General features: G+C 35.5%; 5 protein-coding genes across 5 annotated transcripts; 4 read left to right on the top strand and 1 right to left on the bottom strand.

Annotated features, from left to right (window-relative positions):
- Positions 1-14929: 14929 nt before the first annotated feature.
- Positions 14930-15826, top strand: LOC133867883 (uncharacterized). Its single transcript, XM_062304654.1, has one exon. It carries the CDS (start codon positions 14971-14973, stop codon positions 15640-15642), a length of 672 nt encoding a protein of 223 aa, XP_062160638.1. The 5' UTR covers positions 14930-14970; the 3' UTR covers positions 15643-15826.
- Positions 15827-42189: 26363 nt separating this feature from the next.
- LOC133869182 (uncharacterized) lies at positions 42190-42834 on the top strand. Its single transcript, XM_062306138.1, has 3 exons — positions 42190-42548; positions 42630-42735; positions 42809-42834. Exons 1-3 carry the CDS (start codon positions 42342-42344, stop codon positions 42832-42834), a joined length of 339 nt encoding a protein of 112 aa, XP_062162122.1. The 5' UTR covers positions 42190-42341.
- LOC133867885 (uncharacterized) lies at positions 42834-45056 on the top strand. The gene is made up of 5 exons (XM_062304655.1): positions 42834-43070; positions 43148-43279; positions 43381-43588; positions 43806-43860; positions 44867-45056. The coding sequence occupies exons 1-4, from the start codon at positions 42942-42944 to the stop codon at positions 43847-43849; spliced, it is 513 nt and encodes a 170-aa protein (XP_062160639.1). The 5' UTR covers positions 42834-42941; the 3' UTR covers positions 43850-43860; positions 44867-45056.
- A 16200-nt stretch (positions 45057-61256) lies between these two features.
- Positions 61257-62345, bottom strand: LOC133869181 (uncharacterized). The gene has a single exon (XM_062306137.1). The coding sequence runs from the start codon at positions 62343-62345 to the stop codon at positions 61257-61259; it is 1089 nt and encodes a 362-aa protein (XP_062162121.1).
- Positions 62346-66932: 4587 nt separating this feature from the next.
- On the top strand, positions 66933-71248 carry LOC133869180 (G-type lectin S-receptor-like serine/threonine-protein kinase SD1-13). Its single transcript, XM_062306136.1, has 7 exons — positions 66933-68133; positions 68295-68408; positions 68486-68652; positions 69874-70084; positions 70204-70441; positions 70529-70676; positions 70937-71248. Exons 1-7 carry the CDS (start codon positions 66933-66935, stop codon positions 71246-71248), a joined length of 2391 nt encoding a protein of 796 aa, XP_062162120.1.
- The last annotated feature ends 338 nt before the right edge of the window (positions 71249-71586 follow it).

The raw sequence follows: 71586 nt of genomic DNA, 5'->3' as shown, positions 1-71586 counted from the left end.
AATCTGAATAGCGGAAATTACAACTTATACATCTATTACAAATTAATTACAACAAAGAGCCATTTAACATCTATCTGTATGAGTCTTTTTGACACAATATTTACAAAACAACTACAACTTTACAAAGACTATGTGACACAAACGTCACAAGCTATACCAAATCTATAAAACAGTGGACAACCCGTGGTCTGACAATTACAACCGTCGCGGTGAGCTTCAGTCATAATATCCCAAGCACACTGCTACCAACCCATCGACTATACCGAAGTACCTGCAGCCAAAGAAACATCATCTACACGGTTGTGGTGGTATCCACATCCGCATAGGTGAAAGAATGAGTTCACCGCCTTAGCATGAAACACACTAAGACCTCAGTGGTATAAGACTAACTGAGTTTTCACAAAGAACCAACCTCTATTTTATTTTTAGTCGTGCGAGCACTATATTAGCTACAATTTACCAACAGCTAATGTAGCAAACACCGACTATTCAGAAAACATTTAAAACATACTATATAGCTGTGAACATATGTAAAAGTTTCAATCTACCGCTTGGAAGATTCTACATATAAACCTCTCTATAATAATACTTTTCATCGGTCGCTTGGACATATGTGCACACGATCACTCCATCACAGATATCAAGTATACACATAAGTCTTAAGCAAAGAACATGGCATCTTACTTTTCCATACTAGGATAAACAAAACACTCGCAACACCATCTCTAATCGTATTTCAGCTTCGTGCCTTGAACGTCAGTAGATCATGAGAGCACTAGAACTAAACTCAATCATGCTAACACGTCTTTCTTGAAGAACAAGAACGGTCAACCTTTTTACTCATAGACATGCCATTACTCGCACCTGGGTAGTCATGTATCCATGTACTTTCAAGTTCAATGTATGACATCTTAACATATGACTATCCGATAGAAATATATATATATATATATAAGCGTTTTTCACTTAAGACACTTATACATATCAACACGTCTAGTAAAAGCAACTCATAACATAAAAACATCACTCATAAAACAATGCTATACATGATATGCATGACTGGGTCTACTGGGGCGTCGGTCCCCCACGATGCTGATAACTGCTGTTTTACTTTGTTTACTGCTCCTTTACTACTGTACTACTGTTGATGTATGCTCTATACTACATGCTCTATGTTCCGTGCTTGATCAGTATATATTTCACTACTGTATCATGCTGAAATCATGCAGTTGTTAAATCACGTCCTCTTAAAACTAAACAAATCCAGCATTTTATCCAACCCTTTGAAATCATTCAAAACCTAGTTTCTTTATAAAATCTAAACAGTTTCAACATGACATGTTCTCAAACAATTTGCATAATTTAAATCTTAACCGCAAAACTTAACACTTTAAATCTATTCAATACTTTTCACTCTTGCACTATCTCTTAAACATCATTGATATAGTTTAAACATAATCGAAATTAAACAAATCATCTCAAAGCATATACATTTCATCATATGGTTGGTTCGGTTTCATAAACAATATATATATTTTTATCAATCCAATACATACAAAAATATATATTTACTCAGTGAGTGGAATACCCACCTTGGCTGCATTAGACTCCTGACTCGAACTTCCACTGGATTCCAATTACTCGAACTCTATATTGGAGAACAAGTCTATGTCTCCAATCACGACACAAGCCTGCAAACATTGGTAACATTAGACTACACTATTGTATCCCATACTCTATGACATCCTAACTACCCGCATGCTCACACGTCACGTCATTCGCTTCTAAAGCTATCTAGGTATCCTAAACTATTATTAGGTTAATCATTGGTTATAGGTTCTTATTACATCTTGCTTATAAATTAGGAGATGCATTTACTATTTTATTTGCCTACATATTATTTTTATATCACATTATCATTGTGAATTCATTAATGGTTTGTTGCTTATTTACTAAGTTAACCATATATTTTCAACACATAGCATACATATGTATATATACACATATATACATGTACATATACAACTCTCAAATTCAACCAATGATACACTAAAACACTTAGTGTACATGAATAGGTGAATTAGGCAACAAGTCACCTTGTTATCATTATTAACTATTAAGTCTTATAGTTAGTTTATCCGTTTAAGCTAAGTCTATTCGGCCCATATACATATATATATATATATATATATATATATATATATATATATGTACACATATATGTATAAAAGGCTTACCGAGCTAAGCACCGCTTCATAACACACTTAGGTACTTTATAATACATAAATAAACGCATTAATTATCTACTTACACTAATAGATGAATTTGAAGCCTAGTTATGTATTTCCATAATATCATTATTTACCGAACTCATATTCATGTATATGTCCATATATATATATATATATATATATATATATATATATATATATATATAAACACATATATACTATGTGGATATGATTAAGCGAATTAGTTACTATGTTGTTGTACAACGAATTTATAATACACCTATAGGTTCTATAAGTCTTCTAACTTATATTTGCAAACCTAGGGTTATTTGAGTAATTTATAGTTCTTTAACATTCTTATTAATTACTAACCATTTTGTATAGTTTGTCTTTCATTCACTAAGTTAACAATATATATACATATATATTTTAGTCACATACATGTATACATATATACATATACACATACAACACTTTAAGCTAATTCATTAAGTCTTTCCAACCTAGAACTTTAGTGACTTATACTTAAAGATCATCTAATGTCTTCAATTACATTAGCATAAATCCATAATCCATTTATATAATCACTTTACCTATTCATAAGTTTATTCTTTCTTTATACAAATGTATTTTTTTTACTTGTTTATATTAATTTCTATCCATACACGTTTTTATTATCATTACTCACATAGTGTCTCCATAATCAACTAATGCTAATGGAATATCTAACAAAACCATTCTCAAACTTCCATACCCATAATTAGTCAACTATAACATCAAGGCCCCAACTGGTATCAACTTCAACTCCACACAATCACTATCAAACAACCCATCTCTATAAAGGGCTTGGCCTAAAACCTCATTACATAACCACAAATCAGCCTCATTCAGCCATCCCCTTCAACATCTTCCAGAAACCCTAAATCATATCTCCAAAATTACCAACTCCAAATCCACCACCCAAAGCATTACACAACCAAACTAAACAAGCCACCCAACCTTAGCATATTAAATACACATAATCGGCACTTAGAACACAACCAACCGAGACACACACACACAACAAATCACCATCAATTGAAAACCCCCAAATCATAAAATCATTGGGATTTACCTATGGGAATTTTCACAAAAATCTATCAAAACAGTGAGATCGGTCACAGGGGTGAATCGCTGGAAATCACACACTGGACCGCCGGAGATTCGCCGGAAAAACCAGCCTTCAAGCCGTCGGGTTCTGGGTTGCTCGGGTCGCACGGGTTTGAGCTCACGGGTCACTGGTCTAGGCTACGAGTCTTCGTTGTTCGGCTCCAAAGTTCCGCCGGAGCTCCTCCATCGCCGGATTCCAGTCTCGGCCGCCGATCATGGAGGATCGAGTCCTCACGGGTTCAACGGGCTGCATCGGGTCCTTTCCGGATCGAGTCGCACCTCACGGATCCTCTCTTCCCCGTCACTCTCTCTCTCGATTCTCTGCCTCTCTCTCCTAGTCTCTCTCTCACTCTCAATCTCTCTCATTCGGTGAAGAGAAGAAGAAAGAGAAGAAATGAAGAACAGAGAAGAAGAAGTAGAAAGAAGAAGAAAGAAGAACAAAAAGAAGAGAAGAAGCAATTGTGGACTGCTGTCCACCTAGAAGAGAAAAGGGAAAAAAGAAAAGAAAGAAAAGGAAAGGAAAAGTGAAAGGGATAAGGGACATGTGGCGAATTGTGAATGGCTGGGAGAGATTTTCCTTTTATTTAAAGCCCCCTACTACTATTAATTATAATAGGACCCCATCTTATTAAAATCATATCGTTTATTAATTAACATTTGACCCCCGCATATTTTTAAACTAAACATTAATCAATGTATTTAATTATTTATCTAATTAGGACCTACTATAATAATTACCCACATCTTATATTACCTAGAATATAATTACTAATCTCAACCATTTAATAAACATAATTTATTAAATACCTAAATTCCCCATTTATTTTCTTGGTCTTCACAATTAACTTGTATACATTCTTATACATTAATTTATATGATAGGTTGATCTAGAATGGGATTGGTGTAATTCTGAAATTCCAATGCTGCTGTCAGAAATTGATAGTCAAATAGATAGAAAGTTACATTTTAAATCAAATTAATGATAACCTTTTATAAAAAAATAAAAATAAAATAACAGACGGATAGTATGTTATCAAAATTTGACAGATAATAAGATTTGATAAGTTAACTAACTTGTTATTTTTCAAAATTAAATATATATTTTTTTTGTGTTAGACTATTGTTGGGCCTTTGTTGCGGCGGAAACACTTGTAGCAACATATGCAATCAAAAATCCTAATCGAGATCTGAAGGATCTCTCATTCCAAGAATTATTGGACTATTGTTGTCCAAATTTGGATAGAGTCTATAAGCATTTTTATGATTCGGTTTTGCGGCACGTTTATGGAAAAGGAATTCGGATGATAGAATCATAACCTGTCAATAGCCTAAAAGGAAAATGCAACCGAAGACTGCAAACTAGGTTATAAGGAATATTTTTTTTTTTTTTTTTATATTTATTTATTTATTTGTCCTTTTAGCAGAATAATGCACAATGGTGGTGTTAGGTTTAGGCCAGCAGAGGCAATGACCCCTGCAATTAGTTTTTAAAAGAATTTATCCACACTTTCGATGAGATCTCAACATGAGATTGTCAAAATTGAGATCTCAACAAAATGACAAATAATATCAATATATATCCTATATATCTTATTTTCAAATTCACCATGGGATTTATGAGACCCACATTGGCTCCCACAAATTCAATGATATATTTGAAATTTTGTTGTATGGAGATGTGTAGGGAATGTATCATTCTGTATTTTTGGATTACGTTGAGACCGTGGATGATTGGGATGAATTAAACGTTATGGAATGTGTCTGTGATCTTCCTTTTATGAGGTACGATGGAAGTTACCCCAAATCTTTTGACACTAACGGGAGTAAGTGTAATTCCTTATCATTGTCATTAAAAGAAAAAAAAAAAAAAGTATTATTTTCTTACTTTTTTTATTTTTTTGTTATCATGTGACATAATTAGTTATACCAAGGCTAGGATCAAAAACCGAATACTTCTCGACGTAATCAGCAAGCTATAATGGTAGTTGGCTTTGCTATAGATAAGGATAACCAGAATTTTTGGTCAATTACAAATTCTTGGTGCAAAGGATGGGGGAGGGATGGTTATGGGAGGGTGGCTAGACTGTCCAGCAACGATGGACATTTATTGATTTTTGGGATTTGTTATCCAATTCCACGTGATCACTAGCCTCGCTCAAAGGATCTTTGTTGAGGTTGGAAATTTTTGTCACACATTTGACAAGGGGAAGCCCTTTCCTTCATTGTGGTCAGCATTGAGTTGGTGTCAATCGGAGTAAATGCCGATCACGTCTTTTAGCTTTCCAAAGCTTTCTCTTAAACATTTACTTGTATACATTCTTATAAATTAATTAATATGAAAGGTTGATCCAGTGCTGCAGTCAGAAATTAACAATCAATTAGATAGAAAGTTACATTTTAAATTAAATTAATGATGACTTGTTATTAAAATAAAATAACAGATTGATAGAATGTTAACAAAATTTGACAAATAATAAGATTTGATAATTTAACTGTCTTATTACTTTTGAAATTAATTTTATTTTTTGTGTTAGACTATTGTTGGGCCATTGTTGCGGTAGAAACACTTGTAGCAGCATATGCAATCAAAAATCCTAATCGAGATCTGAAGAATCTCTCATTCTAGGAATTATTGGACTGCTGTTGTTCAAATTTGGATAGAGTCTATAAGCATTTTTATGATTCAGCTCTGTGGCATGTTTATGAGAAACGAATTCGAGGTACAAAATAATATCCTGTCAATGGTTGAAAAGGAAAATGCAGACCAAAATCTAGACACGAGGTTATAAGGAATAATTTTTTATTTTTAAATTTATTTATTTTTTTTCCCTTTTATCAAAATAATGCACAGTGGCGGAACCACGTTTTGGCAAGCAACGACAGTAGCCCCTGCAATTAGTTTTTTAAAAAAATTGATCCACACCCAATGAGATCTCAACATGAGCTTGTCAAAATTAAGATCTCAATAAAACGAGAAATGATATCAATATATATCCTATACATCTCATTTTCAAATTCACTATGGGATTTATGGGACCCACATTGGCTTCAATGGTGAATTTGAAACTGTGTTGTATAGAGATGTGTAAGGAATGTATCATTTTGTATTTTTGGATTACGTTGAGACCGTGGATGATTGGGATGAATTAAGTGTTATGGAATGTGTCTCTGGTCTTCGTTTTATGTGGTACGATGGAAGTTACCTCGAATCTTTTGACACTAAATGGAGTAATTGTAATTCCTTATCATTGTCATTAAAAAAGGATTTTTTTTTTTTTCCAACTTTTTGTATTTTTTTGTTATCATGTGACAGAATTAGCTATATCAAGGCCAAGACCAAAAACTGAATGCTTCTCAACATGGTCAACATGCTATAATGGTTGTTGGTTTTGGTACGGACAAGGTTAATCAGAATTTTTGGTCAATTAGAAATTCTTGGGGCAAAGGATGGGGGAGGGATGGTTATGGGATGTGGCTAAACAGTCTATCAACGATGGACATTCTCTGATTTTTTGGACTTGTTATCCAATTCCATGTGATCAGTAGCCTAGCTCAAAGGATGTTTGTTAAGGATGGAAATTTTTGTCACATATTTGACAAGTGGAAGCCACTTCCTTCATTGTGGTCAGCATTGACCCGGCGTCAATTTAAGTAAATGCCAATCACGTCTTGTAAGCTTTCCTTTATACAATTTTTTTTTTTTTTTGGTAAGATTTCTAAACATTAACTTGTATACATTCGTATACATTGATTTAATATGATAAGTTGATCCAGAATGAGATTTGCGTAATTCTGAAGTTCCAGTGCTATTGACAATCAAATGGATAGTAATTTACATTTTCAATGAAATTAATGATAACCTGTTATGAAAAAGAAAAAAGACTGCTAGTATGTTATCAAAATCTGACAAATAATAAGATTTGATAATTTAACTGACTTGTTATTTTTGAAATTAATTAATTAATTAATTATATATATATATATATATATATATATATATATATATATATATATATATATATATATATTGTGTTAAACTATTGTTAGGTCATTGTTGCGGCGGAAACACTTGCAGCAGCATATGGAATCAAAACTCCTAATAGCGATCTGAAGGATCTCTCGTTCCAAGAATTATTGGATTGTTGTTGTTCAAATTTGGATAAAGTCTATAAGCATTTTTATGATTTGGCTTTGTGGCATGTTTGTGAGAAAGGAATTCGAGACACAAAATCATATTCTGTCACGGGCTGAAAAAGAAAATGTAGATCGAAGATTGTTAACGTGGTTATTAGGAACGATTTTTTTTTTTTTTTTTAATTTATAAATATATTTTCGTTCTAGAAAAAGAATACATCCACGTTAAGGCCAGCAAGGGGCCGTGGCATCTGCAATTGTTTTTAATAAAAATTATTTTAAGTAATTGATCCACGCTTTCACTATCTCAACAAAAACTTGTCAAAATTGAGATCTTAACAAAACAAGAAATGATATAAATATATATCATACAGATCTCATTTTCAAATCAACTATTGAATTTATGAGACCCACATTGGGTCTCACAAATTCAATCTTGAATTTGAAACTTTGTTGTATGGATGGAGCTGAGTAGGAGATGTATGCAGTGGCAGAGCCACGTTAAGGCTAACAGGGGTCGTGATCTTGGAATTGGTTTAAAAAAAAATTGTTTTTTTAAGAAAAATTGTTAATTAATTTATTCACGCCCCCATACGCGGTTCCTTATTGAATTTTTTATATTAACTAGGTAGGGTAGGTATATAGACTTGTAGTGTTAGGTTCTTTTTAGAATACAAAGTATTGTAGGTTATAATAGATTACAAATTGAAAAAAATAAAAAAAAAAAGCCCCAAATTGAAAAGTATGAACCTCTTTTAAATTGCATCCTTTTTTATTTCTTTATTTTTTATAGTTTTCTCTCATAGATTTTCTTTTTTTGTTTGCCAAGTAGACTTCTCTTTCAAAAGTAATTTTTTTTTTTTTTTTTTAGTTTTCTATTCTAAATTGCATCAATGACTTCCAAATTGTAGTTGTTTTAATTTTTAATTTTATTTTTTATGTATAGGTTATTCTATTATTTATATTATAAAATATTTTTTTTTATTATTATTATTGATATTTCTTTTTGTTGTAAAAAATTTATTTGAGTTATTAAATTGTTGAACCATAAACTAGTTAGTTTGTCTATTTTGAATATATCGATTGTAAGAAAATTGTAAAATTAAAATATGATTAGAAGTCTAATAGTCATCTCTGCACATGCTGTCCTTGAGTTCATCTTCTTTTTGAGATTTTGACATATAGAGGCAATACTATGCGACATTTTTACTAGTATTTAACTATTCTTAATTCCTTTGTAGGTCTTTTATAGACCTTTTATATGATATAGTTTAGCTTGTAATTTGTTCGTTGTGAAAATGAGAATAAAATTAGTAAGAAATTTAATTCAAATTATATACTTGATAATTTTAGTTATCGACAAAACTAAAGGCTGCAATTTTATATGCTTTATTTTTTGCTTTTATTAGTGCCTACATGTTACCTTGTTTTTGAGTTGGAGGGACGCACATTGCTTCCCTCCTCCCATGGTGTTTTTGGGTACTTATTTTTAGAATTCGGTAGTTTTTTTTTGTCCTATTTTGGGATTGGGAAGTAGATTTCTATCTTTGTTGTAGTTTTCTCATCTTGTTCTAGAATTAAGAAGTAGATTTCTGTCTTTATTGTGGCTTTTTTCCTTTGGAGTTTATTTTTACGTTTGCAGTTCATATTGTGGGTAAGATTGCCATAAATCCTACCCTGATCTGGGAATAGAAATCAATCTAGGATGAATGCTTTCCTGGGTGAATGTATTCTATGGCAGCATGGAGCGACAACGACCGGTTGGTCAAGCCCATGACGGTAGGCAAAGGAGGCAGCATTGGTTATTTTGCAAAGGAAACTGCTTTATAACTTCCTCAGAAAGATTGGGCATAATTGCAAAAGACGTGGTCATACATGAGCAGTTTCTTCCCGAGTTTTCGGGACAAAACAGTTATTGTAAACTTCCAACATAGAGAATGTTATGGAAAAATTTTAGGTGTATGGTTAATTTGTTTCCCAGTGTGTTTTAGGGAAATTGTATCTTCAGAGTCTAGGACTCTGTTTTCTATAGAGCGTGTTTGTTCTATTTGTTTTATGAAGGAAATCAGATCTATTATTTTTTTTTTAAAAAAAATCAATTGTCGCGCGCGCGCGCATACACACACACATATATATATATATATGAGTAATGCTACACATCATCCCCTTGTCCTCTTTTTGTCCTCCCAAATTTGATGTGGCTCTTAAAATCACCATTGAATTTATGATAGATCATTATTGAATTTTGATCCAATGGTGATTTTAAGAGCCACATCAATTTTGGGAGGATGAAAAGTGGACAAGAGGATGATGTGTAGCATTACTTTATATATATATATATATATATATATATATATATATATATATATATATATATATATATATATATATATATATATATATATATATATATATATATATATTTCTTGTTATACTCATATTATGTTAAAAAAATATTTCATTTTTATTTTAGATTGTGTTTATTATATTTTTTGTGCATAGTAAAAATATAGAGAAAAAAAAAAAAAAAAAAAATCCGACCCTCTCAAAAATAAATTTCAGGCTCCGCTACTGCTTTAAGAATACTTTTCCAACATAATGCTGCGGAAATATATAAGCCAGCAGACTGGAACAACGGGAATGATGAACTAATTATAGAGTTTTCGCATTAGGTTTAAATATATGCAATGAAAACAACATTTCAACCACACAAAAGTATATTAAATATAAATTTTGAAAAAAAAAAAAGAAACAAAAAAGAAAAAAAGAACTTGACTCATAGGCCATGATAACGATATTTCAAAGCATAAGGACATGCCCTCCATTCTTGACTGTGTATGGATCACAAAGAAAAGGGTATGGAGATCTAGAGAGGGAGGTTAAATAGTGGTTTGATATTTTAAGAGTAACTTAACTATACAAAGGCACAAGGACAAAGCCAGAAATTCTTATGGCCTGTTAGGGATTCAAAAATTTTGTTAGTAGGGGACAATAGACAAATTTATTTATTTTTTTACCTTTTTTTTTTATTTTTATTTTTTTTTTATTTTTATTTTTTATAGGTTTTTAGGAATTGAGGGGGCTATGGACTATACCCTCTCCTTAAATCCGTCCCTGCAAAGGCAGATGATATAATGCTTCAACAACCCAAAAGGAAATTGTAATTATGCCCATAGGAAATCGTAGCTACGCCATGTGAAGACCCCAACGCCTCGATATTCTCGACAGAATGAAAAACTCTCCTAACAAAATAAGGATAGGGAATCAATTTTGTTATCCCTGAAGCTCCCTCATTCATAGTTGTAGGGCATATTTGCATATTTCTAAGCGTCCAAAGTTAAAAATAATCTTTCTAAAAAATAAATAAATAAATTAGAAAACGGTTGATCATTGACTTTGTTATATATGTCCTCTCCTAATTTTGTGTACCAATTAACTTCAGATTAAGCGCAATGGTAAAATCCTGATTGTTATAAGCCTTTAAACCTTATACGATCTGCCATCCATTCTTTTGCTTGAATTATTTTATTAAGGATCTCTAATGTGCAAAAGACTATCATACATGTATCTCTTTATAAGTATTTTTCTGTCTCTTATTGTTGTAATTTGTTTTTGGGAAAAATGCAAAATATGCTAAAATAACAAATTAATAAGTCTTTACTATCCATTTTCATCCAAAATCTTGACAGATTTCATTAGTAAATCATGTCAAATTCAATTTAGTATCACATACAATAAAATATATACATATATATAAAAAATTAAAAATTAAAAATTAAAAACTAAAAACTAAACAAAAAAATGCCGGAAGAAGAGGTGGCTCGACTGCCCCCTTTGGCCAAATAGATTTTCTACTACTTTGGGATTTGTTTTCTCTTAGCCAAATTCAGTGCCACCATGCAAAATGGAAAATCACATGTTAACATGTTGTTGAAGAGTGTCGCATTGGATTCTCACCCCCTCCCTTGCGGGGCGACGACGACTTCGTCCTCACCTTCCCCAACACCGTCGTGGTGCAATTTTTTTCTCACTTTCCTACCAACCAATTAAACAGCAACAAAGATTGTGTTGATGGTTGATTGTTATGAGTCATTTTGCAGTTTGTGGTGGTGTTTTTGGCCATAATTTGATACCAAGCCACAACAGCACTGTTGAACTCGGCTTACATGGCGAGCGAGTTCAATTTTTTTTTTTCTCTATTTTTCAATTTATAGTTTTTATACATTTATCATGGGTAACATGTGTCGTTATATAATTAAATCTAACGTGACACACTAACGAAATCGATCAAGATTTTGGATCTAAGTTGATAGAAGGAACTTTTTATTATTTTTGCATATTACACGAAATTCTTAGAACATTTTAATACCACATGGAGCTAGCTTATTATAAATCAATGCAACCACATGATTGATTTCACATATTTTACTTTGTTTTCTTCACCGCGCGTATTCACCATGACCATTTTTTTCAATATATATATATATATATTGCTTCAACGACGTACATATGGTCGAAAATTATATTCTTCACAAATTGTCGTGTTTTAAGAAAATGTTCGAGCTAAAACCAAGATGCTCATATATTAAGCGATTATAAGTCAAAATATCCATCTAAAAATCCTGCGGCATAATGGGAGTTCATTTAATATTTCATTAAGCATATATATATATATATATATATATATATATATATATATATATATATATATATATATATATATATATATATGAACTATTAATTTTTAACACGACCCGCGAATTCAACACAAAATTAAAAGGTTAGGGTTAAAAAATCTGACTTGTTTAATAAATTGTTCGGATTAGGCCGGATTAACCTATATAGTCTTATGCTTATATTTTGACACAACTTGAATTTTACATGCAACATAGTAACAGACAATTTTTGATATAACCTACAAACCTAATATAAAATTAAAAAATTAGAGCTTAAAAATTTGACTCATTTAACTAAATGAATCAAAAAACATGATTGACCAATATCATCGATCATCGATCCAAAAGATAGACCATAAATCATGGCGCTTCTTTGGGGATCAGAGCTATACTTTAACGAAAAACACAAAAAAGGCCTTTGTCTTGCTGTCTTTGGAGTGTTCCTCTGGTTACTGCGTGAATATGATTAATGGGTTTAATAATCTCCCACAAACTTAACGTATCACGCAAGAGATGGAGATCAAAGTCAAGGAGATCGACCATGCAAAGGTTCTGCAAGAAATCCCAAAGGAAGCAAAACTATAAAGTTATTCAATGATTACCCAATATTATAAGTACAAATAATTCTATGATCATTGTTAAGATCGTGACAATGAAAATGAAATTCCATATGTTAATGTTTACTGTCGCCATGCTCCTTTGATCAGCCCTACACGTGGTAAAAACCAAGTAAATTAATTTGAGACACTAATATTTGTGGGTCCCAATATATATGGAGCATTACATGTGTAAGTCCATGAATTAGAGCTTAATTAATTAACAAATGAGCTGGCCCCAAACCCATCATTATTTGCCTGAGATCAGGAAGGACGACTTTTTGCAGACTTTGAAAAAGATAAAGGTACACCTGGAGGCCGGAGAGCTTCTTTTAATCCATAATCAATCGTAAGGAACTCTTTGTTATATTTCACGAGCCCTTCTACACATCTTTTCATCATCTCTTTATCATCATTTTATAATAAAAAAGTTAAATTTTATTAAAAAGTTGTCTTTATGTGACACATCATAGACAACTTTATAATAAAATTTAATTTTTTTAAGAAAAAGAAGGTGACGAAGGAGGATGAGTAGAGGATGTTTAGCATTTCTCATATTTCACTAGTACCATTTGGGTCTCAATGTGAATTTTTGGTGGGTTCTTAAACAGTACGTCAAAAGTTTCAAAACAGAAAATTAAAATCTTTGTCGAAAAAAAAAAAAAAACTTATCCCACTCAAAAAACGTCCTACTACATATATAATAAATATACAAACCCATTACATGGAAAATAATCTCCACTATATACAAAATAACTCAACAAAATCAAAGGGTTGTAAGCCCACCACGTGGCAAGTATCTAAAGAATCATTTTAGAAAGCCTCTCATATTAAAAGGAAGCACTCTCTCAAAAAAATAAAAAATATATATATATGAGGATCTTCTGTGAGAGATGATCGAAGCAGTCAAATATATGGATCAAAACAAATGTGTTTTGCATTGTGGAGCGGCAAAGCTACAACTTGGGGTTTTGATACGTGGAATCACTCATGCATGTTTTAGAACTAATTTAAACGACAGTACATAATCCATATTTCTGTACATGGGTTTAAGGAGGTTAGGTGGATATATATGTTCAAGGCTAGGAATTGAGAGTAGATATTGATCCATAATTAATTAGGAAGAAGAAAAAAAAAACCTTAGATGACGTACGTATCTGGATGACAGCACAAAATTTTGAATAGACCCAGGACTGCCACGTGTCACTATGATGTCTTAATGTGATGACTTGGCAACTGCTATTTGACTTACTTTAAAATTTCTGGTTTCTATAGCTATCAAACACAACCACTCTAAGCTCCATAGATGAGCCACTACCGGATTTCTTTTGGCTGCTTCCAAACCTTCCATGCAATCCGGAGGACAAATATTACTCTTTACATTTATTTATTATGCCTTTAATGTAAGATTTTTTAAATAATTTTTTATGTTAGTTATTTTTTTAAAAAAAAAGGTAGACAGAATTTCATTTAAGGGTATTAAACTTTTACCCATTTTGACAGAAAGTACTTGAACTTCAAAACGTCTTAATTTAGAGTATCTATTTTTTGGAAAGTCTTAACTAGGAGTCCTCCGTTAGAATTTTCCCCTAAATTAATCTTATCAAAATTTCCAAAATACTCATCTTTTTTTGAGGAAAAAAAAATTTGCTAGGATTTAGGTGTTGGTTAAAATTTAACGAAATTTACAAAAATACCCATGCTTAAATCTTTGATTTTATTATTATTTTTTTTAAAAAAAAAAAAAAAACACAAAGGTATTTTGAAAATTTTGATAGGATTTAACGAAATATCCTAACTGAGGATCCCTAATTTAGATTTTTCAAAAAATTGATACCTTAAATTGAAACGTTTTGAAGTTTAGATATTTTCTGTTAAAAATAGTAAAAGGTTGATACCCTTAAGTGAAGTTATATCAAAATACTATTTAAAATACGTTATATCAATCGATGTGAAATGAGTATAAACAATTCTCAGACGTACTAAAAAAGGTTGGTGAGGAAATATTAGGAAATTGGGAAAAAAGTAGAGGGGATATCTGTAATTGACTATGCTTCAATTATTTGCCACCCGGCCTGATCAACCCTATATATATATAAACCCTCTTCATTGAGTACTTCTACGTACCAAACTCAAATTTTAATAACCAAAGAAATTTCCTTAGTAAGAAATCTAAGCCCAAACATGACCCAACCTCCACCAAATTATGTAGGGGAAGATTCAATCAAATCCTACAAATCTTCCAAAGAGTATCCTCAAAAGGCCAAGGGCATGTCCTTCTTTGCCTTTCTTCTCTCCATTTCTATTTACATTTCTATTTTTTATATCTTCGACCTATCTCCTTCCACTCTCTTCAACACCACCAAGTTTTGGTTCTTCATTTCCAACACTCTCATCCTCATCATTGCCGCTGACTCTGGTGCTTTCTCTTCATCGAAACCACAACAAGATGTTTACGAAGAGTACTGCTACATGATGAAGAATGCCTCATCCATCGTTTCACAACCCCTGGAAGTCGTGAAAGAGGTTGATGATTTGCAAGAAAAGAAAGTAATATATATAGAAACTGGTTTCGAAAAGCCAAGCCATCAGGAAGATTTGCAGGATAAGATTCATGCAACAACTTATCCTCGTCCAAGTAAGTCGGAAAATACCAAACGAGGAGTGGTTGATGAGGAGAAGAACATTCTAAGGCGGTCGGAGACTGAAAAGTATGAACAACCAAGTGTAGAAGAAAATGAGTTTTCAACCATGTCTGATGAGGATCTGAACAGAAGATTTGAAGAGTTTATTCAGAGATTTAATAAACAAATTCGTCGTCAAGGGACTAGAAACTTTAGGCCAAATTTAAAATAGAAAAAAGAACAAAAAAAAAAATCTTCCCTAATATATGGGATATGCAGAGAAGTAGATTTTCAGAGGATTAGAGGAACAGTCGCTGGCTTTTTCTTATGTAGTTCTTGTTTGTGTCTTGTCCTTTCTTTTTTACTTTGCTATTATCTTTCAATGGTTAGTGTAGAATGCTTTGGACTTTTGCAAGTAGAGCTGTCATTCTCTATAAAATAAAATTTCGTTCTCTTTTTTACTGTAACACATGTTCAGACTTAACTGCATTTTATAGCAATTTACCTTTTATGCTTCAAATATATAAGTCAAAAGGAAAATGATCATTGTATATGATATTTATTTATTTATTTATTTTAAGAACTTCATTTATAACATTTTATCTTTCATCATTTTTAAAGTAAGGTACCCAATTCTTTTTTTTTTTAAAAAAAATCAATTTAGAGCATCCATTTTTCAATTTTTTTTTTTTTTCAATTTAAACTCTCTGTTAGAATTTTCTGTTAAATCCTATTAAAATTCTCAAAATACTCCTAATTGTTTTTAGGGGAAAAAAAAAATTACAAGGATTTAGGTGTTGGTCAGAATTAATTTAATGGAATTTGCAAAAATACTCATGCTTGAATCTTTGAAATTTTTTTTAAAAATAAAACACGGGTATTTTGGAAATTTTGATAGAATTTAATGAAAATTTCAAACGGATGGTTGAAATTAAAAAAATAAATAAATAAAAATTGAAAGATAAATACTCTAAATTGACACATTTTAAAGTTTGGGTACTTTATTTTAAAAGTAATGAAAGATCAGGGATTATAAGTGAAGTTTTTCCCCCCTTTTTTTTCTACTATATTTTTTTTTTTTTCAAATTTTAGTTTATCTCCCTAAGGTTTAATCTATTTGACAAGTCAGTACCATTTGTTGATAACTGAAAAATAAAGACTCCTAATTAACGTGTGTGTGTGATCAATTGTGCAACGAAATATTAAATGCGAAATTTAAAAGAGGTAAATATTTTATTGACGAAGTGAAAACTCTTATCAAGAGAAAAATTACTCCGGGACAGCCAAACTCAGGAAATCTATTATTCAAAAGACAAAGTTAGTTACAAGGTAGTAATACTTACATAACCTGATGCAGTAGTTGTACCTCTAACTCTGACACGTACCTATACGTGAACGCTTTCTAATCAGACCTCCTGTCTAAAAGAGTCTTCAATGGACTCTTTTAGCTTAGGGCTACTCTCTAAGCTAAACTTCAATTGATTAAATTACACAACATAAAAACTCTAAGAGGGCTAGCAAATGTAACAATCTCTACCTAAATATCCTCTCTTAACACGCTGGAATTCTATACAGATTCCCCTTACAAATAAGCAGCCTATGAGCCTCTTTAAATAGGCTTCATAAATTTTAATTCTATTCAAACTCGGATTTGCATAGATGGCGTCTGGACTTGCAACTAAAACTTCATAAAATCATTGAAGTGCGTTTAGACCTGCAACCCTAATGTCCAGACAGTTGCATAAAGTACTTTCACTGTCCGCAGTCATCGCATTTGTATCCGAACCTTCATGCAGAGGCTTGCATTTGCTGGGCCGTTCAAACTTCTTCCGAACCTTTGCTCTCGAACTTTAGTGTTTGTTGCGCTGTTCAGACATTCATAGGACTTTGACTTTTTGAGCTAGGCGTCTGGACAGGTTGTAGGGAAAATCAACTTTTTAAGTTGTAAAGTCTCTAGAATATTTCCTTCAACAAGAACTTGCCTTCTTAAGAGATATTCTGTGAAGATACTTGTCATGATCAGTCCTTTCCATAAACGAATATATATTCTGCGATATTCTTTTGGAAGACTCTGGAAATACGATGTCCCTGATTTTTTTGTGAATAGAATAAGAACCAATTAGGAACAATTAATTATGTAGCATATTTTCTACATCACATATCTTTCATTTCTTGATTAATATATTCAACAATATTTTCACCATTTAGTTATTTCCTTTTCTTGATGAATATTCTTCAATATTTTTTCTTTCTTGGCTCTTTTCTTTTTTTGATGAATACTTTGCAATATTCTTCCTTACTTGGCTCTTTCCTTTCTTGAATAAATCAATTAAGTTTTGACACCAAATTTGCTAATAATTAAAAACCCAACAATAACCATATGTGCCTAACTTTTAAAAACATGTTATTTGGGCAGGGAAGACCTCAAATGTTAGCATAATTGTTTACCGTATAACCAACTGCTCTTGGTCTCTGCTCTTTACTCTTTTGTCCCAACCCTTGTTTGGACAAAGTTTTCTTTTACACTTGGTTTAAAAAGATTCCTCTAATCCAATTTATTATACTTAAGCAATTGAAAAAGATTTTGGCTTCACTATTTGGCGATACTATTTGTGTTATATTAATAGATATAATTAGAAGATTTGTTACAAGATTGATTGTAATTTCTGTGAAATAGAAACTTATTGCACATCTACTATTACAAAATAAATTGGTAAGTGAAAACAAACTATATCTTATATCTTCTCCTTGGTTATTTTGTTCGGCTTTATCTCTTCCTCTTTTCCCATGGTATTCATTTTTCTGTTGCTGATTGTTATCCAATGATGGTTGATCAAATTGTGTCTTAATACGCCTCCTCAAGCTCAACGATAGAGAAGCGACGTTGAGATTGTCCCCTAGTAAAGCGAGTCTTGAAGCTGAAAGGGTTTTGGTGAAGGTGTCAGCAAGCTGGTCTTTAGAAGAAATAAATTTGATTGTCAACTGCTTAGAAGCAGCCTTGTCCCTTACAAAATGAAAATCTAGTTCCATATGCTTAGTTTGCACCCGAAACATCGGATTAGCAATCATGTATATTGCATCAATGGTATCACACCATAATTTTGATGGTCTGAGAGAAAAATCCCAAGTTCATACAACAAAGACTGAAGCCAAGTGATTTCAGTAGGTGTCACAGCTAAGGTTCAATATTCAGCCTCTGTACTAGATCTAGAGACGGAGATGCATGTATTGACAGACTCTGTTGATAACAAATGATACATTCGATCGAGTGAGGGAAATATATTATAGTGACCCAACAATGTTGCAATATAAAGTTTGATATCCATCAAATTTTGAGAGTTTAGAAGTAGAAGACATGGAAGAAGCTACCAGTTTGCATGAATCCATTATTAGGGATAGTGCCATAAACTCCAATTAGTTTGTAAGACATTTTGATTTAAGTGGAATAAAGTTGCTTATTCACTTGAGTGTACTTATTTTGTGATAAATATTTATCATATACATGTAAATGGTCCATAGATTGCATTGAATATGGTTTATGGTATGACTAATGAGATTAATACACATAAAGTCTTAAACTATAAACCTTGTGATTTATAAACTATTAATTGTTCGCAGTCAGTAATTGAATTGGGCATTCCATTTGTTAAGACTATAATACTTCAATCTTGATCGTGTGAAGTGGAGACTTCATATTAATATGTTGGTTAAGATAGAATGCATTGAACGGGCTAGAGTTGTCATTCTTCTAAAACACGGTAAAAAAGGATGATGTGAAACTCTAAGACTTTTTATAACATTGATTCTAAATCCTAAGAAAACTATGAACTCAAATGTGAATTAATGGATGTCACTTTGATGCATTTAGGAGTAAAACCTTTACTGTAGTAAAAATTCGCAGTGCGTTGGGTGATCCCTTGTAGTATTGTGGGAACATCATACCTTAAGAAGAAATATAATCCAAATTCTTTGATAAAATCAAAGAGATAAGAAATTATTCATTGAGATAGATTTAATGGAATAATTATTCTCAGTTTCTGGCCAAAGCATTTTAGTAAGAGTTATTAAAATAATTATATACTTGATGAAATGAGATGTCATAAATACGAGAATAATTATGTGATTAAATTTGGTACTCAAAGAAAAGATGGAGTAAATTAAAGTGACAATCAATTATGACTTTAATTCAACTATAGAATATTTCACAGAGAAATCAAATGTTAACAAAACAAGAATTATCTATGGGATTAATTGATTAAATAAAAAATATAAACTAGAGTACAATTAAATTTTTTTAATGAACTCAATTGTAATTAATTTGTAATTTGTAACAAGTCATGAGATGACAAGTGTCATAAGCCTATTAGAGCTAGTTTTTATTTTTCTCTTTAAGTCTCTCTTCAAGCTGATGTAGTTTGACCATGGTGACATACTTTTATTTATTTATTTGGACTCTGTTTATTTTAAAACATAGGCTAGTGTGAAATACTAGCACGGAGCACATAAGTGGGAACTGGGCTTTGGATAAAACCCAACCCAGGCCACTTAAATAGAGGCACATGGGCTAGGGATAAAACCCTAGCCATCACCATGTATTAAGAGTTAAAGGGCTAGAGTTTTATCTCTAACCCCTAGCTGCATTCCCCCATGCTTGGAGACAGGTTTTATGCCTCATTCTCCAAGTAATCTTAAGCCTATAAATAGAGGTGTCTATGAGGCTTAAGATGAACTCAATTCAATCACAAGACTGAGCCCACTTTCTTGATCTTTTGTCCTTGAAGAGAATATCCCAGGGTTTTGAAATCCCTATATGCAACCATGTACTTGAGAAGCAAAGAAGAAAAATCAAATTGTCCAATTGCCAAGGAGTGGCTGAATTGCAAGTACCTCTCTCTTGTTTATTTATTTATTTATTTATTAAGCATGATCCTCCAATGTTCTCCTAAAGCGATCATTGGGATTATATCGCTGTGTATATGATGATGTACAAGATCCCAATAAATAATATCAGACCAGGCTTTAGAGAAAACGTGATCTTCCCATGTTCTCTTTATTGCCTGAGTTTGTGTTGGTGAGACCCCTGGTTGCAATTGGATGAATTTATGGCCACAAGATTTGCTACAGATACACCAATGTCAACAGCATGTGTGTCAATTCTTGATTCATGAGTCAAAAGATGACCATAGAATTTCTCAAAGGACATGGGATCGATCAATAAGAATAGTGATAGAAGTCACCATGAAATCAAATTCAGAAGGGAGACTAGCCAAAATATAGACGTACATGCACCATTTCAAAATCATTGAGTGGTTGATCAGTTGAATCAAAAGTGTCTGAAAAGGATGTCATTTGTTGTAACAGTTAGCAATAGTCAAGCTGCCTTTCTTGAGAGTGGCGAGTTTGAAAAATAATGACTTCTAAAAAATCAACCGCAACCAAGCATGCAACCAAAAATATAAAAGTAGTAAAGAGATAGATACATATATTTTGGTTACGAAGTGAAAACTCTTTGTACCAAAGATAAAAATCACTGCAGGGCAACTAAATCTAGAAATCATCTAACAGAAGAAAGAGAAATGATCTCTACACTTATTTCTCACAACAGTCTCACAACAAGCTGACGTGGCTGGTAATATATATACATATATTTTTTTTTTTTTTTGTAAAAAAATAATAAAATATTACCAGCCACATTAGCTTGTTGTGGGGCTGTTGTGAGAAATGAGTGTAGGGATCATTTCTCCAGAAGAAATAGCTAGTTACAAGATAATAGTAGTCACAATACCCTTGCAGTAGTCGTACCTTGAACTCTAACAAATATCTATACTTGAGCGCCTTTCTACTAGATCCTTTTGGAGAGTTCTTCAATTGCCTCATTTAACTAGAGCTCCTCTCTAGTTAGGCTTCAAACGGTTGAACGGTTACAATACAAATACTCAAAGAGAAATAGTACATATAACAATTTCTACCTAAACTCTATTCTCTTAGCACATTTGGAATTCTATTCAGAATCCTTAAAGAAACAATACCTAGAAGAAATCCTAATTCTATTCAAGTTCAGACTTCCATAGGCGACGTCCGAACATGACTTCTGGCGTCTGGACTTTGCAACTGTGTCTTCATAAAATTGCTGAAGCGCATCCGAACCTCGAACCCTAGTGTCTGGATGGTTGCACAAAAGGCTTCTTCGTCCGCAGTCTTCACTTCTGCATCCGGACATCCTTGCAAACAGATGCTTTCAATGGTTTGTGTTCGCTGGGCCATCCGAACAGGTTTCGAACAGGAGCTCTTGGTGGTTTGCGTTCGCTGAGCTGTCCGAACAGGTATCGAACTCTGACTTTCTGAGCTGACGTCCGGATGCTTCTTCTAGCCGTCTAGATGGTCTGCAGGGAAAACCGACTTTGCTTGAATTGTGAAGTCTCCAGAATATTTCCTTCATCAGGACCCTTCATTCTTAGTAATACTTTGTGCAGATATTGCCTTGTTAAGCTCTTTTCATTCTTGAATTAATATTCTGCAATAAAACTTTTGGAAGTCCTTTGGAAATACAATGTCCCTGATATGATAGTGTTTTTGTCGACAGAATGTAGCCAATAAAATAAACCAACAGCATGATGTACGTGAGGCGAAAAAAAGTGAGAATGCCTTCAGAAAGAGATGAAATTATGGTGCTAATTAAGGATCATTTGATCCTGTTGAATCCAGTGCAGAAAATCAGGATTGTCGATGGTTTGGTTAACATCTTTTGGTGAGGGCCGGGGAATAGTTTGACAAGCTAGGAGGTGGTGTAGTTCCATCTAGGTAACCAAATAAGTTTTTTCCCCCGAAGATAAGGTACTAGTTGACCCTTCCACAAGAGATAATTGTCCTTTGTGAGCTTCAATGTGATCTGATTATGAAGGCTAACTAGACTAGAGGTGGAGATGGTTAAGTACGAATGGTGAACGTGTTTAAGGTGGTCGATGAAGAAGATGAATATGTGGTAGCCATGGGTAACAAATTTCTGAGAGGCTCTCGTACCATAAACGAGCACAGTACCTGGAAAAGATTTTGGCTTCACTATTTAGTGATAGCCTTTGTATTGTATTAATATATAGTTACAGTTTCAAGACTTTTTACATGATTGTAATTACTATTAGATAGAAACCTAGAAATAAAAATAATAAAAAAGATAAAGAAATAATATTTAAAAGGTTCATTAGCTAAAATAGATAAAGTATCTTTTGATTATCTATTTTAGATAGAAATATGACTAAGCCATTGCGGATGGTCTAAGTGAAAACAAAATCTATCTTTATATCTTCTCCTTGTTTATCTTGTACGTTCAACTTTATCTCTTTCTATTTTTACTTGATGTACAAATGTCAATTTAATAGACTAAGTTTCAGAAATTTTCTTCAACCCAATTTAAAAGAAAACTTTGTCCTCCTCGTCAAACCATTCATATTGCTTATTTAACACTAGTGTAGCTAGAGACGGACCAAGAGGGGGGCCAGAAAAGGCCGGCAATAGACCCCGCCTTCTTTTGAAAATCTCCCTTAAGTTATATATATAGAGTTAAAAATCAATGTATTGTATTTAGGCCAAACGATTAAGTTTGGCCCCTACTCAATGAAAGGCTTGGCTAGTTGGCCCCTATTATATATATATAATCAAACCCAAACTTCCTATAAGCTTAATTAGGGGGCAAACAAACAAATCAAGCGTAAAATAATGAAGCAAATGGAATAATTTTGTATGATTTGAAATGGTCACAAGAGACAACCAATGATTTGAAAAGGTCATGATAAGAGACAACCAAATTATGTTGCCATTGCAGAATCAAACTTCTATTTTTGGATATTCTTTACTAAAATTGGCAACTCTCAATTGCTTTTTAGTCTAGATCGATTGATGCCTAGCTTGATCATTCAAAGCATTTGGTAATGATTTATGTCCTACAATATGTTTCATCGATGAAGAAAGCACTACGTAGCAAACAAGAGGTTGATGATCATTTGCAAGAAAAGAAGGTAATATATGTAGCTAAAGAAACAGCTCTCCCAGAAAGTAACTTGCGGGTTATCATCAAAAGTGATTCCAAAAAGCCAAATCATTTGGAAGATTTGCAAGAGAAGAGGCAGCAGGTCCTAATTACCCCGCAAGCTCGTAAGATTCATGCAAGAACGTATCGTCGAAGTAAGTCCGAAATAACCAAACGAGTAGTGATTGACGAGAGGAAGAACATTGTAAGGTGGCCATCAGAGACTGATCAAAAGCACGAACCAGAGGTAGAAGAAAATGATCAGTTTTCAACCATGTCCAATGAGGAACTAAACAAAAGATTTGAAGATTTTATTCAGAGATTTAATAGACAAATTCGGCTTCAAGGGACTAGAAACTTTCGGCCAAATTTAAAATAGAAAAAAAATAATAATAAATCTCCCCTAGCTAGTCTATGGAATATGATCGAGAGAAGTAAAATTCTACAACATGTAGAAGACATTGACATAACTTGCGTTTGTTTATCTCAGAGTAATCGTAGTTGAATTAAATAAAGATAGTTAAAGTACTTATCTATGTAATTCGTCATAGTCTTTTAATTATTTGTAACATTATGGTGCAGAATTTATTTAATAATAGGTTTCTTCAAGTTAGACTTAAGTTATCTCCAAGTAATTTATTTGTATTAGGAGTTTATCTTAACGTAAAGGTAAGAGTTCATCTCCTATTCTATGTCTTTGTAATTCTATTATTTATATATATGCATGAGTGATTAATAAAAAAAAAAAAAAAAAAAAAAAAAAAAAAAAAAATCAGAATTAATCCCAAACTTTGTGTTTGAAAAAGTTTAGTTTTTTCAGAATCTAAGGCCTCGTTTGGTTTGCGGAATGTCTATTCCATTAGGAAAATGAATAACTATTCCTGAGAATAGATGAAGGTGGAATGGAATAACTATTCCTATTCTTTTGTTTGGTTGTAACGGTGAAATAGAACATTGCATATGTATTCTTTTGTTTGGTACAATGCAATATATCGGTGAATGGAATCATATTATAATCAAATTTTCTAAAACACCTTTATAATAAAAATATAATTTATATTCTTAAGGACATTTTTTTTTTCTTTATTTTAGAAACATAAACAATCATACTATGACATTTTTTTTGTTTTTTTTTTTTTTTAATTTCATAGAGTTCATGGCTTTTTTTTTTTTTTTTTTTTTTTCATATACAATTACACTACAAAATGATTTGTAAGGAAAAAAAAAAAAAAAAAAACATGCACACACATATAATCATCATATCACCATCATAAAAAAATAAAAATAAAAAAAATAGATCATCTGCAAAGCCCTTTTTATTTTATTCTTTTTTATTTGTTTTCCAGCAACAAACATTCATTCTTTGCTTACAAAGTAAAATGATTTATAAGAGAGAAAAAAAAAAAAAATCATCTGCAAGGCCCTTTTTATTTTATTATTTTTTATTTGTTTTTCAGCAACAAACATTCGTTCTTTGCTTACAAAGTTTTTCTCAAACCTCCGCCAGGCAATTAGAGTCCTCCCGATATTAAGAGGTACTCGTTTTGCTACGTCTAAGTGCATTCTGTAGGCTAAATCATAGGAGGAAAAAAAAAAAAAAAAAAGAAAAAAAAAAAAAGACTAACCCACAACAAATTAAGTTGGGTTGAGAAACAGAGAAAGGGGGATAATAATATAATTGTAAAGATAGAGAGAGATACTGATGGTGCATTTGAGTAATGAATTTTTGAAATCAGAATTAAATTCTTATTCTGTTTGCGAATTTTGAGATTTGACATTTTAGAAAAAAAAAAAATTGAATAAAATATGAATTGTTTATAAGAAGTTGAATAAAATATGATTTGTTTTTGAAAAAGTTGAATAAAATATGATTTATTTTTGAAAAAAGTATAATCAGAATTATATTTTATTTTCAAAATTTCGTATCCAAATACACCATGAGTTGAGAAACACAGAGAGAGAGGGATAAGAGACTTGGGTGTTGAGAGGGTTGGGGTTTTTGGGAAAAAGACGAATTTTATTTATTCCCACAGGAAAGGAATAGGTATTCCACTCCTTTTTGAGTGGAATACCTATTCCTCTTCGTAAGGGAATAGCTATTCCGTGGGAATAACTATTCCCTTAAATAATATACAACCAAACAAAGGAATAGCTATTCAGTAGGAATAGTTATTCCTTTTCATGGGTCTAATCCGCAAACCAAACGAGGCCTAAAGGTGTAAGTTTCCTCAGAATCTAAGGTCTAGATTCTCTCAACCCTATCAAATTATCCAGGCCCGTTCACGCAACATAAAATACTTTGGATTTTTGCATGTAGAGCTGCCATTCTCTAAAAATAAAAAATAAAAATAAAATAAAAATAAAAGAAAAGAAAATAATCTTCCATATTTTATGAGTGATGCTATACGCAAAACCTCTATCCCCTAAATTTATTGTATTTAGGCCAAACAATTTAGTTTGGCCCCTACCCCATTAAAAGGCTTGACCGGTTGGGCTCTATTATATTCAATCAAACTCAAACTTCATATAAAGCCTATAAAGCAAACAAATCAAGCATGAAATAGTGAACCAAATGGCATTTTGTATGATTTGAAAAGGTCATAAGAGAACCAAATTTTCTTGCTATTGAGGAATCAAATTTCTATTTTTTGATATTCTTTACTAAAATTGGCAACTCTCAATTGCTATTTAGTATAGATTGATGCATTCATCATTCAAAGCATTTGGTAATTATTTTTCTCATACAATATTGTATCACGACATTGTATTGAATTAGAGTAAGCATAATTAATCACATACAAATTAAAAGTATGATTTATAATTAAACAAGAGCAAATAAGAAGATATTTCATTGGACTTGTTCTTTCAAATGGTAGAATCGGATTCTTTAAAGTTTTTAGAGTAATTTCATCATATTTAACCATCATATCCTAACATTTACTGTTAAGTGAGATGAAACTTGTGATTTTCTAAATATGGTAAACACTTAATTAGTGATAAAATCTAAATAATTTAAAATTAATTGTTAAGAATTTATAAACTTCAAATTGAGATCAGCTTAAAAAATATATAAAACCTAATGATGTATATCAAAATGTATTTATGAACATGATAAGAGAGAAACCTCGTGATAAGTATTGAGAATTTTGAAACATTGGATTTAGTTCAGATAATGAAAATGTTGCTAAATTGATAGCGAAAGCTGAAAAAGAATCCTCTTGAACATCACGAATAGTTGGTGAACACCAGAAGATCAACTTATTTTTTGAGTTGTTACACTTGTGTTTACTCTTCTGGTTTCTACCGAAACTTTCAATCATATATGATTTTCAAGATCTAAAAGAACATTGCATTCCATTTTGATAGGTGAATAAGTTGAAAATCGAAATATCTTAATAAACAATTATTTTTTTCCTTACCTTTAATTTGTTTACATTTTCTTAACCCTAAATGGATACTAATTTTATTCTATTTTACTCCCTCTATTAGAAATCCTAATTTCATCCCTGGGTATAGCAGTTAAAAGTGCACATGCTTATATTATATCTAGCATAATAATGGATAACTATGTCAAAACCATCAAGGTATAATGGTGAAGCTTGTGCTGGCATGATTTATCTCATACATATGACAAGGCCAAGTCGTAAATTCATTACTAAGTTATGATATTAATAGTTAACTAATTTTTTTTTCTAACTTCATGATAACTATCTTTTTTTTTTTTAAAAATAAAAAATAAAAAAAAAATAAAATTATTAGGGTATCCCATAGGCCTATAAGCTTCGATGTATCTCGTTCGCTTAACAATTGGTCCACCTAAAGGTGGTAGTCGAACCATCTGAGCGCAGTGACCGACTGCTAGAAACCATAGATTAATCCCTGTGCCCCATGAGACTCGCCACTACCCCCATGGAGCATTTGAATCACAAGCTATACCCAGGTGGCTGCCCCAAGAGGGAGGTAGCACCCAATGAATTTCGAACTAGTGACCCCATGGGGATTGTCAACCATTTTTTATAAAGCTCAAAGAATTGACAGGTATGACACTTAAATCCATCAAACTACCAATTTATTGCATTTAAGACACTCTGTTAGAGGCTGCTGTCTATTTGAATAGAAAATTGGTTAGGTGCCACGCACGTGACGAATTTTCTATTCTCCTCCTTATAATACCCTTCACTTTTTAAAACCAAAATTAAAAAAAATAAATAAATAAATAAAAAGAAGAAGAAGAAGAGTGAAATGCTAAGGAGGGGTTCAGCCACCCAAATATAAGGTGGGGGTGGCTTCGAGCCACCACCATGGTGGTTATGGGTTTACCGCTAGCCACCCTCATTTCCTACTTTTTTGATTTTTTTGATTTTTTTTTTTTAATTTTTTATTGATTAAAAGTTATAAGATGTAAATTTGATTTTCTTGAAGTGTCAAAATGAGAGTATGTTCAAAAGACTTTGGTCAAATTCTTAAATTACTTTTATTTTTGGAAGACTTTGCAACATATTACCAAAAGATTTTGGTGTTATATTTTTAAATTATTTAGCGTTGAAAAGTGATTATTGTTCTTTAAGGAATGCTACATATCACACAAATACCTCACGAAGCTAATGTGGCAAAGTCTAGTAGCCATTAGATCAACCTTTGTTAAAAATTCGAACTAGTATATATGCAAAATTCTTATATAGAGAGGTACTGCATTCATGTGAATCAAAATCATCTAGCTAGCTTCTTAGGGAGCTCTCTACCTTATAAAGTTCTTAAAAATCCCAACTATTGTTTCAAGTTAAATAGTTAATGAGATTTTGTTTTCTCAGTATTTATTTAAAATAAAAAATATACTATATTAGGTAAATACAGAGGTTGTAAATGTGCTATATATTTTTAGTTAATAAATATGATAAATGCTGCAATGCAAAATATCAAACATTTGATTTGAAACAATAGTTGAGATTTTAAAACTCTACAAGATAAAATTCTCTAAAAACTCTAGAAATATTGATCTGTATCGACATGATATTCAAATAGAATTTTATGGAATGATCAATGCACTGCTATATATAGCTCATTTTATTTTGTGTTAAGGACATTGATGATCAAGAACTTCAATTCCAGTCAAGTCTGTTAAGATAAGATATATAATTACTGAAGATTCATGCAGTGTTATATACAAAGTCTTTAGTATAGTCTTTTTGTTGTAATCAATATCAAATTGTTGTAATCAAGAAGTTATAAATTGTATACAAACTCTTGCATGTAGGAGAGTCGGTCAAATTATAAATGTTAAAATATTGATCGAATGATTAAATTTATTATTTTATATCAACTTAATTTTTTGAGATAAGTGATGATTTAACATAATATTAGAGCAAAAGTCCCAAGTTCGAACCTTAATTTCGTCATTTACCTTTCGAATTAAATATTTCATTTGTTGGGATTTGGTCTCGAAAGCTTCCTATATGTTGGTTTGAGAGATACATGCAAGAATACTATTTAACATATATATTATATGTATATGTGTGTGTTATGGTCTTAAAAACATATTTCTCTTCTCACACACATTGATTTTTTAGAAAATTTGAAACAAACCCATTTCACCAATACCAAAAAATAACCTGAAAATATATATATACACACACTATGGAATGAAACCCAGCAAAATATATAAGAGAGAGAAATTATTATAGAAGTGAAGCAAGTAAGGCCTTAAATGAACATAAGTACTACTCGTAAACATGCTTGGGCTCGACTCGATTATTAAACAGGATATATGTTCGTGAACACAAAAGTAGGATAGATACGAGTATGAACTCGGCTTGACTTGGTTAACGATCATGAACAAGCTCCTATAAATTAAAGGCTCGACTTTTGTGTGTGTGTATATTATAATGTTATACTTATATGTTATAAAATATAAGTATATGCTATAATGCTATATATTGAATCATCTTATAAGGGAAAGGTACCGAATATAGCAACTATATATCCACACACATAGCTAGATTTTATTACATATTTCCAAAATCTCCCTAAACTCTCCATATGCTGAAAAATCTTCTCATACGACTCGTTCGCCTGCATATAAACAGCCATCCACCATTAATAAGTTTTTCGTATATATAGTAATCGGATTTTATGATTTAAAAGGTAGGTTCTTCACAAGAGATGGAAGATAAGTGACAGCAACTCGATTAACGCAACAAAAACAAACAAAGTTTTTGTGGTTAAGAAGACTGTTGATACCATATGGACCTCTTATGGGGCAGTAGAAGTTTTCTTGCTGGAGAATGGATTATACATGTTTAGGTTTTGTGATGAACAATCCCGTGATGCGGTTCTTGAGGAAAAATTATGGCACATTGCAAATAGGCCGTTCATTCTTCGTAGATGGAGTCCAGGTATGCAGCTTCTTACGCTACCTTTGTCCTCTGTTCCTGTTTGGATAAAGTTGCATAATTTGCCTTTAGAATATTGGAATGCTACCTGTTTGAGCCATTTTGCAAGTGGGGTGGGGATTCCCATTTGTGTCGATTCTGTTACTGAAGAACAGAGAAGACTTGGGTTTGCCCGAGTCTTAGTAGAGGTGGCTGTTGAGTCTGAATTTCCAAAGGAGATTGATGTTGTTGATCTTAATGATGGAATTATTAAAATAGGGGTTGAGTACCCATGGCTACCAATTAAATGTAAAAAATGTAGTTTCTTTGGGCATGCTACTCATACATGCTCAAAAACTGAGAAGGCTGTATGGGTCCCCCGGAAACAGGAGCAGAAAAAGGATTTTATCTCCAAAGCGCTTGTTTTGGAGAGGTTTGATGGGGTTTCTAAGCCTGGCCCTTCAGGTGTTGATAAGTGGACTGTGGTCCGTCGTGCCAAAAAAACCCCTAAATCTCATCCTGTTGCAGTTGATAACAGTGTGCATTGGACTAACTCCTTTCATTTGCTAGCTAGAGCTGAGGGTAAGAAGTATGATGATGAGGAGATTAAGAAATCAAATGAAGCTCTTCAACTCATTTTGGATGAAATGGTTGATCCAGTTTCCCCCCTTGCAGATGAGAAAGGGAAAGGAAAAATGGACGAGTGGGATGAGGTGGGATGAGAGGATTTTCTCCATAAACCTCCTTGTTTGGAATGTAAGGGGTTTGAACCACCCTTCCAGACAAAAAGAGGTTCAGAGAATTATTAGTGAAAGAAAGATCAGTTTAGTTTATTTGCTTGAGACTCGGGTTAGAGTAGCTAAGGCAGGTTCTATAGTGGCATCTATGCTTCCTGACTGGAATTTTGTTTTTAACTATGAGAATCATGAGTTGGGTAGAATCTGGATTGGTTGGAATAAAGTTCACTTTGAATTGCCAGTTGTTGATAAATGTGATCAGAGTATAAGTTTTGTTGTTCATGCTATAAAGGAGCATTTTAAATGGCATCACACTTTTGTGTATGGTGCTAATAAACCTTTGGATAGACGACCCCTTTGGCAGAATCTTTCTTCCATGAAATTGAATGTTGCTGCCAATCCTTGGATTATTTGTGGTGACTTCAATGTTGTCAGAAAGTTGGATGAGAAGTGGGGTTCAGTCAGCCTTAACTTGTATGAAAAAGAGTTTGATGATTTCCTGAATAATTTGGAGGTAACTGATTTGAATTCTAGTGGATGCTTCTTTACTTGGAATAACAAAAGTGAAGGGGCTGGGTTTATTGCTAGAAAACTGGACAGAGTTTTGGTGAATGAGGATTGGCTATGCAATTTTGGTAAGACCATTGTTGATTTTCCTCCTTGTGGTGTCTCGGATCATTCCCCTGCTATCATTTCAGTAGGCACTTTGGTCAGTTTTGGACCAAAACCCTTCAAGTTTTTTAATTACTGGCTGGAACATGAGAGCTTTATGGATTGGCTTGCTGATTCTTGGGGTCAAGGATTTCCTGGGGTTCCTATGTTTCAGTTGTGTAAGAAACTTAAAGCTTTTAAAGCTGTTTTGAAAGAGAAGACTTCCTCATTTTATGGAGATCTTAAGAGAAGGGTGAATAAAGCTAAAACTGGTTTGGATTTGGCTCAGCATGCAGTCTTAGAGTCGTCCTATTGCTTGTTGCAATGTCATCTATAAGTGCATAACTAAAATTTTATCTAATAGAATGCTTCCCCTTCTTGATGTTCTAGTTGGTAGAAGTCAATCAGCTTTTATTCCTGGAAGGTGCATTTCAGAAAATGTTCTTCTGGCACAGGAACTGGTCAGAAGTTATCATAGAAAGGAAGGGCCTCCTCGTTGCACTTTGAAGGTTGATTTAATGAAGGCTTATGACTCAGTTAATTGGGATTTCATTATTCAGTGTCTGATTTGTTTTGGCTTCCCTTTGAAATTTACAAATTGGATTAAGGAGTGTATCACCTCTCCCCGGTTCTCTATTTCTTTGCATGGAACTTTAGTTGGCTATTTCAAAGGTGGGAAAGGTTTGAGGCAAGGGGACCCTCTCTCTCCATATTTGTTTGTGATTGCTATGGAGGTTTTCTCTAGAATTATGGAAGATTACTCCAAAGCTGGTTCTGGTTTCAGATATCATTATAGGTGTGGTCGGTTGAGATTAACACAAAGCCATCTTTTTTGACGATTTTATATGATTTCTCTTGTCTCCCAGTGTTGTTGATTTGCAATCCAGATCGACTACAGAAAATGGTTTCTTTACCTTTCCTTATCTTTTTCTTTTTCTATCATTGTCGTTTGCCGACGCATGTATGTTTGTTTCTTCTAAAAACATGCTTAAACATGTCCTGCTCGCACTTAATGCCATGCATGTGTATGCTTAATTTATACATGCATGTGGACATGCTAGGGTATCTGCAAACACACACATATAATAATTGTTTGCTCATTGCCATGCCGATAAATTAAGGAGATGAAATTAAAGGATCAAAGGGTGTCGGAAAGGGGCTTTCCTTATTATAATTGGTTGTGATCATCACAAGCTAGCATTGATTGGTGAAAATGTTATTTTGTCTCCATGTACGTCCAGGATGACAATCCTAATTTCACACATGCATGATTGGTCCCTCGATCAGATGCCTTGTAAATGTGCATTCAAATCTATCCATGTGGAAGAAACGTGGAATCAAATCAGCATATACTGACTTGGCAGCAGATATTTTGATATGATGTGTTCTTAATTTTCCCCAACTTTTTGGCATTAATGGTCACCATATATGTTAGTGTACGAGTTTGTTTGTTTGTTTTTTCAAATGCTTATATATAGGTCTCATATGAATATACTAATTTGGACTATGAATAGTTTTCAATATTGTTGGATTACGTGAGGATTAGACATTGCATACACCCATGGTGATGCGCCATCGCATGTTGCTCCTTTCGATCCAGCTAAGGCCGTAAACGAACTCACAAACAGGTTCAAACTCAACTTGAATAAATTTGATTCGGTTTCGGTTTATTTAATAAATGAGCTGACTGTAAACAAATTAAAATTCAGGCTAGATTATTAAACGAGCCATAGTCATATATAAATTTGTTTTTATTATAGTTGTTATAGTATTATTTTACTTTTATAATGAGAACATCTTAAGTACCGTAAAAGATAAAAGAGATTTCTCTTCCTAATATGATTGATATATCTTGAATTATTGTACCCGTATATGAATGTGTTTGTGTGTATTTATAGATATATGCATGAAATTTATATACATACTATAAAGCATTTAGATAGACCCGAGATTGGATTATTTAAGATGGAATTTAATTAACTCAAATGATAAAATCTCAATCATATTATTTACTTTACTTTATATAAGAAATAAATTAGTTAATTGAGCAGTTTGTAAACAATTTTGAGTTTGTCCTAAAAATAAATGAATCGATCGAGCTTGATTAGATTATCTAGCTTAGCGATAAATTCGAGCTCGATCGACTCGTGTACGAAATAAAATTAAGTAAACCAAGTTTAAACTTTCAATATATACTCAATTCAACCCGTTTCGATTAGAACCCTAGTGACGTAGACCTCCAATAAGAGCAGCCCATAAACTCACCCCCATTATCGAGGCACCTATAACTTGCTGAATAGGACCACCATGCTTTCTCTGTCGATGATGCATAATATTCTGCATCATTCCTTTATATGGCGATGACATATATATGGTGGTCCAACCAGAAATATTGAGAAGATAAACGTAGCTATTAGCATGAAAGCAACATGATTGATCTTTTTGAGATATCCAATTCATATTATAATTAATTAAGTTATTTGAAATTTTATTAATTGGATATGGAATAGGATAGATGGGGGCGCTGGTGGGTCACCATATATTGAAATTATTTCCTGTGGGCATCAGAATTGGAGCATCAAAATTAAAAATTGATCTGGTAGGATGCCCAGAGTACTAAATAAGAAGGAAATTTAGGGGAAGAATTAGTTAGTACTAATTGAAACATTTATACTTTAAAATATTAATTTAAATAATTAAATTCATCTTTCTCTATTATAAAATGCATGTATGGAAACAAAGACGTGGAACTCAAAAAAAATAAAAAATAAAATAAAAATAAAAATTTGACCTCTTTCAAGAATTGTTGGTATTTGATTTCCTTTTTTTGATAAATAATATAAGTAAAAATGGTTTCTTTAAATTGTTGTTTGGTTGCCGAGAAAACTTTAAAAAAGAAATTAAAAATTAAAATCTTGTAGTAACTTGGATTTTATTTCAAATATTATTTTAGTTTCATATATACACGCTAAATCTCTTTCTTGTTCTAGGAATAACAAAAGAACTCTATAAGGTAGAATTTTTCAAATATTTATTTTCCACCTTAATAACAAATTTAGTTGAGGTTCTAATTTGGTTTAAGCGAAAACTTCACATAATTTTTCTAAAGTATTTTTTGCAATCATAACCTCTAATTATCAAAATTTGCAATGTCGATTTCTCATATTTCAGTTCTTTTTAATTTCATCCCTACTACTAGAGTTTATGATTAAATCAAATGGTAAAGAATTTAAATGTCCCTTATGGCCCTGTAAAAATTTTAAAATTACAAATTTACTATTAATTAAACAAAAATTAAAAAAAAAAAAAAAAAAAAAAACAGAAAAGAATTAAAGAGAGAAGTAAATGTGACCCATAGTGTGGCGGCAGGTCACCCTGAAATTTTTAGTTTTTATTTAAAAAGAAATAAAACTATGGATATTTTAGACATTTTGGCATCTTCTGTTAAGATTAAAAAATCTCTTAACGAATCAGTGAAATTAATACAAACTGAAACATGAAATACCAACATTACAAATTTTGATAATTTGACGTTATGATTGCAAAGCCAAATACTTTTACATGATTTTTTTTTTTAATTTTGTTTTTTAGGCTTTTATGGAGAATTTAACTGAATAGGCAGTGTTTGGATAAGGATGCTTGTGTGGCCTTAGAGTATTAGTAGCAGATGCCCTATAAGTAGTTCTATTATCTAAAATTGAAAAAAGTTACAAAAAAAAAGCCACAGCAATTGCCCAATTTTAGGGCTCCATCATTGGGTAGCACTATAACTACCCAATACATTATTTTAATAATAAGAAAAAGATTTCTCTCTCTGACTTTCTATCATTCACGCATCCTCAACCCTCAACTTCAAGAATTCATTAAATTCCCTTCTATCCTCATCACTATAGGGCATAGCCAATAAGCCAAAGCCGAAGTGGCATGGTGGGCGGCCAAGTACAGCTGGAACCGTTGCAATTGCTTCAACGGCAACAACAAAATCATCGAGAAGAACAAAAAAATCCACAAACAAAAAGACGCCCTGGGAATGTTTGGTTTCGTCGCTTAAAAGGGGGAAAAATGGCGATGAGAAGTAGTAGATCGGAGAAGGTGAAGAGGATTTTTCAGCAATTCGATGTGAACCACGGGACCGCTACGTGGTTGGTCTCACCCAACCACGGGATCGTCTTCGATGACATGTGGAAGATCGTCAACGACTTGGAGATTCTCATCAAGAGGCTCAAGGCAAAGCAAGCGAAGGTCTCCATGGTGGTTCGTTTCTGCATTGGAGAGAGAAATGAGAATAGAATTCAAGAGCGTTCATAATCATCTCAAGAAGGAAAAAAAAAAAAAGTCCTAAGAATTGTAGCAGCATGATTCTCATCAATAAACAAAGGCTTATCCATCATCTGCGATTAAAGTTTTCCTCCAATTGAATTCTTAAATTTACATGTGTTTTTGTCTTCAATGTCACTTTCAAATACATTTCAGATTTTGCAACTACATCGATGTTAGATGAGGTTCTTGATTTTGTGTCGGAGATTTCGACTCTCCTCGAGCTCTGGACCAATTTGGGAGGTGGGCTGTGCGTGGGGGGAGAAAGATCAGGTGGAGAAGAGAGGAGGTGCATTGGGGGCGCGGGGGGGGGGGGGGGGGGGGGGGGGGGGGATCATTTTAATTCCGTTACCTTCTCCATTACCTTCTAGGGTTCAAGCGCAAGGATCGCCACAGAGGACGAGGACCCGATGCAGGGCGAATTGGATTTTGTGGTTGCTTTTCTTTGAGAGGGCGATTTCCTCCTCTCTTCCCCTTCATCTTACCCATGTCTCTCTCTGGGGCCAGAAACCCTCCTCCATTTGTTTTTAACTATTTATAGCACACGGCACCACCGCCTTAGAAAAATCCAGAAACCAAACAAAATAAAATAAAATAAATTAAAAATCAGATCAAAAGGAAATCAGGACTAATTGTGGGGTGGCTCGCGCGGTTGTCTTCAACGGAGAAATTGGAGAAAAAAAAAATTAAAATTTTAGTCAAATTTTAACTAAAAAATTCACTTTTGTTATTTTATCTAGCCACTTTTTAATAGCACCAAGTTAAAGCTTCGTTTGGTTCGCGAAATAAGTCACTGAAATGAAATGACTATTTCATAAGAATAACTATTCTTTAGTTTAGTATGAGTATATTCCATAGAATAACTATTCTCATTAGAATAGCTATTCATCCTCTAAAAAATTAGAGGAATAGCTATTATTTGGAGTAAAGATGACATTTTTCAAAAAAAATAAAAAACTCATTTTTAATTTTCTTTCAAATCTTTTTTATTAAAAAAAAAAGGAAATCTAAACCCCAAAGTGGGCCAGCCACTGTGGAGGGCCAAGAGTGGTCGCACCACCACCAGAACGCCTCGGGGGAACCCCGAGGTATTCCTGGTGTGGTGCGACCACCCCCGGAGCAAGTGGGGGTGGCACAGGCCACCCCTAGTTCTCATCGGGGGTGGCTGGCCACCCCCGGAGGCAGGGGCGGAGCTACCCCTGGTCTTGGGGGGCCTGGGGTTTCCCAAAAAAAAAAAAATTAATTAATTAATTAGTTAATTTTACCCATAAATTTTGTTATTTTTATAGTTTTGGCCCCCCCAATTTATTTTTTTTCAATTTGGCCCCCCCCAATTCCTAAATCCTAGCTCCGCCCCTTCCCGGAGGCCACTTGGAGGTGGCTGCGGCCACCCACCAGTTTATTTTTTATTTTTTTTTTGGTTTTTTTTTTAATTTTATTTTTAAAAAAAATAATAATAATATAATGTAGGGTATTTTTTTGTAATTTTTTTGAATTCCGATTAAAATGTGTGAATTATTACCAAACAAAATAATATGAATAACTATTCCATTCCACCACCTTTTATTCCCAAGAATAACTATTTCTTTTCCTAATGAAATGGTCATTCCACAAACCAAACGAGACCTAATTAAACACAAAGAACTTCAACATAAATGTATTTCTTGCTTGAACTGCATACAGACATGTGAAATTATAAAAATGTCCATGTATACAAAGAACCTACTCCTTTCTAGTTTCTGTCCACCGGAGAGGATCCAGGGTCCTCTTGATGGTCGGTGAACATCTTTTACATGTAATGACATCTCCAACGTTGTAGTAGAATACTCCAATTTTTTTAATTATTATTTTCTTTTCTTTTCTTTTTAGTTAGATAAGCATTAAGTGCTACTAAAAAAAAATGATGGATTGCTCATAAAAAATAAATAAATAAAAAAGTATTATGTTTTAAGATCCGACTTGTGTGCTGTTATTTAAACTACAACACAGTAAAAAAGTTGAACGGCTCAGATTTAACTTTTGCATTGATGGCATTTTTGGAGGAATGTGGACAGAAGTACAGTTGGTATCATCAAGGAGAAGCTAAATCGGTCTGATCTGCTTCAACTTCTGCATTTGGTTCGGGGAGAAACGGTTGTACCAGAGCTGGTTAGGGTTCGACGATTATTGGCATTTTGGGGGAAATGGGGCGAGGAAGATGACATTAGTTAAGAAAAGAAACTTACGCGGATTTTCAACAAATTATATGGAATTGACTTAACATGTAGGATGTAGTACGTGGTATCTAAGACACATATCGAGTTTTTAAAGGTGTTTAGTAGCGCTAATGTGGATAACTATTAATTTTTTAACAAAATTTGGACGGAGGTACCATCTCCGCTTTTTGCTAAAGCTAAGATATCACTTGTAATACAAAATAAATAAAAGGGACAAAAAAAATAAAGGAGTTAAATCACTTGGGCAATTCCTTATTTAACCCTAAAGAGTAAGAAAGAAGAAAATATATATATATAAAAAAAAAAAAAAAAAAAAAAAAAAAAAAAAAATTAAAAGAGGCGCGGGCGGAGGCAATGAAGCATTGTTTTTTTTTTTTTTGATAAACATTCGTACTGATTTCATTCATAAAACGGGTAAACAACAAGAGCATAAAACTCTTAATGGATCAGAGTAGGTAACTCTGAAATTACAATCTCTCTAATACTATTCGGGTAACAATCAAGCCAAACTCGATCTGCGACAAACTGAATTCCCTCTTTTGCAAGCGTATGTGCCGCTGAGTTTGCATCTCTTGGCGTATGACAGACCTTCCAATCCCGAAAAAACCGGAGTACTTCGTGAATATCAGCCACAATGTGTCCATACTTTCCCCAATTTAATCCTGGTTTATTGATAGAATGTACCACTTGAAGGGAATCTCCTTCCAACATGATTCTGTCCAGCCCTCTGTCCTTACAAAATTCAACTGCTTTCAAAGCCGCTATGGACTCCCCAACAACCGGATCAAAAATAAAATCCACCACCTGACTAGCAGCTGCATGAACCATACCCTTGGAATCTCTTATTAACAAACCAATACCCATCCTGCCATTTTTGTTGTCTAAAGCCACATCACAGTTAATTTTAAAAAAACTGGAAGGAGGAGGGATCCATCTTACTATAGATGTTTCTGCCCGAGTCTTCAGTAGCGATACAGAATGTCCCTTTCTTTTCAGAGAATCCCGATATTCGTTAATAAAAGTTGCAGAAATCTTTATTATTTCATTTGGGTGGATAAACTCCCCATCATGAACCACCGAATTCCTCCTAAACCAAATACGTCTAGCAATCTCTGCATGAACTTCAACCTCATCCCCACTGAACCTATCAAAGAGATACTCCATAACTTCTGCAAAAGAATACTCCATAATAAAGAGAAACCATCTGGACCTGGGGCTTTTAGCGGGCCCATCTGTTGTAATGCTTGGCTGACTTCCTCTGGAGTACAAGGTTGTAACAAGTACTCATTCATCTCATCTGTAATTCTGCTTTCCATTCCTACCAGACATTTCTCCACATTTTCCAATCGGGTTGCTTGAAACAGAGTCTTGAAATGATCCACAAAAGCTTCCTCAATAGTCTTCTGTTCACTGCATACCACCCCCATCCGATTCTGAATTTGCTTTATCTGATTATTCTTCCTTCTCTGGTTTACACAAGCATGGAAATATTTTGAGTTTTTATCACCAAATTGAAGCCAATCTTGCTTAGCTTTTTGCCTCCACTTTAAATCCTCCAGTTCAATCAAATCATTTACTTCCTTACGCAACTGTTTGACATTTTCCATCTCAGCCCCAGTTTCATCAACTTGGAGTTTACCAAGTTGTTTTGTTTTTTCTGTAATCAGGCGGTCATTAGGATCAATATTGACTCTTCTCCACTGCTTACAAACAACCTGACTCTTCCCAATTTTTGTCTTCACACCCTCCCAAATATCATGGCTATGGACTTTAATTCTCCAAACCTTTTGAACCACTTGACTAAAACCTTCTTTTTTTTGCCACCATGATTCAAACCGAAATTGGTTCCTTCTTTTAAAAAGACCTCCTGCCGAAGTATTAAGAGATACGAACAGGGGAGTGTGATCCGAACTTCGAGCAGGAAGGACTTCCACCGAAAGATTCGGAAATTTCAAAGCTAAACATGAAGTAGCCAAGACTCTATCTAATCTTTCCTTAATAAACATACCATTATACTGCTTGTTTGACCACGTGTATCGTGAGCCGTAAAATCCCATATCAGCCAATCTGCATGTCTCCAATGTTGATTGGAAAGCCGTCATTTGAGCTCGAGCTCGACGCGACCCCCCCCATTTTTCTGCATCATCAATTATTTCGTTAAAATCCCCCATGCATAACCATGATAGAGGTGATAATTTGGCTAAGTGTCTCAAAAGATCCCAAGATTCCTTCCTCTTATGGACCTCCGGGTGTCCGTAGAACCCCGTAAATTTCCATGAACAATCAAACACTTCAGAAAAAATTACCCCATTAATATGCCTTAGGCTATAGTTTTGAATTATTACATGAAAATCCTCCTTCCAGAACAACGCCAATCCACCACTTCTGCCAACACAGTCCACCACAAATACACAGTCATAACCCAGTTTGAACTTTAAGCTTTCCATCCGGGCTGTTTTTTGCTTAGTTTCCATTAAGAAAACCATATCGGGTCGCTTTTCCTTCACCATCCGGCAAAGATCCCGAACTGTCCGAAGGTTCCCAAGCCCCCGACAGTTCCAACTTAATATACTCATAATGCTCGGCGGGGCTGAATATCAGCCTCCGCCTCAAATGTTTCTGCAATTAATAGAGTCTCACGTCCCTTTTTCACCGATAAAACCCCAGCTTCATGTGCCTCTCCTATATCTTTTCTACCTCTTTTCGTCTTCATCTTCATAGATAAATTGGTCGTAGAGTTTTTTTCCGACATGACTCGCGACTTTCTTCTCCAGGTTGTTTCTCTTACTGGGGAGACTGCACTGACATGAGTTTCACCCACAAAAATTTCAGCCGATTGACTCCTTTCATCCAACAAAGAAGGCTGGACATGGCCCTCAATATCCAGACTAATAGGTATGTCCACCAAATTTTTTGTCAAAAAACCTTCAGGAACAATATTCTCACCAGAAACCTGTTGTTGCAAACAGCCCGAAACTTCTTGAATTTTTCCTGTTAAACCTCCCCTGTCATTTATCTTCATTGATGAAATTTGGCCCACACTAGGAAGAGTTACAGTTGCAAGTTCAAGTGGCCCATCTGTAGCCCCATCAACTTTTTGCTTCACCCCGCCCGAAATTCCCTCACTGTCATCTGAAGTACTACCACTATCCTTTATCTTCAATGGTTCCATTTTCAGCAAGTCCCCCTTCTGTGGACTGATCTGAACTGGCAGGATAGCATCCCCATTATACTCGGTCATATTTTCCGCAAGTGAAGGTATAATAGATCTCTCCACTGAACTGCAACCTCCTGTGGCCACCTTCTCCACCGCCAAACACCGACTATAACCCCTGTGTATTTCTGCAGTAGCCTGTTTTTCAATATGACGCTGAATACCAGTACCACTGTCAGCCCCGGATTGGCTTTCTTCTCCTCTCGCTGAACCAGAGGCAGTAGTCGGGGAACCATGTATGACATCAGTCCAACCTCTACCGTTTCCATGCCGTTTGTAAGCAGGAGACGCTCTTAACCAGGTACCGAATTGCGCCTGCGAGGACTCTGTAGGAAAAAAAGCCCTGTATTTGGCGGAACACCCCCCTGCTCCGTGTTGTATAACTCCACAACGAAAACAAAACGTAGGCAATCTTTCATACTGGAATTCGATCCATGATGATTCCCCGTTAAGTTTCAAAACTCGTCCCCTCGCCAATGGCTTCATAATATCCAACTTTATACGCACTCGCAAATACTCCCCCCATCCAATACCATCAACATCTGTATCTACCTCTTCCACTTCTCCCACCGAGCTTCCTATTTTTACTCCCATTGTTTCATTCATGCATGCTAACGGCAAGTGAAACATACGAACCCAAAACAAAACCTTCGAAAACTCCATTCTGTCAGGTGCAATAAGGCCATTATAGTCCTCAACAGAAAACAAATTCCCTTCAAAAATCCACGGTCTACCTTCAAGCACTCTAGATTTATCCCACACATTTTCAAATTCCACTAGAAACAGATTGTGCCCAAGACTCTTAAAAATAGTGGTTCCAGAAGGTTTCCACCCCCTAATCAACGTAGATTTTATAATGTCCCTTCCAATAATACGGTCAGCAAATAACTTTCCCACTAGACAGGATTGGCTTCGATCTTCCATAGTTTCTAGTCCCAACACTGTCCCCTCCACCTCCAGACTCTCCTCCTCCGAGAGAGAAAGTTTTCTCCATAGATTTGGTAACGCATCATCCATAACTCTGCACAGAGTAAAACCGAAACAAAACAAATAGAACCAACAGTGATCCAAACAAAAGAACAGCACTCGAAACCAAGTCGAGATGGTCTTCTCAGTCCTCAAGAGGACTAGAAAAATCGACTTTCTCCTCCAAGGTTCAAAATCGCCCTAGAGAGAAAAAAACTGCCACTAACCGTTGGTAACCGCCCCAGAGAGAAAGTTCCAACAGGTCTTACTTTGTCTTTGTGCAATGAAGCATTGTTGCGCGGCTAGGGTTTCTGGTTCTAACTTCTAAAAGCCGTGCCGTCTGCTATAAAATACAAATAGAAGAGAAATAGATCATCATAAGCTACGAAAGGGTTTCTGGCTAGTGAGAGAGAGATAGAGAGAGAGAGAGATTGATAAGATGAAGCGGAATACTGGAGAAAATAGCCTTCTTAATGAAAACCATCCACCAAACCCTAATCCCGACGCCGACGGGAGCCACGACAAGCCCGAAAAGCAAACGGCAATTCATCCAACGAGGGCTGATTACTCTGATGATATTTCTGATCCGCATCCAATGACCGATGACGAACTCGTCCGCTACAATGAACAAGTTGAGAGGAGTGCTGTAAGTAAAATTAATTCCCTTCGTCTACTACGCCTATATATGCCTGTGCCTTGCAGCTTTAACAGTCTTTCGTTGTTTTAGGGCTTTGAAATTGATCCCATACCTGGCGTCAATGTATTAAATCTGGAAGACGCCCGCTCGGGCATGCTATGCTCGGATCAAGCAATCAGGAAATACAACATCAGAGGTTGGTGTTTCTTTCTTCTTTTCTTTTTCTTTTTCTTTTTATTTTATTTTTATTTATTTTTATTTGTTAATAGTCTTCTTTTTCTGTGACAATATATAATTATTTGTTCATGGTGACTACAAAAGGGAATCAGCCCTGCCTCGGGTCCTGCTCTGAACCCTAATCGCGATGCCGACGAGATCAGCCACGACAAGCCCGAAAAGCAAATGACAATTCTTCCAAAAAACATAAAGAAACAAGTGGACCTCTTTGATTTCTTTGATGGTTTCTCTGTTTTGCATAGAATGACCGAGGACGAAGACCGCCGCTACAGTGAACAAGTTAAGAGCAGTGGTGTAAGTAAAATTAATTCCCTTGGTCTACTACTCCTATCAGTATGCCTGCAGCTTGCTTTAATACTCGTTCGTTGCAGGGCTTTGAGGTTGACCCATTCCCTGGCGTCGTCGCTTTTGGTTTAATTCAACCGTGGGATATAAATGTTCCCGATAACGCTCGCAGATGCATACTATATTCGCATAATGCTATCGACACATACAACACCAAGGTTGGTGTTTCTTTCTTTTCTTTTAAGAGGGAAGTTTTCTATTCCATATGCGGGAATAATAGTCGCAATAATTATTTGTTAATTTTGACTTTTGTGTGTAGTACGGAACTCCTCAACTGAAGTTTGTGAGGGTTTTGAAAGCTATGTGTCAGGGTTGCGATGTTTTTAGGTGTTATGTAACCTTTGAGGCCAAGGATCTTGCTGATGGTGGCCAGACTAAGATCTATCAAGCTGTGGTGCGTTGCCAGATACCCATAGATGTTAATATCTCCACGTTGTCTTTCAGGGAGTGTGTGCAATTAGTGAGAGGTAATGGATTAATTTGTTTAATTCTTCACAATATTGTTTGTCTTTGTTGCGTTAATCGATTCGCTGTGGCTTATCTTAAGAATATTTTGAGTCCATCTCTTGTTTTAAATCATAAAAACCGACTACTGTAGGAAAAACATGCTGGTGATATTGACTGCTAATTTAAGTGAATTTTATAGATGTATGATCTTCAGCTTTCATTTTTTGTTTCAATTAGGTTCAGGCTTTCACGGGAAAAAATGGAATTGGAAAGGTCACTGATTTCTGCGACGGTTAGTACTTCATATGATCATGACATGAAAGCATGGTTTGATTTTTCTGAACTGATAATTATATTTGGTTATTGTGAGTTGAAGTAATTATATATTTCTTTGATTATTGCTTGTTATCTTATTGTTGTAATTAATGATGCACGACACTCTAAAGTCATTGTTGGTGCTACATATTAAAATACTTTTTAAGGATAATCCTCATGGATCGCTATGGTGGACAAATTCTTGGTTTTCCATAAGCAATTTCTTCTTTTTTTGGCACTCATTCGCTGTTATTTTCTGCATAGAAAAGGTATTTGTTGAATAATCTCTTTTGTTGAGATTGGAGTCGGGGGGGAAGGATGATGGAAAAATAAGGAGGGATTAGGGAATTGAAGTGCATGATACTTTAATTTAAACCATTGGTCCGAAGTAATATATTCAATTAATTTATTGCAGAAGATGTTGAAAACTTTGAAATTTTGACATTGTAGATTGTGGATAAGAACTTTGACTCCTAAGCACATCCCCCTATCAAATTCGTAGGTTCTCTCTCCTCGCTCCTTTGGAACCAAACTTATTTTTATTATGAGTGCAAATGATTGTCGACTATGTTTTCTTTGAAGAAAAACAATAAAAGAAGAAAATTTCACTGGCCCGCTTTTCTTTGTTTTTTTGACATATTGTAAATGTTTCTGCATATGAGAACCTGGGCTTCCAATTTGGGTAATTGGGTGTGTAAAAATACGAAAATGTCTCGCAAAAATACGAAACCCATTAGTAATTTTATTGTGGCAAGTTGTGGTTGGCTAAGGAGTGAATAATTTGGAGTTCAAACTGGTAGCTTACATCACACAAAAATTCATTTCTTTGTTTCTTTGAAAATTTACATTATTCTCCCAAAAGTGTATATATATGATATGATCGACGAAACAAGTGAATAGGTTATGAGGCAAAGCATATTGCATGTCACGTATCTCTCGGCATTATAACATTGACCTATTGGTGAATGGCTGTTTATATGCAGGCGAACGGGTCGTATGAGAAGATTTTTCAGCAGCGACATGCATATGGTGATCAGTTTAAGGAGATTTTTGGAAATATGTAATACCTAAGCTACTATTCATCAGAAAAAGGGCTAAATCACTTTTCTTTTTCTTTTTTTTCTTTTTCTTTTTTACACTAGTTATGTGATATAAATAAAAGATATCTTCTAATACTTGGTGTTAGTGGAGCTAATGATACTGATGATTTGATCATTTTTAATTGTTATATACATATGCATACACATATGCTTTCTCGCTCTCTCATACATATAATAATAATAATAATAATAATAATAATAATAATAATATATACACACCAATAACTCTTGCATCATTTGGGTCTTTCTCCCAGTATTTGGATTTCGTTCAACCAATCATGCCACCCCACATTGCTGCCCCACCTCACACAAACGAGCCAGCGCTTTTCAAGACGAGAGATGGATGTTACTTATTAGTACGGGTGGGCAAAACTCTCAAAATCCGGCCCAAAAAAATTGGTTTTTAGGCTAAAAGTTGCGGGTACGGGTATTTTTGCAACAATGTGCAAGGCGCGTGGGGTGGGTCTCAAGTTTAGGATTTTAAAAATCTCAGGCATCTGACCCAACCCGCCCTACCCCACACAAAATCTAAAACACCTAAAAAACTTTAACACCTGCGCTGCTCTTCATTTTCTCTTCACCCCTCAAATGAAATTGCCTAAAACATAGACACTTAGGGTTTTCTAGCCCTGGCTCATATCAACGTCGCTCTTCATCTTCTTAAACCCTCATTCTTGCCTTCCCTGCACCAAGATATCAAGACCCCTATTTGCAAGCACGCCACGAGAACCTTCTCGATGCATCTCTTTGTGGGTTCCTTCTGGCCTAGCAGACGATTACCGGAAGCACTGAGCAGATTGCTGAATTTGGGTTCCTTCCTTTCAGTACTGCTAAATCTGACAATTACTAGAAGCATTGAGCAAACGATTCTGGATAGGGGACGAAGTAGAGCTCGACTTTGTTCACCTCACGCCGAGCAAAGGAGCGGTCATCACCCTCACAAATGGGAAAGCGTAAGCCTTTTGTCCTTTTCTTTTTGGTTTGTTAGGATTAGGAACCCTGAATACCCACCCTGCCCCGTCTCGCCCTACCCGCGGCCTTGCGGATATAGTGAACAGTAGCCTAGCCACAAATAGGAAATTTGGAACCCGTAGGGTGCGGGTTCGGGGGCAAAAATTGCGAAAATCCACCTTGCCCCATTCCCACCCCTACTTATTAGAGGTGCACATGCGGGCAAATAATGGATAATATCCGTTCACATCCGCTATCCACACATGCACAAGCACATGCAGATAGCAAAAAAACACTATCCGCAAGTGCGGATGCGAATAATAACCACATTTATTTATTTTTTTATGTTGGATTTGTAATTTATGTGTATTTTATGTTTGTTGGCTTGACTATTATTCTTATTGAATCATGGATTAAAAATATAAGGGTGCTTCTTGTAAGCATTGATTACCATAAATATTTTGAGGTCGTATCCATTATCCCCTTTTTTTCTCGGTTCTACATATTTTTTGTGTTACATTATATTTTCAAAACAAGCCAAAAAGACTAAAAATTGGTCAAAATTATTTTTAAAAGCGTTTAAAATAGGTCAATTATCGCATTTTGCGGATGCAGTATGGATATCATAAATAACCACGCGGATATATACATGTACACACATACTACTTACTAGTGCACAATGAATTTTATAACTCAAATTGTTCCTAAATATATATATACAATTAATATTATAAGCCATTTAAAAAAAAAAAAAAACAGTACAATATTAAACGTAAAGTTTCACTGCCATGTACAATATTAAGCGTAATTTTTTTTTTTTTTTTTTTTACAAAAGCAATTTGGTATCAATCTTTTCATAACATGCATGCCCTAATAACACTGACAGACAACTGAGTTTTTGAGTAAATTGCTCTTATAAATGCTATTTATATAGAATCGTCTTCGGAATAAATAAATTGCTCTTATAAATGCTATTTATAAAGGTTTCCTCTCTATATATTTCTTTATTTGTAATTAAATAAAACTGTCGTATTATATTGTAATTTGCATGGTTTGAACAGGCGTTTTATACAATAGGCCAGTGGCAAAGTTGGAGGTCTCAGCCTATCTAAAACGGTATTTTGTACTTTTCTGACAAAGTAGGGTTTGAGACATCAAAATTCAGATAGAAACCACAAGAAGAAATAGAACTATGCGAGAAGCAATAGCTCCATTCGAGAAAGAAAGATCACAATATTCCAATTATAACTGAAAAAAAAAAAAAAAAAACCACAAATACTTAATAATTATTTAATGATATGTTCCTTACACATAATACCTATTTACAACACTTGGTTTACTACTACCAAACATAATAGGAAGACCCTAGACTTATATAACACGTAAAAGGACTTGACAGCAACAATACTAAATGCGAATTTTTCATGCTTTAAGCTTTTTGCCGTGATCGAGGTTGGTACATATCATCCATATTGGGGATAACAATATTGTTTTTGGCACAAAACACAAAAACTTCTTCAAATAAAGAGTTCCACCATTCTTCTCTCATTAACTTATTGATGACTTATTGATAGCAAAGACTGTGGACTAGAAATGAAGAGTTGATGACTTTTATTGATTACTTGTTACAGGCTTACAGCTGTTCTATTCTAAAGTATGTAAATTAGAGTTGTAGTCTTGTCGACTTATTGATTACTCTTGACCTTTTTCTTTTTTTTTTTTTTTTTTTTGAAGTTATTGATGACTTATTGATAGCATAGACTGTTGACTAAAGATGAAGAGTTGATGACTTTTATTGATTACTTGTTACAGGCTTACAACTGTTCTACTCTAAAATATGTAAATTAGAGTTGTAGTCTTGTCGACTTATTGATTACTCTTGACCTTTTTCTTTTTTCTTTTTTCTTTTTTAAGTTATTGATGACTTATTGATAGCATAGACTGTTGACTAGAGATGTAGAGTTGATGACTTTTATTGATTACTTGTTACAAGCTTAAAGCTGTTCTACTCCAAAGTATGTAAAGTAGAGTTGTAGTCTTGTAGACTTATTGATTACTCTTGACTCTTTTTTGAGACTTCTAAACTTTGCGTTTTGTAGAGATTAAAAGGATTGCCTTGTCAGCTTGCCTTCTACCTTCTTCCCTTCCGCTTCTTCAACCTCTCAAGTCTCAACTTTGTATTTTTTTTCTTTAACCTACTTACAGAAATGAAAATTTCATTGTCATTTTATGTCACAGCAGCACCAATAACAATGAAACATATGTTCTGTTTAATAAAATAAAGTGCAATTAAACTCCTAGTTAAATTAATAATATAATATCGGGCAGGAAGTTTCTCTAGAAAAATAAGCCCAAAATTGCAAATGGTAACACATGGGGAGGGCCATGATGGATATGGACGGAGGGCTCCGGTTGGTCAACGTCAACTTAAAGCCACGTACGAGGGCCACCGAAGAATTGTTCAAAGAATTGGGACGTCACATGGGCATGTGAAATTATGGCAACTTTAATATCGTTTCCAGTTTCATGAAAAATTTCATTTATAACTATTGGTTTCTTTGTTATTTTTTAAAAAATATATCTAAACTCTAAAAAGTGTTAATTTAGATTTTTTTTTTTTTAATTTTTTTGCAATTTCAATTTTCTGTTAAAATTTTTTGTTAAATCCTATCAAAATTTCTAAAATATGTCTGTTTTTCTTTTCTTTTCTTTTCTTTTTTTTTTAAAATTATAAAAAATTTCAAAGATTTAGATATAGGTATTTTTGCAAATTCTGTGAAATTCTGACCAATAATTAAATCCTAGCAATTTGTTTTTCCAAAAAAAAGTGGGGTATTTTGAAAATTTTGATAGGATTTAACGAAAAATTCTAACGGAGAGTTGAAATTAAAAAAGTTGAAAAATGGATACTCTAAATTGATATTTTTTAAAGTTTGAATACCTTTTTTCAAAAGTAATAAAAGATCATGAGTTATAAGTAAAGTTTTCTACCAATTTCACGTCTAAAGAGGTTTGTTTAACCTTCTTTTTTTTTTTCTTTTTTTTTTTCATAATAATTGTAACATTTAAAAGCAAAATACTTATTTTGGGAGGGGTTCAATATTTTATATTAAAGTCATCCATTAAAGGAAGAAAAATATAATAACCTTCTCCACAAAAAAAAAGGTAAAAAATAATGCTATAACCTATTGGTCCATCAAAGGAAGAGATGCGGATTGGATGCTCATCTAAAGATTATACTCCCTGACGTAGCGGAAGCGATAGATGTGATCGAGAAGCTGTGTTTTCAAAGCACAAAATTTCAACAAACACGTTGAAGGGAAAAACTGAATTCTTATTAATAAACTGTCGATTCTATTACAAACATCTCATACTTATAGCAAAATCCTAACGGTTACAAAAGGAAATAAAATCCTCTAAAGCTGGAAATAAACATAATAAGGAAATAATGGGCAGTACCGGATATTTCCAAATTAATGGAAATACATGGGGACAAAGAAAACCCACTTTAGGAAAAATATAAGACTGAAATCAAATCTAGACGGAAAAGGAAAATAACTGAAGAAGCCATATCAATGACAATGCCACCAATGAATAAACCAATGAATACACGATATCTTTTTTCATTTCTACCATCTTCTCAGCAAGTTGTTCAATCCCTATATGTGTTGTGAATTCTTCACTAGAACGCATATCAATGATATATGTTTCAAGTTGGTTGTCCAAGGTGATAAGTTGAACTGTTGAAAAATCGTTCGGATAAAACTGAGCAAGACGAAGTACATTATCCTTATTAAAAGCAGCAAATAAGTCATCTGGACTCAGGCACGCAACACAAAGTAATAATTTAGAATTCGTCTCATTAAAGCGACTGCTAAGTTCTTGGAGTTGTATGTCTATAATAGTATAATAAAGCTCTACGCGGTAATGCTGCGAATTTTTCATGCTTTGAGCGTTTTGCCGTGATCGAGGTTGGTACATATCATCCATATTGGGGACAACAATATTGTTTTTGGCACAAAACAGAGAAACTTCTTCAAATAAAGAGTTCCATCATTCTCCTCTCATTAAGTTATTGATGACTTGTTGATAGCATAGACTGTGGACTAGAGAGTTGATGACTTTTATTGATTACTTGTTACAGGCTTACAGCTGTTCTACTCTAAAGTATGTAAAGTAGAGTTGTAGTCTTGTAGACTTATTGATTACTCTTGACTCTCTTTTTTTTTTTCTTTTCTTTTTTTTTTTTAAATTTTATTTTATTAAGTTATTGATGACTTATTGATAGCATAGACTGTGGACTAGAGATGCAGAGTTGATGACTTTTATTGATTACTTGTTACAGGCTTACAGCTGTTCTACTCTAAAGTATGTAAAGTAGAGTTGTAGTCTTGTAGACTTAGGGTGCGTTTGGGATTGCGATTTCGTAGACAATAAGTGCGATTTTAAACCAAATCGCAGAATATAAATCGTTTGGAAATTGCATTTTTAAAAATTGCGATTTGAAAACGCAGAAAATCTGTTTTTTCAAATCGCAGGTTAAATGGTGCTTCAGAATTTTAAAGGCTAATTTGCGATTTTAAATGCTAAACTGCGATTTTGCCAAACGCTTAACTGTGTTTTTAAAAATCATTTTTTTCAAATCGCACATTTTAAAATTGTGATTTTAAATTGCACTTTTTGAAATCGCAAATTCAAACGAACCCTTATTGATTACTCTTGACTCTTTTTTGAGACTTCTAAATTGTGCGTTTTGTAGAGATTAAAAGGTTGCCTTGTCAACTTGTCTACTACCTTCTTCCCTTCCGCTTCTTCAACCTCTCAAGTCTCAACTGTGTTTTTTTTTTTCTTTTACGTACTTACAGAAATGAAAATTTATTTGTCATTTTATGTCACAGCAACACCAATAACAATGAAACATATGTTCTGTTTAATAAAATAAACTCGTACATACATACCTAATCATTGTTACAAATTAAACAACGAGGAAAAACTGCAAATCCCGGCCCAGAACGCCGTAGTCAAATTGTCGAGACAAAACCAATTAAGAGCATTTGTCTACTTCTGTATTACTCATTAATTCAAACAACCTCAGAAGTCAGACCACTGAATAATAATAATTAAATAAATAATTTAATATCGGGCAGGAAGTTTCTCTAGAAAAATAAGCCCAAAATTCCAAATGGTAGCACATGGGGAGGGCCATGATGGAAATGGACGGAGGGCTCCGGTTGGTCAACGTCAACTTAAAGCCACGTACGAGGGCCACCGAAGAATTGTATGTTCAAAGAATAGGGACGTTACATGGGCCTGTGAAATTATGGCAACTTTATCGTTTCCAGTTTCATGGAAAATTTCATTTATAACTATTGATCTCTTATTATTTTTTAAAAAATATATCTAAATTCTAAAAAGTGTTAATTTAGGATTTTTTTTTTTTAATTTTTTTTGTAATTTCAATTTTTCGTTAGAATTTTTTGTTAAATCCTATCAAAATTTTAATATCTCTATTTTCTATTTTTTTTTAAAAAAAAATAATAAAAAAAAATTTCAAAGATTTAAATATGGGCATTTTTGCAAATTCTGTTAAATTCTGACCAATATCTAAATCCTAGCAATTTTTTTTCCAAAAAAAAAGTTGGATATTTTGAAAATTTTGATAGGATTTAACGAAAAATTCTAACGGAGGGTTGAAATTAAAAAGTTGAAAAATAGATACTCTAAATTGACAATTTTTAAAATTTGAATACCTTTTTTCAAAAGTGATAAAAGATCATGAGTTATAAGTAAAGTTCTCCACCAATTTCACGTCTAAAGAAGTTTGTTTAACCTTTTTTTTTTTTTTTTTTTTTAATTTTTTCATAATAATTGTAAAATTTAAAAGCAAAATACTTATTTTGGGAGGGGTTCAATATTTTATATTAAAGTCATCCATTAAAGGAAGAAAAATATAATAACCTTCTCCACCAAAAAAAAAAAAAAAAAGGTAAAAAATAATACTATAACCTATTGGTTCATTAAAGGAAGGGATTTGGACTAGATGCTCATCTAAAGATTATACTCCTTGACGTAGCGGAAGCGATAGACATGATCGAGAAGCTGTGTTTTCAAAGCACTAAATTTCAACAAACACGTTGAAGGGTGAAAATTAAAGGACTTCTAATTTGAACAAGTGTGTGCAAAAGTGTGCAACAAAATATCACAATGCTGAAAATAAAGAGACAGATATTTTGTTGACAAAGTGAAAACTCAATTAAGAGAAAAACCACTTCGGGCCAGCCAAACCCAGGATATCTACTATTTAGAAGACAAAGCTAGTTACAAAGCAGTAGCACTTATATACCCTTATGCAGTGGTCGTACTTTAAACTCTGACGTGTAACCCAACATGAACGTCTCCTAACCAAGTTACCTACTTGAAGGGGTCTTCAATGGAATCCTTTACCCTACAGCCTACCCTTAAGATAGACTTCAGTTCAGCACAGCAACAGCACTGGGCAATGGCTTGAGAGTGAGTGGATCAGCACAATAACACTAAAATATAACTTTCTAAACACTACAGAATTCAATACCGAATTCTTACAATTCTCAAGCCTAGGGACCTCTATTTATAGGCTATAGGTTCAAATGAGCGTTTGACTTAAAATACTTAGGCGCCATTCGGACGATAGACATAGGGCGTTTGAACAGACAACTGTGCGATCGAACACTGAGTGGCATCCGGACGTGCTGCTGAGATGTTCGGACGGATGCAAGTTGGAACAATTCGAAGCTTCTCGACACAGAGGAAGGTCCGGAAGGAAAGTTCTCGTCGTCTGGACGGATGATGCTTGGACAGTTGAGTGTCCAGACGATATATCACGTTGTCTGGACGGTTGCAAGGGAACCAAATTTCACTGCCTTGAAATCTTCACAGAGTCTTCTTAAAGCACATAACAGAAGTGTAGACTCTAGATAAAATCAGCATCCCTGTATAAAAGCATCATTACATAGAAGAGATTTTGTCCAACAGAATGTAGCCAATTACACACCAACAAACTCCCCATTTGGTCATTCTGGGACAAAAATCACTTGACCGGTTTAGAAATACAATCCTGGTCCAAATCAAAATTACTTCCCCTTTTTGTCACAAAAGGACAAAGGATAAAATAAAGTAATGAGAAAAACCACACATAAATTACTCTCCCTAAATGTCTCAGAAGGACAAGGGTAAACAGAGTAATAAAATCCAAGATGTTAAAATGTTTAGCAAATTATCCAAATAAAAGAACAGTCAAATTGTCTCAAGATACAACCAAGCATAACATAAAATCAAGCAGCCTCTGTCACAGGCGCATCATCCTCATCATCACTGCTGAAAGGATGATGGTACTTTAGACACTCTTGGAGATCAAGCTGGTTCTGCTCTACATGGAGGTTAATAGAGTGAACCTCTTGCTGCATGAAACTCATACCCCCTTGTATAGATGCCAATGCCTAGAAAATCTAAGCATAACTGGCATCCTACTGAGCAGGTGGCGGAGCAGTCTGAGAAGAGGATGCCATATCAGGTACTGCGACATAAATAGGAGGGGGTGGTGGAACATCATCCTGATCATCACGCCTCAGCTGGGCGTTAGACTTCATCAGCATTTGCTTGCTGATGGGATCCTGAATCTTCATCTTCGGCTCTCCAGCTACACCGATGCCTAACTGTAAAATAATATGAGTGAGCAGGCAGCTAAAAGGGAGACTGGTATTGCCCTCATCACGAGCCTCTGGGATAACCTCCAAAATATGCTTGCATAGGCAGAAAGGCAAGCGAAGACAGATGACATAGAAAAACTGAGCCCTCTTTAAGATCAGATCACTGCGCCTAACAACGGGACAAAGGTTGTGTTGAATAATCTTGGCAAGCATGCGGTGTGGGGCAGTCAGGGCACCGATCTTGATGGTAGTGGCACGCTCCTCTCCTTGAGGGACAGCATGGAAAAATTCTCTGAGATCATCCAAAGAGGGAGGCAACACTACCTCATTGTATGGACTGGCTGGAATCTGGAGTACTGGCACCCGAATGAACTGACTGATGATCTGAGGATCAACAGTGATAATATGCCCGGCCACGAAAGACTGAAGAACCCTCCCGTGGTCATCATCTTGTACCACCTTGAGATTAGCATAGAAAAGTCTGACTAGCATGGTGAGCACAACACAGGCCCAGTGGTAGGTCTGGATAATCTCATGGATACTATCCAGAGAAGCCACCATGACGTCCGCACGAATAACATTTCTCTCGGTGATGACAACTTTGTCCATAATTTTGGCCTTGAGGGCTGCCAAATCTCCTTCTGTCCTCTGTCGGACTCTACGTTGTGGACTGCTAGCAGACATGATTCTGCAAAAATAACCAACAAGATTTGCCAAAAAAATAATAATCCTAAAACGATTAGATTCTTGTTAGTTCCAATGAAAAGCCGGCATTATAACTGTAGTAAAATGGACTTTTCAAAAAGTTACAACCAACAAATAACACAATACAGTCCAAAATAATACCGAGAGATAAAGTCCCAACACAACAGATATCACAAATATGTATTTTATAATTTCAAAAACATTCCCCAAAAGATAAAATATTCCAATAGTTAACAAAACACTAATGGACAAAATAGGCTGAGATGATGCACTAACCCATGAGAAAAGCTCACAAAAAGACAAAAGATGCAAGAAAATTTCGAGAGAAAATGAGAGGATGTGGCGGCTAAGGTTGGGTCCATGACATATAACCTGTCGGGTCCTCGTCCGGAAGGCTCACTAACCCGTCTGGATGCGTCTTGCCACATAAGCAAGTGGCAGGCCGCGCGCGTCCGAACATTTAACCTTACCGTCCGGCCTTTTGAGCCGTATCCGTCCAGACGCATGGAGAGACCGTTCGGACGCTTCACACTGAAAAACCGAAACTAAAGGAAAAATCGCAGAAAAAATATTTTCCTAATGTCAGCTTCAGGACACGCATGTATGATCAACTGATAAAACAGTCAAATAGCATCTCAAAACTATGTAGAGATATAAAAGAGAGTTTAGAGTTCAATCAGCATAAAGTTTTCCTGTAGACAGAAAATTAAAATAGATTACTCAACTCACGCAATGCGTGTGTATGTGAAAACTTTCTCAGTAAGGTATGAAGTTCACTGATATAACAAAAAGCAACCAGATTTTCTAAACAAAAGAGAAAATCAATGAATGATCAATCAAAGTCAATCCTTATAAGGTACTAGGGCCTAGCCACCCTCATCTGATACACTCCCCCTAAGAAGCAGCACCCAATTTGTTTTACTTGTATCATGAAGGACAACGTAAAAATTTTATTTGCACCACAAAGGACAAGATATAAAGCAAATTCAGCTCAGAACATATAACACAGAATTCATAAGAATAACTACTTGATTCTTTTTGGTGCTGCAACCTAGAGAGAATGCTAGATTTTCTAGGTTCTAGATTCAACTAACATGTTGGTCAATTTGACTATTTTATCAAAAATCTCTCTTTTATGTAGAATTTCCATAAGCAAAAAGTTAGAGAGGAAAATACGTACCTTAGGGGAGCCTTGGATAGTGCACATTTACATCGCATGAGGAAAGTAACTATTCAGCTTTTACATGCACAGGAAAAACTTGGCAGAGATATAGACATAAACTCTCAATCATATCTAAGCATAGTCAATTAATGCAAAATAAACTGAGGTATCAGGAAAAAGTACAAGCTATATCTGACATGCCTAGAAAAGAAAAAAATAAAATTCCATGCATTTTCTCCCCCAATTTTCTTTTTTTTTTTCAATAGAAACAAAAATTTGCTTTATAGAAATAACATCATAAGCATGCAGGGCAAGATCAAACCTGTGAAAGATCAAAGTTGCCAATACAGAAAAATAGTCGTCCGACATGCTTTTTCTGTCATCCCCAGATAGTACTTGCAATATTCTTTCAAGAGAAACAACAAAAAGGGGCAAATAGCAGTGGTTCCAAGATTGCACAACAAGCACAAGATATAACAAGTAAAAGATCATGCAATCAAACCTGATGCCTTAGGATTAAGAACCAAATCCTAGGCATGAATACCTTCACCAACTAGGTGAGTCCATTCCCCCTCATAGGGTGAATGTCTTCCTTCTTCCTGACTCAAGCCTACCTTCCTATGAATGGTTGTTGGCAAGATTTCATCTGCTAATCCATCCATTGCATCATACTTTGCATCCAAATAGGTGGCTCTCTGCAGTATTGATCATCCTCCACATTCTGCGGCTTTTTAAAGTGCATGGATTTGTTGATCTTGGATTTGTCACTATGATTGGCAGGTACAAATCACTGCTGAGGCCACTGATGCTGAGGAGCCTGGTGCGGTGGTGCATGATGCCAAGGGGCTTGATATTTAGGAGCCAGAGACCATGGTGCCTGATTCCATGGAGCATGATAAGGAGTCTGATGCCATGAAGTCTGATACTGGACTAAAGGTCTTGTGCCATAATTTGCTTGTTTGGGCACTTCTTTCTTGATCTTTGCTCTCTGAGCCTTGAGGAGGGAGCACTGGGGTCGGACTTGCCCACTTAACCCGTAGTGATGGCATATGGGAGATCTTTTGATGGTAGGAAGCTTCTGAGTGACCGAAACATCTCCATTGATTTTGTCCTTCCCTTTATCCTCAACAGTGGGTGGAGGCTCGGGGACTGTGGGTTTAACAAAGACAGTCCTAGAAGTAGAAGGAATGTCAGAGAAAGAAGCTACATACTCGAGTCCAGTCTTGTCTGTTGGGCTTTTCTGGATTGACAACATATGGGTTAGCTTGTCATCGGTGACCCTCTCCAACTGCAGTTGTGTCTCCAGTAGCTTCTCCTCCAGTCCCTGTATCTTGAGCAACAGTAAACTTTTCTTTATCTGTAAACTGTTTAGCTCATGAATGTGCTGCTTGCGAGCCTCCCTCAGTTTCTCGAACTCTACATAGAGGGTTTTATAAGCCTCCTTGAGTTCTTCCCTATCTTCATCACTATGCTCTGAGTAGTAAGAATCTTCTTCTACAAGTGGAGCCACAAAGGCTAGAAATTTCTCTTGCTCAAGAGCTTCCTTCGGACTCATCACTAAGAGTCACATTGTATGCCTTCCCTTTGCCCTGCTTGAGGTTTCCACAGTCAGCTCATAAATGCCCAAAACCTGAGCATTCAAAACATCTTGGGCCTCTAGGATCTTTCTTCTCAGCTTCCTCAGGTTCAGATTCTTTGGGGGCCTTCTTTATTCTTTTGGAAAACTTCTTCTTGAATAGCTCATTTCGCATTAATCTTTCGAAATTTTTGGCCAGCATGGCCACAGCTTTTTCTTCATCCTCAGAGTCGTCTTCAGATGAGACTTCGACCTTCGTCTTGGAAGCTTTGAGGGCAATGGTCTTCAACTTTTGACTAGGGGCAGGGACAGCTCATAGGTTTGAAGAGATCCCACCAGCTCTTCAATCTTCATTTCTTCCAAGTCTTTGCTTTCTTCAATTGTTGTTACCTTGATTCTAAAACGCTTAGGAAAAGATCTTAGAATTTTAACAAGTGTGTGCAAAAGTGTGCAACAAAATATCACAATGCGGAAAATAAAGAGACAGATAGTTTGTTGACGAAGTGGAAACTCAATTAAGAGAAAAACCACTCTAAGGTAACGAAACCCAGGATATCCACTATTCAGAATACAAAGCTAGTTACAACAGTAGCACTCACATACCCTTATGCAGTGGTCGTACCTTGAACTCTGACGTGTAACCTAATACGAACGCCTCCCAACCAAGTCACCTACTTGAAGAGGTCTTCAATGGAATCCTTTACCCTAGGGCCAACCCCTAAGATAGACTTCAGTTCAGCATAGCAACAGCACTTGGCAAAATTTGCAGAAATACTTAGGTGCCATCCGGACGGTAGACATAGAGCCTCTGGACAGACAACTGTACGGTCGACTTTCCAAAATTTGCAGAAATTCTTTCCTGATTTGAGCTGCGTCCGGACGGTGTTGCCCTGTCGTCCGAATGGTCGCACTATAATTGCACGCAATTTCCATATCAAGGTTAGACGAGTCCGGACCATAGGATTTGTCATCCGGACGGTTGATCTGATGCACGCAATTTTCATTTATGAAGCTCAGACATCCAGACCATAAAGACTGGCATCCGAACGTCTTGATTTTGAATGCACGACTTGCCTTATGGATGAGCGCGTCCGGACAGGAATCCACATCGTCCGAACAGTTGCAGCTGTCTTCCCATATCTGTGTTTTGGAAAGAAATCCCATAGCTAATCGAACACTGAGTGGCATCCGGACGTACTGCTGAGATGTCCGAACAAATGCAAGCTGGAATAGTTTAAAGCTTCTCGACACAGAGGAAGGTCCAGACGGAAAGTTCTCATCGTCCAGACGAATGATTTTTGGACAGTTGAGCGTCTGGACGGTATATCATGTTGTCCGGACGGTTGCAAGGGAACCAAATTGAACTACCTTGAAATCTTCACAGAGTCTTCTTGAAGCACATAACAGAAGTGTAGACTTTGGATAAAATCAACATCCCTATATAAAAGCATCATTACATAAAAGTGATTTTGTCTAATAGAATGTAGCCAATTACACACCAACAATGGGAAAAATTGAATTCTTATTAATCAATAAATTGTTGATTCTATTACAAACATCTCATACTTATAGCAAAATCCTAACGGTTACAAAAGGAAATAAAATCCTGAAAGGCTAAGACTTTGAGACGTTGAAAAAAAAAATTATAAGTCAAAAGGAAAGATAACACTCAAGAATTGAATCTATATAGAGTGTACCAAGCTCTGATACCAATTGAAAATTAAAAAGACTTCTAATTTAAACAAGTGTGTGCAATAGTGTGCAACAAAATATCATAATGCAAAAATTAAAGAGACAGATATTTTGTTGATGAAGTGGAAACTCAATTAAAAGAAAAACCACACCGGTGTAGCCAAACCCAAGATATCTACTATTCAGAAGACAAGACTAGTTACGAAGCAGTAGCACTCACATACCCTTATGTAGTGGTCGTACCTTGAACTCTGACGTGTAACCCAACACAAATACCTCCCAACTAGGTCTCCTACCTGAAGGGGTCTTCAATGGAATCCTTTACCTTAGGGCCAACCCCTAAGATAGACTTCAATTCAGCTCAGCAACAGCACATAACAACAACGGCTTAAAAGAGACTAACTCAATACAATAACTCTCTAAGCACTAAGGAAGTCAATACCAAATTCTTACGATTCCCAAGCCTAGGGACCTCTATTTATAGGTTGCAAGTTCAAACGAGCGTCTTGCTTGAAATACTTAGGTGTCGTCCGGACGATAGTCATAAGAAGTCGGGACGGACAACAATGCGATCGGCTTTCCAAAATTCGCAGAAATTCTTTCCTGATTTGAACCGCGTCCGAACGGTGTTGCCCTATCGTCCGAACGGTCGCACCTCTGCTGCATGCAATTTCCATATAAAGGCTTCACGCGTCCGAACCATAGGATCTGTCATCTTGACGGTTGATCTGATGCACGCAATTTTCATATATGTAGCTTGCACGTCTGGACCGTGAAGGCTGGTGTCCGGACGTCTAAATTTTGAATGCGCGACTTGCCTTATGGATGAGCGCGTCCGAACGGGAATCCACATCTTCTGGACGGTTGCAACAATCTTCCTATATCTGTGTTTTGGAAAGAAATCCCATAGTTGATCGAACACTGAGTGGCGTCCGGACGTGCTGCTGAAACGTCTGGACGAATGCAAGCTAGAACAGTTTGAAGCTTCTGGACATAGAGGGACATCCAGACGGAAAGTTCTCGTCGTCCGGACGGATGATGCTTGGACAGATGAGCATCCGGACGGTATATCATGTCGTCCGAACGGCTACAATGGATCCGATTTCAATGACTTGTAGATTGTGCAGAATCTTTTAGAAGAATTCTAAATAGCTGAATCCCTATATAGAAGCATCATTACATAGAAGTGATTTTGTCCAATAGAATGTAGCCAATTACAAACTAACAAAATTGAATCCATACCTCGTTGGGTCCTCGGGAGTCCGAGTACGAAATCCATACTCAGGTCTTCCCAGATACTGTCTGGAACTGGAAGTGGAGTGTATAGCCCGGTATTTTGTGAGTGGCCTTTCTCGATTTGGCACACAAAACACTTCTGCATGAACTTGCTGACATCACGCTTGATTTGTGGCCAATAGTACTGCTCCATAACCAGGGAAATAGTCTTATCCCGGCCTATATGACCACCGAGTCCTCCCAATGTAGTTCCCGCAATATTTGTTAATATAGAAAGGTTCGGGGAATAAAAAGTTGGTTCCCTCGGAACAAATAACAATCTTGAATGTGAAAGTTGACTGCCGAATCTTTAGACATGTACTTCTCCCAGACTTCTTTAAAATCCTCATCCTCGGAATATAGAGCCCGTAGGTGCTCAAAACTGATGATCTCAGACAATAACGTCACGAGTAAAGCTGCTCTTTGGCTCAACGCATCAGCCACTTTGTTCTGCTGTCCCGACCGACTTGTGCTTGATTACAAAAGAAAACTTTTGCATGAAAGCTATCCACCGAGCATACATACAGTTCAAGGTACTTTGAGTATTGACGAACTTCAAGGCTTGATGGTCGCTATATAAAACAAACTCCTGATTGATTAAATAATGCTCCCAATGCTTCAACGCCCGGATCACGGCATAGAATTCTAACCAATAAGTAGTCCACTTTTGCCGAGCCTCATTTCGTTTCTTAATGAAGAACTCTATAGGCCGACCTTCCTGTGACAACACAGCTCTGATTCCCATGATGGAGACATTGCAATCCACCTCAAACAGTTTATCAAATTCGGGTAATGCCAAGACAGGTGCTGAGCATAGCCGTTCCTTAATCACTGTAATGCTAGTCTCTTGTTCATCCCCCCATCGGAACTGTCCTTTCTTCATGCACTTGGTGATTGGAGCCACAATGCTACTGAAATTCTTGATGAACCGTTGGTAGAAGGTTGCTAGTTTGTGGAAGCTACGGAGGTGTTCGACCGTAGTTGGGGTTGGCCACTCTAGAATGACTCAGACCTTCTGTGAATGCCCTCGGCACCCACAATAAATCCAAGGAACAGCAGCTTGCTCGTGAGAAAAGTACACTTCTTAAGGTTGACATACAACTTGTTGGCCCGCAACACCAATTAGACTTCTCGCAACTGCTTCATGTGCTCTTTTGTGCTTTGACTGTAAATCAAAATATCATCAAAATATACCACCACAAACTTATCGATAAAGAGTTTCAAAACCTAATTCATCACACGCATGAAGGTCCTCAGAGTGTTGGATAATCCGAACAACATCACTAGCCATTCGTACAAACCCTCCTTTGTTTTGAAAGATGTCTTCCATTCATCTCCCTGTCGGATCCGAATTTGGTGATAGCTGCTACGAAGGTCAAGTTTAGAAAAGACCTTTGCCCCGGCCAAAAGGTCCAGCATGCTGTTCAACAATGGAATGGGGAATCGATACTTCATTGTGATATTGTTGATGGCTCGGCTGTCAACACACATCCTCCAGCTTCCATCCTTTTTCAGTATGAGTAAGGCTGGTACTACACAAGGACTCATGCATTCCTTGAGTAAACCTTTACAGACAAGATCTTCTACTTGATATTGCAAAATCTTATGCTCCTTGAGACTTTTACGATAATGGGGCGGCTTGCGGAGGCTTGCGCCCGACACTAAATTGATGTGGTACTGAATATCTCGCATGGGTGGCAACTCGGTTGGTAACTCAACTGGTGCGAGGTATCTGAAATCTTCCAACAATGGTCGTACTACCCTCAGGATGACTATGTTGGGCACCGACAACTGACCTTTGACCACCAGTGTTAAGAATGCCCCGGTTGCCTTCATTTCCTCCATAAATTGTCCTTCCCCAAGCGTTAGAAAAGACATTCCTCCTATTGCAGTATTTTTTTGAAGTGGGTTGTTAGTCCCTTTCGGTACTAGTATGATCTTCTTCCTGTGCCACCAGAATAGGTACGTATTGTCCCGACCCTTATATGTGGCATCCATGTCGTATTGCCATGGCCTTTCCAACAAAACGTGACAAGCTTCCATCTCAACCACATCACAGATAACTTCATCCCGATAAGATTGACCAATTGAAAAGAGAATGCGATAGGTATCGGATACCTTAGTTTCGGCTCCCTTTTCGATCCAACTGATCTTGTAGGGGTTTGGGTGCTTCTCAGTCTTCAACTGCAAAGTGGCGACCAAGGACTTGGAAACGATGTTCTTGCAGCTGCCACTGTCAATTATCAAGTTGCACACTTTTCTGGTTGACGGTGCAACAGGTCTTGAAGATGTTGTGCCGTTGCGTTTTGTCTTCATTCTTGGGTGCTAGCAAGACCCTTTGGACAATGCAATTGACAAATTCTCCGTCATCACTTTCTGTGAATTCTAAACCCGTGTACTCTCTGAGATCCTCCTCTTCAATCTCCCTAGATTCTTCATGTGGGGTCCCATCTTCTCATACTGACTCCACCATATTCACTTTGCACCGATTCGGGCACTCATTGGATCGATGACCGAGCTGGCCACAACGAAAACACTTCCAAAGCATCAGTCAGGAATACGGGTTGCTGTTGCTAAGGTTTTTTTCTCGAGGTGGGACGTTCACTCCTGTAGTGGCTTGAGTACCGCTGCTCTCGCCTTGGAACCTTCAGGATGGTGGGATCTGCTGTTGGCTCGACAACACTGGGGACTCAATTTTCTTCTTGGCTTGCTTGAAAGATTGTGACCGCGCGGGTTGACATGCCATCTACATTTCAATCTTCATAGCCAGGTTGACCGCTTCGAATAAAGTCCATACAAAATGTAATGAGACTTGGTCTTGAATAGTTAGTCACAACCCACCGACATACCGAGCCCTGTCCTTCTGTCTCCAAGAGATTATTCTAAGAGTCCAGGCGATAGAATTCCTTCGTATAATCGGTAACAGACCAAGATCCTTGTCGGTAATTCTGATATTGTTGGTACGGAATTTACTCGTATTCCGATGGTAGGAACCAAGCTTTCATTAACTTCTTCATCTTCAGCCATGTATGCACCGGTTGTTTACCATGCCTCATCCGGTAACTCTGCGTCTGCTCCCACCAGGTTAAGGCTTCCCAACGCAATTTGTACACTACCAACTTCACCTACTGCGCCTCCAGAGTCTGCATATATTCAAAAAAGTTCTCTACTTCGAGAATCCAATCAAGGAAATTCTCGACGTGGAGATGGCCATTAAAACATAGAAGGTCGACCTTGACCCGAAAGCTATGGGGATTCCCCAGTGTCCTTCTGCCACCAACTTCCTCCTTGAAGTGGTCGTCTTCGTCACTCGATGTCTCTTCGAAGGCTTGGTGTCTTCGTCGAGGTCCAGGACCATGTTTGTAACGACCCACCCCCAATGACACAATATTGTCCGCTTTTGGCTCCCCAAACCAGACTTCCCAGGAGGTCACCCATCCTGGGATTACTCTCGCAGAAGCACGCTTAACTACGAAATTCTGATAAGTTCATCACCATTACGGCTTTAAAACGCGTTATGTCATAAATGATGCATTTATACATATAAGCACATCCTCATTCCCAGGCGATGTGGGACGTCACAATGTTCTCCCCCGAGATGGCCACGAGCCTCTTCATGGTTGCGATTCCGGTTGTGATCATGGTTCCTGTTGCAATCAAACCCAACCCCAGCAATAGTTTGTTGCATCTCCCGCAGTAAGCGTTCCATACCATCAAACCGCTGGTCATGAGCACGGACTGCTGCCCGAAAGGCCTGCACTCCCCACTCTTCGTCGTCGGAGTGGTTGCCTGCATTTCTGTCTCTTGCCATTAGACCAAGTTAGTCAAGGCTCTGATACCAATTGACATAGCAGAGGCGATAAACGTGATCAAGAAGCTGTGTTCTCAAAGCACAAAATTTCAACAAACACATTGAAGGGAAAAACTGAATTCTTATTAATTAATAAACTGTCGATTCTATTACAAACATCTTATACTTATAGCAAAACCCTAACGGTTACAAAAGGAAATAAAATCCTTTAAGGTTGGAAATAAACATAATAAGGAAATAATGGGCGGTACCAGATATTCCCAAATTAATGGAAATACTTGGTGACAAAGAAAACCCACTTTAGGAAAAATATAAGACTAAAATCAAATCTAGACGGAAAAGGAAAATAACTGAAGAAGCCATAAAATCAATCGAGTAGGTCGGAGAATCAGCCAGCTATGTGACTCGGGATTTCCGGGCCGTATGGCTCGGGATGACAGAGCTAGATGATGCGGGGTCGTGCTCGGATTGTCCTACATCACTCCCTCGTTCTCATATTATAATATTATTTGACATTTTTAGAAAATTATAATTTTTAAGGAAACGTCATTCAATGCATTGTATTTTAAATCAACAAGATATAAGCTTTCAAAACTATCCTTCTTGATTTAAACTCAAGTAAAATAAATAACAACATGTAGGCTTTTCAAAATAAATCATATTGATTTTTTAAACTGGATTTTCTTTTTTTTTTTGGGGGGGGGGGGGGGGGATTTATTCTTAGGTTTTCATGTAATTTCAATTTAATCATGTATAAGTTTTAAATTTCCACAATTAGGTTTTTAAGTTTTCTCTAATTTCAAATAAGTCTCTTCGTAAACTTATTGTCCAATTAATTAACAATATGCCACATCAGATCAACCAAGTAAGGTCACATAGCTCTGATTTGATTTGTCATCTGCCAATTGTACGTGTCACGTGACACTATTACTTCAAATTACAAATATAGCTTAGATAAAACTTTAAAAATAGGAAAATGTAAAAAAAAACCAAGTGCACACCGGGTGTTTTTCTAACGCTCCCTTAAAAATATGTGTTATAAGAGTAATGTTTCTTGTACAACTCTTGCACAATTCTTACACAACTTTAACAACTTTTTATTTAAGATCAATCATTGAATATTTAGGGCCCACATATAGGAAGACAAATTTAATGGTTGATCATAAAAAGAAAGTAGTTAGAGTTGTGCAAAAATGGTGTAAGAATTGTGCAAGAATCATTACTCGTTTTATAATAACCATGTCATCACGTACACTTAGCATATATATGACGTGTCAAATGAGACTCATATGGTATTAATTGATTGATTTAATGTGTCATATCGTTAATTAATTAGACGATAGGTTGATAACACCACCCATTTGAAATCATAAAAAAGCTTAAAGACGAAATTGACGAAATTGAAAATATAGTGACTAATGACTATATTAAAATAAAATGAAAATCTAAAATCCAAATTTGATTTTTCCCTATTTTGGGATGTTAAAAAACAAAATAAAATACTAAGGCCTCGTTTGATTTGCGGAATGACTATTCTATTAGGAAAAGGAATAGCTATTCCCAAGAATAGAAGGTGTCGGAATAGAATGGCTATTCCTACTCTTTAGGTTGGTAAGAACTCATATATTTTAATTGGAATCCAATCAAAATTACTAAAAAAACCCCACATTTAAAAAAAAAAAAAAAAAAAAAAAAAAAAAAAAAAAAGAAAGAAAGAAAGAAAGAAAGAAAGAAAGAAAACCCATGGGTGGTCGCAACCACCCCCGGAGTGGTCTCCGGGGGTGGCAGCGGCCACCCTTGAACCCCAAAATACGCGTCAATCTGGGGCGGCCAATTCCAAAAGCACCGGGGGTGGTCGCACCACCCCTGACTCCGTATATGGGCTGGCCAGCCAACCAATGAAGGGTTTGGCTTATTTAATTTTATTTCATTTTTTATTTTTGTTATATATATATATATATATCAAATAATTGGTTTTTTTCGAAAAATATTGGAAATTGTTTTTTTTTTTAAATATTGCCTTTACTCCAAGGAATAGCTATTCCTCTCATTTTTTAGAGGAATAGGTATTCCAATGGGAATAACTATCCCAAGGAATAGACCCCTACCAAACAAAAGAATGACTATTCCATAAGAATAGCCAGTCCATTTCAGGGGTCTATTCCGCGAACCAAACCGGGCCTAAGAATAGAAGACGAAGGAAAAGTCCATTGCAGAACTTGTCCGTTGAGCAAGACGATGCTACTGGTAGAGATGAGATTGCGACTCTTTTGTTATCACTTTTGTACTATAACAAAAAAAAATATATTAAGGGTGTGTTTGAGATTGCGATTTTGTAGATAGAAAGTGTGATTTTAAACTATATCGCAGAAAATGAATTGTTTGAGAATTACGTTTTTAAAAAATTAAGATTTGAAAACGTAGAAAATTGCTTTTTCAAATCGCAGGCAATGGGGTGTTTTTTTGAAAACGTAAAATTTTAAAAGGCCAACCCGCAATTTTAAAGGCGAAATTGTGATTTTGCCAAACGTTGAACTCAATTTTTAAAAACTATTTTTTCAAATCACATATTTTAAAATCACAAATTCAGACGGAACTAATTAAGTTTTTAATTTCGTTCTTAATAAAATAGTCATTCTACCAGCAAAACGAGCGGCAGTCTGCATTCTATTCCAAGTCGGAAAAAGAGTGAAACTCCGCTGCAACTTCAAAAACCCAATTCGAAGAACAATCAAGAGTCAAGACAGTTGGACCCCGCACAATAAGTCTTGATATTAATTATTCATGTCGGAAATCTGACAACATGGAAAATAGAAGTTTAACAGTAATGATCCAAGAAAAGACCGATGCATGAAATGTAAGCGTAAATCTGTTGACTAGGAATGCTCTAACAGTCTGGAGAGCGGAGACAACACGGGTTTTACTTTTTGTCCCTTTGACGTGTGGAAAATCAAACGAGCTAGAAAGTGAAAGGCTAACATTTTTCATAGAAAAGCTCATGAGAAATTGCAGCCTCGTCGAACTCTATAAACCCAAAAAGAACACTTACCATACTTGTGCAAATTGAGCAGTCTGTGCTGCCTGATACAAGTATGAGCAGTAGAATTTCCCTTCTGTTTTTGTTCTGCCTTGGTTTGCAGTTCACCAATGCTACCCTCAATGATACTATACGACCAGGACATTTACTGTCCACGTCGGACTCCATTCAATCTGCCAACGGAAAGTACATACTTGGTTTCTTTTCTCAAGAAAACTCGTCAAAGTATCACGTGGGAATATGGTTCTATAATGCTCCTGACCGCAACGTAGTTTGGGTTGCAAACAGGGAGCACCCATTCCCAAACTCCACTGCCGTTCTTACCATCAACGCGGATGGAAATCTTGCAATATCCGATGGCAGATTGTTGCAGTACCATCTGATCACTAACGTCTCTTCAGGTGGCAACAATACCTATGCCAGGCTATTAGATACAGGTAATCTTATACTGACTAACACGGCCTCAGGTGATTTGTGGCAAAGCTTTGACTATCCTACTGATTCTCTTTTGCCCGAAATGATGATTAAAGATGATAAGACAGGATGGTCATTAACATCATGGAAAAGCAATGAAGACCCTGCTCCTGGTCTTTTCTCTCTGCATCTGGGTTCTCGGAAAGAACTAATCTTAATGAATGGGTCTGAACCATACTGGACTACTCCACTCATTGGTCAGCTAGCTGAAATGTTACACATTAATGGGGACAACATTTCTTACACTACTAGTAATAATTATCCTTCTGAATTTAGAAGAGTGTCGTTGAGTGTAGACGGGGAGCTTCGACTGCAGACAATAATATTGTCAAACAATTTGCCATATTCTACTTTAAATTTGTCCGGATCAGTAAGGTGTGGGGCTTATGCTTTCTGCGGTGAATTCAGCATATGCAGTGAGACAGCCGCTGAGCCATGCGACTGTTTGACAGCATTCAAACCAATCAAACCCAATACTACTCAAGGATGTAAGAGAAAAACAGATTTTCCGTGCAGCGATGTTGTTCAGAAAACTGGGTTTCTTAAAATGTCTGAAGTTTTTTTGCCCAGTAATCCCCAGCCGTTGCCGTACGCTGGCAATGTTTCAGAGTGCGAATCAGTTTGCTTGAAAAACTGCAGTTGTACCGGTTATGCTTATGATCGAGAGCATCGCTGCCTGGTATGGGAAGGTCCTTTGTTAAATTTGAAACAATTCTCAGAAGATAATTCAGATAAACAAGACTTCTATCTGAAAGTTGCTCTTGCGGACTTGATTTCCAAAGGTTTTTATTAGTTATTTTGGTGACTATTATTGCTGTTCTGATGTTTTTTTCCTATAATTAACAAGTTCTGTGACTGAAATATTTTTGAAGAGTTACCTCTAGGCATTGCCAACCTGTATATCAATGTCTATATTATTTATTTATCTGATTTCCTTTTGCAGATACAGGATTTAAGAATTTGATATGGAAAATTGTCTTTCCGACTGCCTCTATCGCAGTGGTTGTTACATTGGGCCTTTGTGTTTATTATGTGAGGAGAAAGCCGAGAAGGAAGGGTGAGTAAAGAATGGTTCACAACGTTATTTTAGCAATCTAAATTTATATCCTTAAACATGTGTTGATCACCATTCAGGGGAGGATTTGTTACCGTTAGATTTGGGCATGACCCTAAAGGCTAATAATTTGGATCATGGAGAAGTCCAAATGCCCTTATTCAGTTTTGCAAGTGTTTCTGCTGCAACTGATAATTTCTCATCGGTAAATAAGCTCGGAGAGGGTGGTTTTGGACCCGTTTACAAGGTATGGCTCATTGTCCCTAAACGCAATGCTTTGAATATAAAATGCAAGTTAACAAGCACAAAAGGGCACGTCCCACTTTTGTTGATGTGTATGCTGTGAAGCCACTTAGTATACCAACTCAGATAAAGTTTTATTGTGATAAAATTTTGCTTGGTATGTGTTAGTCTTATGCTCCGTTTGTTTCTACGTAAAATATTTTATGGCATTTGCCTCGTACGAAAAAATCACCAACGGCGTAAAACAGAATCCGGCAACGTCCAGCCACTGTTGCCGAATTCCGGGGAACCAGATTCCTGCCAGTTTCACCGGAATTTGGCCTAGTTTGGCAGGAATCCGACCGTATTGGTCAACCGGAATCCGACGATGTCACCGGATTCTAGCAAAAATGTCCAAATTTCGGCTTTGGTCCATCGAATTCGGCACATGTGGCACCGGCCAGATTCCGACTGTCTTGCTGGAATCTAGCGGCACTGGCCGGATTCCAGCGGTGGTTGCCAGATTCCGGCGATGTGCCGCCAAACTCCGGTAATCGGATACCAAAAGTTGGGGATCTTTAGCGGTAGAGTCGGACTACCAACAAACTCCAATGCCTGGTGGAGGCGGATTCCCACAAACATGCGTGCAAAAATGAAAAGATTAAATCCAGAAAACGATTTACGATTTTCAAAACCGTAAATCTTTTTCGAAAAATTAATGAGGCTTTTACGGTTAAACTGAAAATAATTTTCGTTGACCATTATTTTCACCTCCACCAAACACTCAAAAATGCTGAAAATATTTTCTAGAAAAGATTTTACGCCGAAACAAACGGAACATTATATGTAATTGGATACTTAATATATGTTTGTCAATCAGTTGATAGTTAATGTTGAGTATACAAGTGTGAGTATAAAAAGATTGAGACCCACTTTCGAAAGATATCACAAGTTTGAGTGGTTAATATAGCATAGTTGTGTCCAAATAGATATGATTAAGCTTTTAGGTTGGGTGATGTCCTAATATGATACATTATGATCTCACTAAAAACTCCTAAGGTGTCAATGCATTGATTTTTTTTATGTCTAAATCCGGAATGTCGGTCTCTAATCTTGGCTCAATTAAGGACCAGAGATCGATTCTACAACGACAAAATGCTTTGTATTTGATTCTTGATAATGGATTTCTTATTAATGTATCTTACTATTTTTTTTTTCCTGTATTTTTTACAACAAAAAATTTCAGGGAATATTACTCCAAGGGGACGAGGTAGCTATAAAAAGGCTTTCAAAAAGATCTAGGCAAGGTTTCGAGGAGCTAAAAAATGAATCAATGCTCATAGTCAAGCTCCAACACAAGAATCTTGTTAGACTTTTGGGCTGCTGCATTGAACGAGATGAAAAGATACTAGTTTATGAGTATATGCCCAATAAGAGCTTGGATTTCTTCCTTTTTGGTTTGTAATATCTCACATCATATATATATATATATAATTCTTCTTTTTGTTATGTTTGATTTTTATAGTCCTTTGCATGTGACTTGCTAATTGTCAATCTACTCATAAATGTAAAGCAGATGGTGAAAAGCGCAAGATATTAGGTTGGAGGACTCGTGTTAGAGTCATTGAAGGAATTGCTCAAGGGCTTCTTTATCTCCATCAGTATTCCAGGTTAAGGATTATTCATAGGGACTTGAAGCCTAGCAACATCTTGTTGGACATCGATATGAATCCCAAGATTTCGGATTTCGGAATGGCAAGAATATTTGGAGAAAATGAGTCACAAGCAAATACAAATAGGATTGTTGGCACTTAGTAAGTAATATAAAGGGAGTTTCTTAATTATAAAAATCAACATAAAACATGCAATTACTAATATTTTTAACTTGATGATATGCACAGTGGTTATATGTCCCCTGAATATGCTTTGGAAGGCCTCTTTTCAATCAAATCCGATGTCTTTAGTTTTGGCGTCTTATTGTTAGAGATTATGAGTGGCAGAAGGAATACTGGTTTTTATCAAACTGATTGTTTCCATCTTATTGGATATGTGAGTATCTTATTTGCATCTTTTGTTGTAGAAATTGAAAACACTTACTTTGATTCGTAGCTATGAGTAGTTGAACAAATGTGCATTCATTGTTATTAAAACAAAATTAGTCATCTATTTTTGAAATTTTAGTACACTAAGAAGAGTATAAAACAACTACTAGTCTCAAAAACTTAAACTAGTAGAAAATTATGTATTTAATCATTAACTATCATTCTAACGTCCTCCAATTTTCCTTTTTCTTTTTTTGGGATTTTAAGGCATGGGAATTATGGACAAGTGATAGGGGATCAGACTTGGTGGATCCACTACTTGATGACATATCCTCTATTCAGATGGTATTGAGATATGTTAACATAGCTCTCCTTTGCCTTCAAGAAAGTGCAGAGGATAGACCTACCATGTCTGACATTGTCGCCATGCTTAACAATGAAAGTGGAGTTCTACCTTATCCCAAGGAACCTGCTTTCTTGAACATGAGAAATACGTCGAAGGCAAACCCAGCTAAATGCAGCAAGATAGAAATTTGTTCTGCGAGTAGTGCAACAATTTCAATTATGGAAGGCCGGTAACATTTGCAAGTTTAGCAATAAGTGTTCATATTTTCCGAGTAAATTGTTGGAACGCATTCAATCTTTTTGCCTATGGTCTATAACATTATTCAATTGTCTATTGAATCTTTGGATCTTTAGCCATATAATATGGAATTATAGTTTTTTATATGTATCATGACATGTTTCTTATACATCTTTTACGCCTTGACAAGCATGGACGAAACGAGGGGGCTAGGAAAACTTGGCTTTTTTTCTTTTTCAAGTGGCTAATATGTAAAGTCACTTAAAACACGTCACGTCAGCCGATACAAAATTGATGTGATAAATAGGCGTATGAAGCTTAGCATTACTCTATC

The sequence above is a fragment of the Alnus glutinosa genome, chromosome 5, assembly GCF_958979055.1.
Source record: "Alnus glutinosa chromosome 5, dhAlnGlut1.1, whole genome shotgun sequence".
Taxonomy (NCBI): Eukaryota; Viridiplantae; Streptophyta; class Magnoliopsida; order Fagales; family Betulaceae; genus Alnus; species Alnus glutinosa.
This window is presented reverse-complemented; position numbering and strand designations above follow the sequence as displayed.

Bases quoted from the DNA above. Each gene is read 5' to 3' on its own strand.
- LOC133869180 (XM_062306136.1), top strand. From the start codon at position 66,933: ATGAGCAGTAGAATTTCCCTTCTGTTTTTGTTCTGCCTTGGTTTGCAG. The intron at 68,653-69,873 runs GTATGGCTCATT...AAAAAATTTCAG, and splicing joins GTTTTGGACCCGTTTACAAG to GGAATATTACTCCAAGGGGA. The intron at 70,085-70,203 runs GTTTGTAATATC...AATGTAAAGCAG, and splicing joins CTTGGATTTCTTCCTTTTTG to ATGGTGAAAAGCGCAAGATA.
- LOC133869182 (XM_062306138.1), top strand. From the start codon at position 42,342: ATGAAGCGGAATACTGGAGAAAATAGCCTTCTTAATGAAAACCATCCA. The intron at 42,549-42,629 runs GTAAGTAAAATT...TCGTTGTTTTAG, and splicing joins AACAAGTTGAGAGGAGTGCT to GGCTTTGAAATTGATCCCAT. The intron at 42,736-42,808 runs GTTGGTGTTTCT...ATTTGTTAATAG, and splicing joins CAGGAAATACAACATCAGAG to TCTTCTTTTTCTGTGACAAT.
- LOC133869181 (XM_062306137.1), bottom strand. From the start codon at position 62,345: ATGAAGACAAAACGCAACGGCACAACATCTTCAAGACCTGTTGCACCG.
- LOC133867885 (XM_062304655.1), top strand. From the start codon at position 42,942: ATGACAATTCTTCCAAAAAACATAAAGAAACAAGTGGACCTCTTTGAT. The intron at 43,071-43,147 runs GTAAGTAAAATT...CGTTCGTTGCAG, and splicing joins AACAAGTTAAGAGCAGTGGT to GGCTTTGAGGTTGACCCATT. The intron at 43,589-43,805 runs GTAATGGATTAA...TGTTTCAATTAG, and splicing joins GTGTGTGCAATTAGTGAGAG to GTTCAGGCTTTCACGGGAAA.
- LOC133867883 (XM_062304654.1), top strand. From the start codon at position 14,971: ATGACCCAACCTCCACCAAATTATGTAGGGGAAGATTCAATCAAATCC.